Genomic DNA, 72,089 nt, shown 5'->3' on the forward strand with positions numbered 1-72,089 from the left:
CTTTCAGCTTTCAATTGCTTTGTGACTTATTACTTATGTTGACGATTCCCAAGCCATTAGGGGCATTCAGCCTTGTCATCTTCATAATAAATACAAATATTATTGTTCAAAACTTACAGACTAGACTGATAAGTCTGGTACTTAAAGTGGGGAAAGGTCTGCCAATTTTTGAAGGACTATGAATATGACTGCTTAATAGAACCCTGCTGTCTACTTTGTTTTGTAGGGGGTTTAAATGGACTGTGAGTTGCTTTTAAGATGCTTACTGTCAGCTGAGATCAGGGTAATTGAGGGAAAAAGAGCATTTATGCAATTTTCAGATGTTTTGCGAAATGCTTGTGATTCGTGGTACTGTTAATTGATCAAAATGAGGGGGGCATGGGGGTTACAGCCTTTCTGACATATCCAACTTAAAATGCATTCTGGAAAAGGAATAGCTATCTGAAAAAATTATGCCAGTATACCAAGATGTATTATGGCCTTTTTGTGTTAGAAGTACCACAAAGAGAGTGATTCTGATGAAGAGTGTAGCCAGGCATACTCTTTGTATTCTACTGAGTACATTTTTGTCTGAGTTTCACATCATTATGTTTTTTTTTTTTCAGGTCATATTATGTCTACAACTGCCTAAATAAATATGTCCAATAACAGAAGCAATATTGCTAATCTAAGACAATATCTTTAATAGTTTTAGGGAGGAACAGCTGCAGTGTTATTCACATTTATTAAGTGTTTGGAGGAGACAGCATTTTGAGAGATGTGTACATTTTTAAGTGATAGGTGTTGGGGGGGGGGGGTAAATCTAACAGCTTGTGAGTATGAAGTGGAATTTGTTTCCAACACTCGATTCCGATATATTAATATTGTAGAAAATATCAACATATAATGTAAAAATGTGGAGTTTCAAGGTGGTGTTACCCTTTTAAAGGTGACACAAGTGAATGGGAGATATAGATAATACTGCAACTTCTTCCAGGGCAGATCTGGGATGATTGTGGAGTTCAGATAATGGTGGCATGAATTCATCTAATAAATTCAAAAAGTTGACCAAGAGGTTTTCCTCCCCAAATTATTGTATAAAATAAAATTTGGAAGGTTACCACAAAAATATTAAGCATACAAGTAGAGAAAGCAAAGAAAATGTAAACATTTTAGTCAAATGCTAGCTTTAAAGGAGATGGAAACATTCTTCCAGGAGGCCATTATAGAACTTTCTTTTTTAAGTTAATTTTGTATATCCTTGAAATTGTTACATAATGATAAATTGCATCCCATGAAGTCAAAATTAAAAATAGTGACTTTGACAAATCAATCATGCCAAACATGAATATGGGCGCAGATAAGTCTTTAACTATAAGTATTATGAAAAGTATTACATCAAACATTGTACGTTCACAAAGCTTCCTGTTACACACACACACACACACACACACACACACACACACACACACACACACACACACACACACACACTGACTTCAAGGATGTACTGCCTCAGAAGTAAAATTAATAATTATTTTTACAAGGGAAAAAAAGCATTTATTTTATTGATGAGTTAGTGTTGCCATGGAGTTAATAAATAAATAACTTAGGGTGTGTGTGTGGGGGAGGGGCTCAGCATAAACATCAAGGATTCATATATGTATTATTTACAATTTGAAAATATAGGCTACTTTTGTCTTTTTCATAAACAGAGAAATGAGTACATTACTCTTTATATTATGAGTTAAATGGCTTACTGTAGTAATCTGTACGTTAGACATGATCCATATAAAACCTATTAGTATGTTTTATTAAAAACATAAAAACAGAATGAATGGATTTAGTTTTGTTTACTAATTTCTTAATTTCTTGTGTAATTTACTGTAAATATAGACCAGACTTGTATCTTTAATTGCAGGAAAGAACTAGTTCTATCTTCTTTAGTCCAGAATTTGACTAAACCACAATGTCAGCTACAAAACAGTGCACCCTTCTTAAAAGGTAGGCTATACAGTGTGAGCTATGCGAATATTATAAAGAGGTTGCAAACATTATTCAACAACATTTTTTTGTGATTAAATGCTACAGCTGTAGCAGCTAACTGCTAATTTGTGTAAGAAATATCTGTCTGCACCTTTTTTTTTTTTTTACACAAATCACCTTTATCTTATTCCATCTGATGTTGATCAATTCACATAATCGTAAAGTCGAGAGACAACCCACTACATCCTCTTTAACAATAGTGTAACACTAGTCATAATCCCTAACCCCTTACCATACTGCCTGACTCGATTACAAGTAATTGTAACAATAGTGTAACACTAGTCATAATGCCTAATTTCTTACCTTACTGCCTTACTCGATTACAAGTAATTATAACAATAGTGTAACACTACTCATAATCCCTAACCCTTTACCATACTGCCTGACTTGATTACAAGTAATTGTATCAATAGTGTAACACTAGTCATAATCCCTAATTCCTTACCATACTGCCTGACTCTATTAGTCATAACAATAGTGTAACACTACTCATAATCCTTAACCCCTTACCATACTACCTGACTTGATTACAGGTAATTGTAACAATAGTGTAACACTAGTCATAATCCCTATTTCCTTACCGTGCTGCCTGACTCGATTAATCATAACAATAGTGTAACACTAGTACACTAGTTATAATCCCTAACCCCTTACCATACTGCCTGAGTTGATTACAAGTAATTGTAACAATAGTGTAACACTAGCACACTAGTCATAATCCCTAATTCCTTTTCATACTGCCTGACTTGATTAATCTTAACAATAACGTAACACTAGTCATAATCTCTAATCCTTTACCATACTGCCTGACTCGATTACAAGTAATCGTAACAATAGTGTAACACTACTCATAATCCCTAACCCTTTACCATACTGCTTGACTCAATTATAAGTAATCATAACATTAGTGTACCACTAGTCATAATCTCTAATTCCTTACCATACTGCCTGACTTGATTACAAGTAATCGTAACAATAGTGTAACACTACTCATAATCCCTAACCCCTTACCATGCTGCCTCACTTGATTACAAGTAATTGTAACAATAGTGTAACACTAGTCATAATCCCTAATTCCTTACCATACTGCCTGACTCGATTAATCGTAACAATTGTGTAACATCCCTAACCCCTTACCATGCTGCCTCACTTGATTATAAGTAATCATGCATACAGTACAACACTTCTCTTATTGCAATAATCCAGCAACAGGCCTCCATGTTTACATTCACATTCCTTCAGATTACAAACTATAAATCATAGTAACCTTAGTCAGTATCATTCGACAATTTATTTACATTTGATTATACACTGCATACTGAGCTGGATGCATTCCTCTTATTTCTTCTTTTTCTCATTCTTTATTATATAAACATGGATGGAATTTCTTTCTTGGTATCTCTGAAGAACATAAACATTGTGTATAGGTGATGAGTATCTTTCAACTTCTGTAACTTTCATGTATGATTTCACATATTTATTTAAAAATGTCTTGAGTCATACCTCTATTTTGGTAGCTCTTAAACCAAGTTGATAGTGCATCTGTTGGGTAGTCTGTGCTGTTCAGTGCTTCCAGGTCATTAATTCATGCATTAATTACTAGTGATTAATTAGATTTTCATTAAAATGCTTATCAAGTAGTGATGGATTGATTTACAGCTTTTTCTAAAATAAAAACTGTACTACCTAGATCTTTTTTGGTAGGTTACAGTCCAAGCTGAGAGTCCACTTGTTTTGCATGCCCTTTCACATATGTGAAAGACACACACCTGATGAGTGCTTGGATTGGTTAGTTTAATTTTTAATTGCATTTTCTGCACTGCATGCAATACTGCTTTACTGTTCCTTGTGTATTCTAATCTCTGTTTCAGTGACGATGTAGATTTTAAGCAGCGATTTGTACAGATGATCATGAACAGCAAGTACCAGCTATAGGAATGTCCATACTTAAATTAGGGCAAGTATTTGCAAAACAAAATGCTTAGAAAAAAATGTTAAAGAAACAACTTATTTTGTATTATAAACTGCAAACTAAAAATACCATTACCTCCTTCAGTCAATAAATTTTACATCTACACCACAAGATTAGAGAGTTGGGATTTTATTTATTTATCAAAAGAAGTAAATAAAACTAGCATTATTTGACAAGTATTGAACTGAAAATATTGTCTTTAGTTCATTAAAGGAGGTGATGAGATTTTTAGCTTGCATTTAATGATACTAAATAAGCTGTTCTTGGACATTTTGTTCTGAGCATTTTATTTTACAAATAGTTACCCAACTCTAAGAAAAATGTGGCAAGTGTATTTAAAAATGCTAGATTGAATTAGTATAGTATTTTGCACAAACTTTTTTCAGACAAAATTATTTTTCCCTCTCTAGAACCAGTTAGCTTGTATGAAAATGCCTTTAATTGTGTAATTATGCTCTGATGATGCTGTTTTCGGATGAAATACTTTCAGTTGTTGTACTTGAGATTGCCTTGCCTAGTTGGACCACTGCTGCCCTACCAACATGACCGTCTGCACTCACTCTCATGAACTTATACAAGAGTGTGACCTCACCCTTCGTATATTCCACTTGCCTGTTTTAGCAATCCACCCCTTGTTTAAAATTCTTGGACCTGGTGTTGGTTTTAAATTTGTAACTGTTCAGATAAAATACCATGAGGCCAGAATGTGTATTAAATACATCATGATTATTCATTCTGCCTTTATCATTCCAGGATGATATCACTTGTCACCTTACATTTTTTAATTTAATATATTTACACAGCTTTTTGAAGAGGGCCAACAAAAACACCATTTCATGTCCAACTGAAATTAAGAATACTGTGACAGTCCTAATTTGGTATGAAAGCCAATAATCTGACGTTTGATACAGGCATCCCTGTTATACAAACTATATAATCTTACTTCCAGGAACAGTTTTAGCACCCAGCAATATTCATTGGAGGATACTATGATGAAAAATACACGTCTGCTGAAGACTTAAAAAAATTACAAGAATGATGCTGGAGAGGTGGAGAAATAATAGAACAGACAGACTGAGGTAAGAGTTTTCACATGGTCTTCTAAAACGTGCAGTACCATGTTATAGTAGTTTTATTGTATTAAGGGTCATAGAATAAATCGATTGTATTTGCAATGTATAAATAAGTAATAAAATTGTGGGAAGTAGGAGGGAAAAATCAGCAGAGTATGGTAGGTAGTAAATATAGTCTAGTGCTACATTATATTATATTATACTATATTTTATTATACTATACTATACTATACTATACTATACTATACTATATTATACTATATTATACTATATTATATTATATTATATTATACTATACATTATACATTATACATTATGCATTATATTAGTAGGTACTAGGCTATCTGCCCGAAGGCATTTATAAGCCTAGCCAAAATGTGTTGGGTTTCGCCGCCCCCTTAGATTAGTTCCCTGTGCCTCTGTCCAGCAGAGCCACTGAAGTGATCCCCGGGGGAAACTTTCTGTTTCCCATCCACTCGTTAAGGTTTCTCTTGAAGAGTGCTAGCGAGGAGCTCTGCCTAATGTAGATTGGAATCTTGTTCCAAAGCATTGGAAGTCTCTGGGACAGGAATCTATCCCTCCAGTATGTCCTATTTATTGTTGTGGTGAGTTTTGGATCCCTAGAGCATGTGACTTGAGGGGGATATGGTTTTCTTTAGGTGGAGCATGTCCAGCAATTCTGGGTTGGACATGGCCTTGTATGTCAGGCAGAGATCACCTCTGAGTAGGCGCTATGCAACCGAGTACAGCTGGAGTTTCTTCAGTCGAGCTGCATAGGGCATCTGGTTGAGGCCAGTGAGCCTCTTGGTGAGGTACTTCTGTGGTCTTTCTGGCTGTTGCAGATGTCTTGTAAGGTACATTCCAAATGGGGCATTGTACTCTATGATGGGTCTGATGAGTGATGAGTAGAGGGGCACAATGACCTCTTTTGATCTGGATGCAAACCCTTTTGTGATTAGATGGGCCACATAGAAGGATTTTCTAACCACTTTGGCAATCTAATTATCAAAGGAGAGATAACTGTCTACTTGGGTCCCCAGATCCCTTATTACATCTTCCATATTTTTAGGGAACTACCACCTATGTGGTAGTTTGTGGGTACTTTGTTTTTTCCAAAGGGGATGCCTATGCACTTTTTGGCATTTAGCTTGAGGCCATGATTTTGACACCAGGTATCCATCTCAGTGAGACCCTTTTGGAGGATGTCTGTGTCAGCCAGAGAGTCAGTTATAGCCCCTAGTTTGCAATAGTCTGCAAACTTGGTCAGCCATAGTCCTCCTGTGCTTGCCTGTACCTCTGAGAAGTATATGCCAAACAGGAGAGGTCCTAGGAGTGAGCCATGAGGAATGCCACTTGTAACTGGTTTACAGTTGGACCTAGCTCCCACAAGTCTCACCGTGTGGGTTCTGTCCATGAGCCAGTTGGCAACCCATCTTATGACATAGGGGTTTATGTTCAGGCTGGTGAGCTTGTTTATAATACCAGAATGGGGAATGGTGTTGAAGGCCTTTGTGAGGTCTAGGTAGGCTGTGTGTACCACCTTTCCCTCGTCTATAGCCTTGGTAACTGTCTCAAACAAGTCCACTAGGTTTAGGAGGCATGATGTGCCCTTAACAAAGCTGAACTGAGTAGGCTCCAGTGTTTGGAGGTTCCCAATGTCTCTGTTAATGAGTTCCATGATGATGCACTCCATAGCCTTGCAGACCAAGCTAGTCAGGCTTATAGGGCGATAGTTCCCTGGGTCTGTTGTGGCTCCACCTTTATGGAGTGGAATAACCGTTGCTGTGTGCCACTCTATGAGTACGTAGCCTGTGGAGAGGCTGAATTTGAACAGTGTGTTTAGGTGAGGGGTTAGTTCATCTTTGAGCTCGTGTAAGACACAGCCTGCTGTGTTTTTGGCTTTGGAGAGGGCTGTAACCTGAGTGTCTGTGATTTCAGGGGCTCTACATTCTTCTGGTATGGTTATGGGCCTTTTGGAGGTGAGAGGGGGGTGAAGTTTGCACTGAACCTGTCTGCCAGGATGTTGTGATATCGGTCGGTTCAGTGTATTTTATGCCATTCTGCACTAACTCCAAGCAGATCTGAGCATTGCCACTTAGATTCTTGTCATAGCTAAAAAATGCCTTGTGGTTATCTTTGGAGTTCTTGGCAATTTTTCTTTCGAAGCTAGCCTTGGATGATTTTATGAGTGATCGTAGTTTCTTGCTGATACTGATCAGGGATGTCTTCCCTTCTTGGGATTTTACTCTTTTCTGTACTAGATTCCGCCTTCTATTGTATAGTTTGTTATGGCAGAGGTCCACCAGACTGGTTTCCTTTTCTTGGAGGAGTGAGTCTTGGTTTTGCTTGGGATAGCATGATCCATGCATTCTTGTAGGTGCCCGTAGAGTGCATTAGTAAAGGATTTTGCAGCTTGGACAGCATTATCCTTTAGCATGGGGGCTTTGAAACTTTCCACCTCGGTCTTAAGTAACATGAAGTTTGCTTTTGAAAAGTTTTTCATAGTGGTTTCCTTGACCAGGGGTGGGGGAAGAATGTGGATATCCAGAGTGATTTGTTTATGGTCAGATCTGACCACCGAGGGATTAACCTCCGGTGTGGAACACTGGTCGCCCATGTTGGTGATGACCAGGTCCAATATGTTATCACCTCTGGTGGGAGTGTTGACCAGTTGGTCCAGGGCATTTGAGTTTATAAATTCTAGGAAATGTTGGGCAAAGGAGTTAGTACTTGAGTAGCTCTCCCAGTTAATGTTTGGGTAATTGAAATCACCCAATATTAGGGTGTTTGGTAGGACCTTTATGTTTCCCAGTGTTTCCAGAAACGCGGAATGGGGGTCCTGGGACATTGTGGGTGATCTGTAGCAAGCTACAATTTGAATTGCAGTTTTGCCCATTGTTAGTTGCACGTGGATGATCTCTGAAGCATCGTGCTGTGCCACTAACCTTGAGGTGTGGGTATCCTTGATGAATATGGATATACCCCCACCTTTTGTATTTCAGTCTGGGTTCTGTGGCTGAAATGTATGGTATGAGTTGTAGCCTGGTAGTGCTGGGGTGCTCTCTCCAGCCATAAACCATATATCGATTTTCTCCATACTGAGGAGTGCCTCAAGTGTATGCATTTTGAGGTTTAGACTTCTGGCATTGAGTAGCATTACCCTCAGTTTTTTGTTACTTGTGCTATTTACGGCGGTGGGTTTGTTGTTGAGCCTTGCCTAAAAAAAGGCACTATGGGTGTGGCATAGAGCTTTGGCCAGTTTTCGAAAGCCTAAGTGTGGCAGGTGCAAGCCGTCTCTGGCAAAGCAGCGTGGCTTGTCGAGCATGTCATCCCAGGCAGACAGACACTGGATCCCCTTTGAATGACACCAGAAACTTAGCCAGTTGTTGAAATTGATAATTTTTTCTTTATACCGTGGTATCATTCTTGGTGGGGGCAGGATGCTACTCAGGGTCAGGGTCATACCGGCCTGGGCTATGTGATCAGAGAGCTCTTCCATGTCTCTTTTCATGTAGTCCAGGAAGGTACGACTCTGGTCATTCACACTAACACTGACAATGACAGAGTCGTATTTGAACTTGTTCTGGAGTGACCTGAGTGCTTGTGTTATGTGGTGGATCCTGGCACCCGAGGCAGCTAACAGTAACCTTCTCCTTGTTTAACCTAGTGAGTGGGACATCAGTATGCCTGGCTATAGAGTCACCTATTACTAGTGTGTTGGGTATGTTATTTTGACTTAAGGGCTGTGATTGCATGGCACACTGGTTTTGTGAAGTATGTGTTTCATGGTTTGTGTTGGAGGGTGGAGGTTGCTTGGATGTCTGCTTTGGAGGTCTCTGTTGCTTTTGCAGATTTTTATTTAGAGCCTCCGAGTATGTTTTCGTGTATTTGTGTGTGTTTTTTACTGGTGCTGGTGTAATGTGTCTATGTGAGGCTGGTGGTGTGATGCAAGTATTTCCCTTCTCTTCTTGACTGTCTAATACAGTCTTGGGTTGAGGGAGCTTAGCCTCCAATTTGGCTGTATAATTGCATCTCTCGCATGTATTAGTGTTTGGTGGTAGGAGGAGATGGTTGTCTGTGTACCTGGTTAGGTACAGTGAACTATTTTACTGATTGGCTGGTAAGGTTGAATAGAGAGCCTTGTCCTTTTGTACAGTATTGGGGGTTCTAGTGCTAGGGTTTATAAGTGCTTGCTAGGAGTTTTGAGCAAGTGCCAGGCTGAAAAATGAATGGTTTGAGTGCTTAAGTTGAAAGTGCGTCTAGTTCCAATGATATTATATTATATTATATTATATTATATTATATTATATTATATTATATTATATTATAATACAGAAGAACAGCCAAACTGTAATGCATTTGCAAGCTTATTCAGAAATACATAGTAACAGGCACCAGCTCGTTGAGCTTTTAAAATAACTACTTGTGGTAGGAGTGCCACCTGGTGGAAGTGTGAAGGTGAAAATGTATTACTTAGATTGAGGCTGCCACATTATTTAGCAGAAGTACAAAAGGAAATAGAAGAAAGGGCATGTTACTGTGAGATTCAGTACGTAGTTGTCTCAAAGAACTGCGTCAGGCATGAAGAACCCAAAGGAAACGGTTTCAGAATAGTCAGAATATCAAGGGGCATTTATCTAGCAGTGTTCTGAGAATTCCCACTGCATTAAATTCTGCATGAGAAAGGCAAATACATGCAGACTTAGTAATGTGACATTTTACTTTCAGATAGATAGAACTAGTAAATATACTATCTTATTGGCAAAGGTGATATTTCTAAGAAGTAGCTTGCAGTTTACATTGTGTTTCTGCCAACTAAAATACACATTAATTAACAAAATTAAATTTGTAATAACACTGTTCCTGATGGCAATATTCAAACTAAAACGGGGAAGCAACTTGATTCTAGTAATTACTGCAGGATTTGTGGAAGAACTGTTAGAATAACATTCCTCTGTAGTCAGGTTGTAGAATATGAAGGGATTCCAAATGACAAACAGCATGGTGACATGCTGCACAAAGAAGCTTGTTTTGTTCTTAACACCTCAAAAGCAATTTGAGAGGACTCTAAACAAAAGTCTCTTGAATAACTGAGTAGCTTTTTAATTATACTACATTAAGCCAGAATATGGATCAGAGATGTTTTACTGCTGCAATCAGCTGTAATGGTGGTGTTGGGCCAAGGAGTTGCCAGTTGAATTTGTTGGCATATGGCAAGGTAAGCCTATGTAATGTAATGAAAATTAAAGAACGAAAAATACATTACAGCATTTGCTGTAACTACACAGGATAGCCAACGGTATGCAAAACTGTGGCTGCTTGCCAGAAATCTCAGCATGCAGTACTGTACCATAGGACTGTCCATGATGCAGCACAGCATCACCTGATGGCTTTTCTGAATGATGCAGTGGTTCGTGTGTGTGGATGTGGGGGGCTCTCAGCATAAATCACAGAGTCAGCTCCTGCTGAGCAGCCATTATTTTCTGAGTTAATACTGGTCATGTGTCTTTGCTTTTAGCTTTAACTATCCTGTCTCCGTGGTGCTATGAACAGGGATTTTTGATCGGTCGCACTATGGGCATGTGCCTACATGCATGCACGTGCGTGCCTGTGTGTTTCTGTACATGTGTTTGTGTGACTGAATGGTTACAGAGCTATTGATACATAAATAAAGCCAGCTGAATGTTTTATTTATGGCCCTTGCTTTAGATAGTGCTATGAAGTGGAGCAGAAAATCTTATATAACTTGAGAGAAATTTATCAAATATCAGTAAGTGAAGAGAGATACCAATCTGGTATAGAGGAGGAAAGGCAGATATGTGATTTTAGGTTTATTCTGAAAAGCGTTTACATTTTTTGCTTACTTAATTGCTGTGGGGATATTGTTCCAAAGCCTGGTTACATAAACTGAGAAAAGGGAGTCACTGTGAGTATTCCTTGCTTTTGGAATATTAACTAGCAGTTATTTTTTGTTTCTTAGTTTTTTGATTGGGGTGTACTATTGCAGGAGGGTGGCTGTTGATTGGGGGGGGGGTCATTGTTGGTTGATGGAGAATTTTGCAGTCTACTTTTAGTTGTCCATACTTAACGCATTTTGAGAGTTACAACCAGTTAATTTTTTTAAGCGCTACGCAATGGTGAGTTCTATTAGCGGTATTAGTTGCAAACTTGGCAACTCTATTTTCTCTTTTGTAGCATTGCTTGAGTTTGTATAAATGTGTAACTTGGAGGTTAGAAAAGATGGGAAATATGGGGGGCGGTGCATATAATAGGACTAGCAATAGGTGGAAGCTGTAATTATGCAATGTTGGTGTGTGCGATAGGATTTTCTGCGTGTAACATTCATAGTTTGTAATGTGATTTTGAGCAGCATATTTTATATGTGGACAATTTTAGTTTGTGTGAGAAACTAATTCTGTCTCACTGTTATTACAGGATGTGATATGCATGTTCATTTTGTCTGCTGGGTAAGAGTTTGAGGTAAAAAAGATTAGTTAAGTTTTATTAGGATTTAGTATCGGTTGGGATTAACCCTAGCCATGATTAAATAGACAGAACTGCAGAGTGTGTGTTGCTTATGAAGATACAGCGGAGCAATGGGCCCAGGAGTGAGCCCAGCTGGATCTTTATTGTTACTGGAAGACATACTATGAATGTATCCTACCATTTGGCACAATGAGTTCAGTGGCTGAGGTAGCTAACTGAACAACTCAGTTGCAGGATTGTCTAGCCTTAGGTCTGAAAGTCTAGAAATTAGTAATTGGCGGGATGCATTATCAAAGACTTTTGAAAGGTTCTGGAATAGTGAGACTAATTTTCCCCATTCTTTTATTTTTTTGGATTGATAGAATTTAGGTACATCAGAAGGGCTGTGCCTCTTTTATGATGGGAATGAAAGCCATAGGTTCATAAAAAATTATTAGGCTGTTTATCTTTGAGGATCTTTAACAACCAAGCTATGTGTTCCCACTGGGTTTCTAGCATTAGCAGGCCCCTGTATTATGTGGAAGTCCAGTGTAAGCCAGGGTGAGATAATCCTTTAATATTGTGCAGAAACCCTTTGTATAGTAAGTATGAATATTTGTAACCCTGAAGAAGGTATTTTTATGTTTTACCTCTCCATAATGGACAAGGGTGCCAAAGTAGGGGTGAACTTAAGGTTCCCTATCCAACATACTTCACACCTCTTGGAGCAAGAAATCTGGGAAAAACCATAAATAATGGGGGACAAAAGCAGAAAATATTGTTCTTACAAACAGAAAGTTAGACAGAACAACAGGTTTTGTATTAGCATGAATTTTCTGAAGGGTATGAAGTCTGAAACTCAAATATATGTCATTATTTTCTGACTAGTCATCAATGATTTACCAGAAAACCACACTGTTATTGAAAGGAAATTCATCCTTGGTTTGGCACTTATGTCTCTGATGCAAACAGGTAACCTGTAAATGGTTCATCTCCCAGATCCATGCTTACACTTATCAAGGGTATCAGAAGTTGTCAGAGATTTGGGATGCATGACTAGGCTTAAAAAGGCCCTTGTGGTTGTTAGTCTAGTAAACACCCATGAACCTATGAGCCTATGTTATGAGGAACAGACCAAAAAGTGATATTCTCTGTGAGACATATATATCCCTCCAGCATGCTCTAGTTAAGCTGCAGTAGAGACTGAGGTCTTTAGAGCCACAGTTTCTAACATTATTGGACTTATAGGTTCATAGGTTCATAGGTTTATAATAGGCTATCTGCCCTAAGGCATTTATAAGCCTAGCCCAAAGTTTTGTGGCTTACGCCACCCCTTATGTTAAAAAATACTGTGCCCATTAGTTTGTTGTGCCTCTGTCCAGCAGTGACACAGAGATGATTCCCAGGGTAAACCTACGATCTCCCATCCACCGGTCAAGATTTCTCTTGAACAGAGCCAGCGAGGTGCTCTGCCTCACATGGACCAGGATTTTATTCCACAGCATAGGGAGTCTCTGGGTGACAAATCTATCCCTCCAGGATGTCCTATTTATATCTGTGCTAAGGTTTAAGTTGCTTGATCTAGTGGATCTGGTAGATTTGGATTTTTTGAGGTGGAGCATGTCCATTAATTCCGGGTTGGACATGGCCTTGTATGTCAGGCACAGGTCACCTCTGAGCAGGCGGTATGCGACTGAATAGAGCTGGAGTTTCTTCAGTCTGGCAGCATATGACAGATTTTGGAGTCCCTTTATCCTTTTGGTGAGGAACTTTTGGGGTCTCTCCAATTGCTGCAGGTGTCGGGTGAGATACATCCCGAATGGGGCATTGTACTCGATCATTGGTCTGATAAGTGAAGAGTACAGGGGAACAATGACCTCACTTGATCTGGATGTGAACCCCTTCATGATCAGGTGGGCAATGTAGAAGGTCTTTCTAGCCACTTTAGCAATGTGAGTGTCAAAAGAAAGGCCACTGTCAACCTGGGTCCCCAGGTCCCTGATAACCTCTTCTGTGCTTAATGGATTGCCACCTATATGGTAGCTTGGGGTTACCTTGTTTTTCCCGAAGGGTATGACTATACATTTTTTGGCATTTAACTTCAGGCCATGGCTCTGGCACCAGCTATCAGTTTCCGTGAGACCCCTCTGAAGGATATCTGTGTCCGATGTACTTTCCACTATGGCGCCAGTTTGCAGTCATCTGCAAACTTTGTCAGCCATAGTCCTCCTATGTTTTCCTGTACTTCTGAGAAGTAGATGCCGAACAACAGGGGGCCAAGGACTGAGCCCTGTGGGACACCACTTGTGACCGGCTTGGAGTCTGACATGGCGCCAGCAACTCTAACCCTGTGGGTTCTGTCCTTTAGCCAGTTTGCAACCCATCTTGTGACATATGGGTTTACATTTAGGCTGGTAAGTTTCTCTATAATACCCGAGTGGGGTATTGTGTCGAAAGCTTTTGCAAGGTCAAGGTAGGCTGTATGGACTGCCTTTCCCTCATCAATGGCCTTGGTGACTGTTTCGAAGAAGTCGACCAAGTTCAAAAGGCATGATCTGCCCTTGACAAAGCCAAACTGGGTCGGGTCCAATGTCTGCAAGTCCCCTATGTCTTTGTTTATGAGTTCCATTATGATCCTCTCCATAGCTTTGCAGACCAGGCTTGTTAAGCTTATGGGGTGGTAATTACCAGGGTCCGTAGAGGCACCGCCTTTGTGGAGTGGAACCACAGTTGCCGTACGCCACTCCTTGGGCACGTATCCTGTGGTAAGGCTAAGATTAAACAGCTGCCTTATATGCGGGTTTAGTTCCTCGTTGAGTTCGTGTAGCACACAGCCAGGGACACCATCCGGTCCCATTGATGCTGTGTAAGTAGGTCTGAGAGGGTGGGATCAGTAGATGCTCTGCATGCAAGGCAGAGGTCTCCCCCTAGCAGTCTATAGGACACTGAAAAAAGGGACAGAGTACCTTTTGTGATTTAGTCCTTTGATTTTCTTGGCTAGAATACATTGTGGTTGCTCAAGTTATCAGGTGCTTGGACAGGTACATGCTAAAACAGGCATTGTATTCAATGACTGGCATAATGAGTGCAGTACACTATGGGATGATCAACTCCCTAGATTTGGATGCCATACCCATGGTAATAAGCTGTTTTATAAAGAAGGACTTCCCAACGATGGCCAACAGGTGGTATCCAAATGGCAGCTCATTGTCTACATGTGTTCCCAGGTCCCTCACTGCTAGGTTAATGTTCAGGAGAGTGTTGTCAATGTGATAGTTGCAGGGAATATCTTTCTTGCTGAAGAATACAATTATGCACTGTTTGGTGTTAGTTTTATGTCATGGTTTTGACACCAACTATTTGTTTGTGACAGGCTTTTCTGAATGATCTTGATGGCCTCTGGATTGTTTATGATGGAAATGACTTTACAGTCATCAGCAAAGATTGTCAGCTATAAGCCCTCAATGTTTGCCTTGACCTCTGATAAGTAGGTCCCAAAAAAGGAGTGATCTGAGGACCAAGCATTGGGGTACTTCAATAATGACAGGTCTCTTGGTGGAGATATATCCACACACCCTTGGGTTCTATTTGTGAGCTAACTTGCTATCCAAATAGTTACATATGGATTTAGATATAGCTGGATGAGTTTATTAACTATGCCATATAAACTGAATATGGGATGGTGCTGAATGCCTTTGAGAGGTCCAGGTATGTGGTATGAACAGTTTTTTCCTTATCAATTGCTTTTGTGATGATTTCAAAGAAGTCAACCAGGTTAAGTAGACAGGATCTGCCTTTGACAAAACTAAACTGACTCGGGTCAACTTTGTTTATTAATTCCATAAGGATCCTTTCCATAACCTTACAGATGAAGCTGGCCAGGCTTATAGTTTTATATGTACCCAGCTTGGTTGACACCCCGCCTTTGTGAAGGAGTATGTCTGTTGCAGTCCTCTGGTCATTTGGTACAAATTCTGTTTGGAGTCTATAATATTGAAAAGTTTCTGTAGGAGGTTTGACGGGTCATATTTCAGACTGTCCAATTGGCATCCTGGTACATTATCTGTTTCCATAGAAGCAGTGTTCTTTCCCTGGGACAGTGACTTGAGGACTTATTCCTGAGTGATTTGAGAGGAAACTATGGACAGTGGTAAGAGGTCTGGGTAAAGGGGAGGGGTGAAGTTGGAGATAAATTTATCCACTAGTAGACTGGTTATGTCTTCGAGCTTAGCGTATGTACAAATTTGCTCAGTGCAAATATGAACATTATTTCCAAAGTTTCTGGTACAGTTAAAAAAGGCCTTGTGATTGTCTTTTGCTTGGGTGGCTATTTTTACCACATAAATTTAATCAGGATCTGAAGTTCTCTGTTAGTTTTAACAAGAGCATTTTTGGCATTTGCAGAATTAGATTTGTTTTTATGTGCAATGATCTTTTTCCTTGTTATTGTAGTGCCTTTTTATATTAGGGTTCCATCATAAGGGTTTATTCTTAAGTCTAACATTATATTTATTTCAAAGGGGGACAGATTCTTCTATGCAGATTTTCACGTGGTGATAGAAATTGGCGGCGAAACATTATGCATCTGTAGCAGGGTCCTCAATGTGGAAAAAGTTGAATTTTGCCTGGTTATCACTCCTCTTTATTAGATTTGCCTTAGCATACTTTCTGAATAATGAGTTAAATGGAGGATGCTTCTACTTTCAGTCTTAGTGTGAATATGACTGATAAATGCTCTGATTTAACTATGGAGAGGGTTACAACTGGAGGGGAACAGAGCTTTCCCATGTTGGTAAGAACCAAGTCTAACAATTTATCATTCCTCATTGTTGTACCGACTAGCTGGTCCAGAGAGTTTGTATTTATGAAGTCCATTAATCCCTGAGCATGCATGTTTGGGGGATACATACATTTCCCAATCAATGGAGGTTGTTGAAGTCCCCTAAGTGAATGCTTAGGGCTTCATGAAGTTAGCATATTTTTGCCTTACAGAAAACAGGAATTGTGTGGATAGATTTTTCTACAGTTTTGAAGAGAGTAGGGATAGACTAGCAATAGGCTGAAGGTAGGTAGGCCTCATTCTTGATTCAGTTTACTTAAGTATTTCCAGTAGGCTGCAGCAGTCTGATATATGCAATATAACTGTATAACTAAAATTCAGGAAGGTTCTTATGTCCTCTCAGTTGACAAGCTGTGGGGGGAAAGATAAAACTTAAAATGATTTCCCCAGTATATATATATATATATATATCTATATATATCTATATATATATCTATATCTATATATATCTATATATATCTATATATATATATATATATATATATATATATATATATATATATATATATATATATATATATATATATATATACATATGCGTGTGTATGTGTGTGTGTGTGTGTATATATATATATATATATATATATATATATATATATATATATATATATATATGTATAGAGAGAGAGAGAGAGAGAGACACTTCAAGTCTAAGACAATTATTGGGCTGAAAGATTGCTAACCTAATGGGAAACTCACCTGACAACACATACTCAGAACACATGAAAAGACATTCAGGTCAGCCTCTTTATAACCTCTAACTATAGCACATGTGCAAGTCTTTTTAACAATGAGGGGAAACACTCACATCACTGGATTGTGTGGAAATATTAAAGCTGCTGGGATATGAGGGACATTTTGTCAGTGCTCTTATGGGTCTGATATTTAGCAAACTATTTGGGTAGACAAATATGGCTATTAGACAAGACATCAGCATGGAATATGGACAGTGTGGTAAGGGGTTACTTGGTGCAGTCATGTTCACCATGCTAATACCACTGTTTTCCATGCCTACCTAAAAATGTAATCCAGCTACTAAAATCCACCCAAAAGGCTACACCCAAACCAACCACCCCTGACATTAAAGTTACTATCAAAACACAATTCAACTCCCACTTTGTGAACTCAATTCTATCCTTAGTATCACAGGACAGTTCCTTCCTCACTATCCCCCCAAACACAAATAACACTAATACAAGCTGTACCCGCAAAACAGTTTCCACCACTTCAATTAAAAGCATGCTCTCCAAACTAAAAACCTCATCAGCAGCAGCCGAGCTACTCCCCAGCTATTTCTTGAAACTCACAGTAGATGCTATTGCTATCCCAGTCTCCACTCTCATAAACAGATCAGTTGTTGAAAACTATGTGCCCAAACTTTGGAAAATATCCCATGTTACACCCATACATAAAGACAGGACCTCCACTGAACTTAATAACTACAGACCCATTGCTTTACTCCCCCCCCCCCCTCCCGGCCAAAATCCTAGAAAAATGCATCCATACCCAGATGCTAAACTATCTCCTAGACTGCAACATTCTGTCACCTACTCAGCATGGTTTCAGACCTGCCCATTGTGCCACTACAGCCCTCCTCTGCTTTACAGACACAGTAAACCATCTCAAAAAGGAAGGCCTACAGGTGTCAACTCTTTTTTTGGATATGTCCAAAGCAAGTGACACAGTCTCACACCTAATCCTGCTAAACAAACTAAACCAATATCACCTATCAAATTCCACTCTTACCTGGTTACAAAGCTACTTAACTGACAGGTACCAAGCTGTGAAATGGGAACATTCTTTCTCTCCTCAGCTGTCCATAACTATAGGAGTCCCACAGGGTTCTATCTTAGGACCACTACTATTCACAGTCAGCACAAATGACCTCCATACCTCCACACAGCATGCATCTATCATTCAGTATGCAGATGACACTACCTTAATTTGTGCTGCACACAATATTTCCACCCTCCTGCAAACAACCACAACTAGCATTCTCTGACGTTGAAACCTACCTTACCAAAGCCCAACTTATCCTCAATCCAAAGAAAACTTAGCTTATGATTATAACCAGTTCTAACAAAAACACTGATAACAGTCAATTCACTATCTACTCCACAAATGCTACTCCAATCGCTCCAGTGGCACAGGCTAAGATATTGGGAATAACTATAGACTCCCACCTAAAATTTGATAGTCATCTCAACTTAACTATTAAAAAAGTACATGCCAAACTGGGATTACTCTACTGTATCAAACCATTTCTTACCAACAACACAAGATCAGCCATTGCTCACTCCCAGCTTCTATCCACCCTACTCTATGCATCTCCCATTCCGACTAATCTCAACAAAACTGAACTAAGCAAAATGGAAGCCTGCTATAACAGAATTGTCCACTTTGCTGCAAATTGCTCACATAGAACTCATCACTGTACTGCTTTGAGAAAGCTCCACTGGCTTGAACTGCCCAACCTCCTAACCTACAATCAGCTCTGCCTTTGTCATTCTATCTATTACCTCCCAATAAGTGTCCTGCCCTCAAAAACCTAGTACAACATCACTCAGCCAAAAGGCCTCTTAGATCATCAAGCAAACTACTACTAGAAGTCACTAACAGCTACAATAGCTTTGGAGATGTGCTATATAGTAGTTCAGTGGCTAAAAAATGGAACTCGGTCCCCACTAGCATTCAAAACACATCATTCAAAGCCTCCTTTAAAGACCTCATCAGGCAACATCTCAAACAAAGTTGGCAGTGCCATGATTTCTTCCCAGGCTAGTGAAAGCGGATAAGGTATACATACTAAATCTAGAGTACTTGATAATAGTTTTCAATCTTACTCACAAACACTGGCTAATCTACAATGCATGTACTGTACCTGTGTACTATGTATGTATTCTACCTATGTTCCAAATTTCAGCTGTATACCACAAATCTATTAATTACTTTTATTTTTAAATTAATATTTTTTTGTTTGTTCTCTCCACTGTAACTGTTGATGTGCTTCATACCACTGTAAAAACATGTCTTTTGTAATTTGTGTGTATACTGATCATGTCTAAATAACTAAATGTATCTGTAATTTTTCTTTGTGGAGATTTTCTCCCTGGGCTTCTGCTGAATAAGGGCCTTTTCAGCTCAGTCAAACACCCCAGGTTAACAAATGTAAAATAAATAAATACAGAGCAATGCCTAATAAGAATATGAGACAAAAAAACAGACACTGCTGAGGAAGCCACTTGTAAAACCAGGTTCTTGGAGGTAGAGGCTAAGATGCTACCTCAAGTCCTCTGTGTCCATGGCAGACAGCTCTTTGAGTAGGATACTAGAAACTTGGCCTACTGAGACAAACCATGCCTGGAAAGGCCTTGTAGTGGACATTAATGCTGTAGGTGGCCAGAAACATAATTATGCAATGATCCATTGCAGGACTACTGACATTACATGTGCTGCAGGAAAAACTGTCCACCTGGCATGCAGTTAGGTTAATAGGAGGCAGGCTATTGGTCAAGCCAGCTCTGAGATGGAGGAGGCAGTGACATGTCTACAACATCCCACAATATGGTGCTAGACACTGGAGCAGAGCTTCATCAAGCACTGAGAATATCTACTGGAGATGCTCAGGTACAAGGCCATCTTCCAAACTAACAGTATAATTCATTTCCCTTACCCTGTTACTCAGTGATGAATGTATTAAAGCTGTCTGCCTTGGGTTATACAGGAGCATCAGGGATTCAGTCTGGATGGCCATCTGCACAAGGTATGCAATTTAAATGTTTGGTTTGCAAACACTATCATTACTATATCTGATTTTGATATATGTTTCTGGCACTACCACCGTGGAATTGCCACTGCTTTTTGTTGGGGGGATCTTCAACCTTTGATACTGATGGCAGGGATAAGCTAGTACAGTTTTATGTGTGTATGTGATGCGTGCGTGCGTGTGTGTGTGTGTGTGTGTGTGTGTGTGTGTGTGTGTGTGTGCACGTGCATGCGTGTGTGTGTGTGTGTGTGTGTGTGTGTGTGTGTGTGTGCGCATGTGTGTGTGTGTGTGTTGGACGCTGAATGTAGCCACTAGATCCCTTATACAAACCACTGTCACAACCTCTGTGCCTGTGGATATCCATGAGACATACACCACACAGGAAGGACAGGTTATTGTGGATGTGCACATTTAGAGAAGTGTGATACTCCCCATAGGACAACAGTCAGAATCATCTAGTAGCCTCATTGGATGGGAAGGTACACACAGGGTGTGGGTACTGGTGCTCATTGGAGCCATGGTTGCTGTGCTTTCTCTGAGGTTGCTGTGTCAAATGCTATGACCCAACGTGGATCTCTGTCATAAGATATAAGGTTCAAAAGGCTGAAAATCAAAATATTTAAAACTCAAAATATTTAAATTGAGAGTTTGTCCCTTCTCCACTGTTGTGTGAACTTGGAGTTGTTATATATAATTAGCAGGTGGTATGCAGGGGGGTTGTGCATTAAAAATGTTTTTGATATTTTGAGTTTTAGATATTTTAGTTTTTTGTCTTTTGAATGTTAGATCCTATGGCATAGATCCGACCCAACATATGCGTAGAGTCATCACAAAGGCACAGGTCAGTGCCACCACAGCCATTTCAGAGTTAGTAAGGCTAATACAGGACGTGCAAGATAACCTCTGGGAGTGCATGTCCCATATGTGTGATAGTTGAGTCACATACTATAACATTCTGTGTCCTCTCGTGCTTGCTTGCTATGCGTCATGTGCAATCTGTGAAGCTATTCAACTGCTGCCTCATGACATTTGGTCATAATGGCCATGAGCAGCCTAGATAATAGTCACACAGCTTTAGCACTTCCAAGCTACATCTGTTGTGAAGGTGACTCTGTCCAGAAGAGGATGCCCAAAGGGTTGTGGTGATCATGGCAGTGACACATCTAATAATGGATATAATTAACTATCATACAGCATGCTAACATCTAGCGAGGGTCATGGTACAACCATTGGAAATTTAGGTAGAGGCAGCTTTCATGGATAAGTAGGTGCATGCATAGGATGCTAAACTCTCTACCATTCATTCCCTGGACCTGCCCATTTTATTCAACTGCTACTAGGCTGGGGCCCAGCAAACATACACTCAGACTACCACAGCCCCCCGTGCTTCACACACACACACACACACACACACACACACACACACACACACACACACACACACACACACACACACACATACACACGCATCCAGTGACACTGGCCCTTCAGAATGCCTTTTACATTAATGCCCCCCTCCCAACTCTCTACAGAAAAAGGCAGTCTTGTTTTTCAGTGACCTCATTGCTCACAAATTTCCCTGTGAAAGACATCTCTACTAGTGCTCTCATCCCACCTCTGCAAAATATGAGAACTGTACTCTGAGCTTTGAGCTGTTACTTGGTTGGCCTATATCTGATGCACAGTGTGGCCGGTCTAATCATAGGCAAGCACAGTCTGGAAATGGGCTTGTATGCATCACATTTAGTGTAGTGTATATGCTTTGCTATAGGCATTAGCTATGCTGCGTCTTTGAAAGTGTCACTGCATACTGCACCTGGCTCTATCGATCATGTTCTTCCTCTCCTGTTAGCTTCTCCACTAACCTCCACTGACTGGCTTATTCTTCACTGCCTGGTGTACAGGGGGGCTGCTCCTCCTGCAACTGTCCTCCCTGCTGAAACTGCCTCCTGTTTATGATATTGTGTAACACTGCACATTCTAACAATAGTTTCACACACATGCCAAGATCATACTACAGAGGATAACCATATAAATTCAGACAATGAATATCTTCAGCAGGCTAAACACATGCTCCACAATGACCTTTTTGTGATGGAATATAGTTATACCCTAACCTTCACTCTGTGGATTTTTGATATATGCCATTAGGCAGGGTTCCTGACAATATCTGGCATTGCTAATAAGACGTCCCTGGGGCAAGTCACCCCTTACAAACTGTTGAAACAAGTTACAAGTATGTCATATGTGGAAGTCATGATAACTGCCTGGGTGGACTGCTGACGCATTGTAGATGATACCCTGTTCATTACAGACCTCCTGGCAGTTAATGGAGTGATACCTTTTGTGGTTAATATATCTTTGTCCTAGTTCCTCAGGTGAGGCCTTTATTTCAATATGGGTGCATTATATGCCCAGTAACTCAGGAAGTTGGACTACATCATGGTAGTCCTGCATGATTTTGTCTGTATTCCCTGTGGTATGTGGGAACCACATATGCTTTCTCACATGATGCAGAATGACACTGAGAAAATGATGGCGTATTCTTGAGGCAGATGCCTGAGATACATTTACTGTATTCATAGTTGGTCTCTCAAAGGTCATTGTAGCTAGTCAAGGCAAACAGAACACAGCTCTGGATAAAGTGCCCCTGATAAGCAAAAGAGCAAATCCAATGAAAAAAACTCCAGAGGCACACCACGACAAATGGAGCTGACCTGATGAAAACCTGAATAAAAAGGTTTTCATCAGGTCGGCTCCATTTGACATGGTGTGCCTCTGGAGTTTTTTTCATTGTAGCTAGTATACATAAAGCCACACTTACCCTTGCATCCACTGAGATAGATACCCCCACAGCTCCAACAGGCCTGCAGATAAGGCTGACACATGTTCACATGGACTTGCATGGTATCAGTATCCACAAGGTACTGGTCCACAGTGTTGGTGATGTTGATTCCATAAAATGTTAAGCACCACTGGATGACACAACACCTCTGACAGCGATGACATGACCCCTGTGACTCATAATGCCAATAACAATATCTTGCATATACACATTAAGTAACGTGCAAACTGTAATGCTGGACCAACCCCAAACATTTGTCCATGGTTTGGTAGCATGAAAACAGCGATATAATTATATTTATTAACACTGGAGTTAGAACTCTGGGTACTGCACTTTACACATTTCTACATTGATCTATCATCTTTGTCTCATTTGCATACACAGCACTGCTCTTTTTAATAATGTTGGTTATTACTGTCTGATTACATGGCTGTTATCATATACCACAGCCATCTCCGCTGATTGGCATGTAAGCTCAATGTATGTGTATCTCTGAAATGCATACACCCTGCACGTGGCCACAGATCGTACAAAATTGCATGTCACAACACAACTACGTTTTGTGAATCCCAGCCCTAGAATACTACTGGATGAGCAATCAACACAGGCATGTTTGCATTGCTTAATAGTCTGCTTTCATGTCCCAAAATGTAAACTAATGCCTTCATTCTAGAGAAGAAAATTATACTACGTGCCTGGTGCCTGCAATGTTGGTAGCGTGGGTTGGCATGTTCCCTGTGGGAGGATCTGGTGAGGGTGCACAGCTATTTACCTATACTGATGGGTAAAATAAAAGAAATTTATGTAACTTTTCTTTGACTTTGGAGGTATACATATTTGGAAGCTGTCAGTATTCTGAGCATTGAAACATAATGTTAAGAGCCTCGTCCCTGTGACATATAGGGATAAAGCCATGACTATGATCCAGCTGACTGAGGTTTAGTAAGTGGCCCAGGCACTGGAGGGGCCAATGCAGGGGAGGTACATAGGGATAAAGCCATGACTATGATCCAACTGACTGAGGTTTGGTTAGTGGCCCAAGCACTGGAAGGGCCAATGAGAGGAGGTTGGGAGCGAGTGGCTGATGACAATTTGCCCATCCTGGGGGAGAGTTACTTAGACCCACTGCAACATTGACTCCAGAGCATACCTCTCAACTTTAACCTCTATAGGTAGGGACAAAGAAAAAATAATTACGGAAAAGGTGCTAAATTAGGGGCATTTTTAAATGCCAGTAAGATTCACTGAGAACTTCTCAACATAAATTTACTTTATAAGAAGGATGGAGTAAAATTGTTTGAACAAATTATGGATGTACTTCAAAAAAGCTATGCAAGCATTCCTAGGCACATGTAGAAATGTTTAGGTATATCCTGGAGTAGAGCATGCTGCAAAGCCAGGAAGGCATTCTGGGATACTTGGAGGCTTGCCTGAGTATATCCTGGAGCAAAAGCATTATATATGCCATGGGGAGACATTGTTAGAGTTAACCCACCCCATGCAAATGACAGTCTACCTCCCACTTGACTTTTGCCTTCAGTGGAATGAATGAATGAATGAATGAATGAATGAATGAATGAATGAATGAATGAACACCTGGGTCTCATCTGGACCATGAGGATGAGCCCTTGCCAGAATGGGAATGAATTAGCCAGCTCTCAACTCTTGGGGAACAAAAGGTTCATTAGGGTTTAGGAGATGGGGCTTGAAAATTGTGTGTTCTAGGAATTGTGCATCAGCAATGTCAAAAGTAAAAGCAAAACAAATTAATAAAATCACTGAACACTTTTCTTTATCTTAGGAAAGTACACAAAGTTTTGGCAACTGCCCGTGTCCTAAAGTATCTGTGGGAGTAGACAACAGCATTCTAAGATTCTTCCATAGAAACTCAAATGTGTCCATTTGTGAATAGCAGACAGGCAATGTCACATATGAGAAGACAATAATACAAAAGTGCCATATCACATGATAATTGCTAAGACAGTCGGTGCATTGACTTTGATCAGATGAAATGCTAAAAGTGACTCAGGTCAAGATCTTTGACTTTATAGAAGGTACCCATAGGGCTCTGGAAGCAGAAACACTGGAATGTTGAAAATATAAAGTTGGCTAAGGCAGTGAAACACTGTAGTGATAAGTTCGAGTTCTGTCCTAGGGACTGGATAGAAGCACTAATGTCACTGAGAATGTAGTGGTAGACAGAATCTGTGGGGCAGTATTTATCATCAGTTGTTACATAAAAATATTGTATTTTTATTTTTCCATTGGAAAATTCTTTAGTATGATTATGATTTTGTGAAATGATAACTGAGAATATATCTGCCACTATTGTTTTAAAATATTGTGATTATAATTTGCATTTTTACCCTTCTTTATGAGTTTTAGGTGGCATTGCTCTTCTATACCCCTGCTGCACTATGGTCATAAAAGTGATATATAAATACACACACACACACGCACACACGCACACACACACACACACACACACACACACACACACACACACACACACACACACACACACACAATTATGCAGGGGCTCACTTGTATCATTTTTAATGTTTTAATGAGCTTTAAGGAGATTTAATCCATGCTTAACAGACTGGTGTAGATGAGCATTTTATTTTCAGACATCTTTTGTAAAATAAGCTGTAGGAGGAGATATAAACATGTATTTTTATGTTTGGAAAACATTAACAGAGAGAAATGTTCTGTATGCATCTTGAGAATAAATATTTCTAACACTATACTGAAAATCAAGAGCATCTCTATCTGATTTTCAGATATTTAACTTAAATGAACTAATAGCAGTAACTCCCTCTATGGGAAACAACAAATAACTCAGAAATAAAAACTGATTTTTTGGTGTATGGTTTATAAATAATGTGCATTGAGAACTGGACAGGGTGCACATTCTTTAATAGATATGTATTTTTATCTATATGCTCTCCTTTATAGTAAAAGGTTTTGTTGATTTTGATTTATTGTGCGTAGTCTTAATTGAAAATCACAGTTTTAAAAGATGGATCCAACCAGAAATGCTTCAGTAGAATGGTTCTTCTGTGATTAATGTCTGGGTTTTTTTCTTTTAACCTCTGAGATCAATTTTCCGCCTGTGGGTTTACTGGGTCACTTCACTCAGACACATCAATATGTTCAGCCAAAACTTTTGTCACATCTAAACCTCTTTTAGATAAAATGATTTTGAATCTCACCTTTGTTTAAATTCCTCTGGAGATGCACACTGTGCTTGCCATCTGACCTTGAGCAAGTCAAATGCTGCCCCCTTTCCAGCTGATTTAGTTCAGTAAGCTGTGGATAACAGCAGTGCAAATGAATTCTTCATCTTGGCAAGGCCACCTTGGATACATTAAAAATATTAGATTTTACATTTTTCCAGCATAAAGCCATTCTGTGAATAGAAGATAAAATCCAAGATCAGTATTTGGTGAATGCTTTTGGTTAGCAGACAGAAACACCCCCTCCTTTTTTTTTTTTCTGTAGCTGTTCTGCTGGCAAGGGGATGCAGGAATTGTTTACTGCAGTGACATCTACTGGAGTGTGACTGCTTTGCTCAGACTCTGAAGTAGGAAACCAGTTTGTCATTCTCATATTATGGAAAACAGATGCCTGTTGGTAAATGAACAGGAGAGGAGCACCGTGTGTAAAAAAAAAAGTGGACCTTTATTGTTTGCAGAGGAATTGTACAAAAATAAATAAAATTACTTTTATATTTTCTCAGGAGCATTAATCATTTGAATATTTAAAGATTAATGCCTTAAAACTGGTTGCTGTTTTCTGATGTCTTGAACATCTGTACACTCTTAATCATGCCTCACTCTGCCCCATAATATCATCTTTGAATAAGCAACGTTGGTTAAATCTAGAAGATATTCTACAGGGCCTGTGTAAATATACTTCACTTTGTTATTATCTGACTATGTTACTATTTTCAGTATTTCCATTTTTGTCTCTGTCCTTCCTGTTGTGTAGGGAACAAATGGAACTGATAGTGACTTAAGAGATCTGTGTGGAGCAAGTATTCTCCCTTCTTGTTGTGACCAAAATGTATAATCTAAGTTGGACATTTGGAGTACAGAAGGCATTATTCATAGTCTGTGTTAAATATACCTCAATGTATTTATTGCTTTAGTATTTCTATTTTTTCTAATGTCATTTTTGCTCGTGCCCCTGCCAGCCACCAAAAATTCTTCTAACTGGACATTACCTATTTGTTCTGTCAATCCAGAGGGAGCTGTCATTCAGGCAGCCATGAGGATGTTTTGTGAACTAACCAGCACCCTGGTAATTAAGGTATTTCTAATGGCTTAACCTCACCCTTGGGCAGACAGTGTACAATTTGTTTTACCTCAGAGGCCCACAGCACCTTCCCTATGTAAGTGTGTGTTCCTGCACACCTACCTTAAGGAATGGTGAACCTAATACCTGCCTCTAGGCCATGTGCCCTTATCTCAGCCCCTTCTCCATAAGATTACCTGTTAAATAAGTACCAAAAAGTTTTTTTTTCTTTCCTCTCTTCTTAGGTGTATATTTTGCCTCTCTTACATAAAAGTAACTATTTTTTAGACCTAGGAAAATAACCCATTCCTCAACTCACCCTATTCTTTCTCTGATACCTTTCCTGTCTTTCCTTCACCTCCTTTCTTACTTTATCCTTCTTTCATATTAGCTACTTTATAAAATATTGTTCTTTGCCCATCCCCCCCCCCCAAAAAAAATAAATAAAAAATTCCTTTTTTATTTTGTTTTTTTCCTGCTTAGTGTTTTACTGTTATAACTTTTATGTAGACCGATTTTTTAACTATGCGTTAATACTTGGAGCTTTTCTCCCCGGGCCTCTACTGAAAATGGACATATATCCAGTTAGACTAGCCCGGTCAACAAATGTAAAATAAATAAAATAAAATAAATAATTTATGCTGTACATGGCCATATCAAGCCCCTCCAACAGCATGGGTTTCAGTACCTCCATTTTTGCATGATCTTTGCTACTTCCCTGATTTTAGAAAGTATACCATGTTATATTCTATCCTTTTGTTTTTAGTGTCCTTTAGACATAATCATTTTGAGTATTTTCTTATATTGTGGGGCAAATGTTGCTACTTTGTCAAACTTTGGGTTTTTGCAACAGCTGTAGCATATAGATTTTCAAATGGCTCAATTTACTTATCATGGGGGGTGGTTGAGCCTGCTGCTATCAGCTTTAAGAAATAATAATTTATCTTCTAATCTTTCAATCTATCTCTAGCCCCTAAATATTTTTCAGACATTTGATACCACAGGTATGAAATTGTTCAGTGCAATTTAATTAATGGGAAGAAAACATCTGTAAATGAGACTTCTCCTTAAGATGACCACTTGTCAACCTATCTTTCAGTGGTCTATACTATGACCTGTTGTAAAAAAATAAAATAAAATAGTTTTCTGGACACCAGCATGTTTGTCAGCAAAGGAAAAATCCCTGTTCTGAGTAGTTGCCTTTGGGCTGTTCTTAGAATAATGAAGTTAACTAAGAAAACATCAACATATACCCAGCATGCTCTGTCCTTTCTGTGACAAGGTCGTCTCTTGTTTATTGTTGTGCCTCAGTTGAGATGGACACCCTTCCATATGAACTAATGAACTACAGTATCCTTCATAATATTCAGGGTAGTAAAGCTGAGCTCATGACCTACTGAATTCATGGATAACTCCTCTAATAAAACAAGTGAACAGGAAGAAACACTAATCTAGCACTTTTATACCATCAACAAGATTTCAAAGTTACCCATTTGACAACCAGATAGATGGTTGTTCATATGGAATCCAGAACTGCAGATATGGAAGCCAGGATTACAGATTTGGAGGACTGATAATACATAAATATCCCTTTATTATATGCCCCCCCCCCAGAAAACTGCAACTTAATCACTTCTCTGAATTCATTAAATTATTCTCCAGGAATGGTCTAGTCTTTCTAAAGGCGTTATATGTAATTGAAGGAGTCCATAGGACCTTTGGCACTGCCCAGCCTAATGTCAGGTTCCACCTTTTCTTAGCTCACTTTCCAACACTTGCTCTAAAGGATGAAATTTTAAAAGTTTTGTTGAAGCCAGGGAAGCAGCTGACAGTTCAACTGCAATGGACATTTTGCAAAGAAGACTGTCCTCAAAAACTAAAAAATAACATGATGCTCATATTCTAGTATTTCTCCACTACAGAGCTTTACATGAAAAAATCTAAATGATCCTTCCAAGTACCAAGACTTTTCTCTATTATAGGGATGCACAGACACCATTACAGTCTTTTCAGCTTACAAGTGCAGTGAGAAAAGCGAGCTTGTCTTGGGCAAAGCATTCTCCTGATCTCAGTTATCACTGTCTTTATGTAAGAAAAAGGCTGGGAGACTTTCATATGTTTTATGGAAGACTATATCAAGACTATGCTGTCCTTTCTCAGGGTCCATTCACATTGGGACACTGAAGAGTATTCTCCATTTCTGATATTAATATTTGAAACCAGAATGAGATATTGCAAACTGTTAAGAAGGTTAAATGGTGGTAAAGGAAATAGTTAGAATTAGAAGGACTGAAGAGGTGGAAGATATAAACAACCTCTGTGAAAAAACTCTAAAATCACATGGTTTACAGGTACAAAACTAGCAGTGTCCCTGTTGAAGTACCACATTCACCAAAACAATATAGTGGTGGAAAGGACCTTTCCAGTATCACCCAACAGACTGTGAAAACTTCTTCTTGTCTGAACACACCTCTGTCTTTGTAAATAGTACTTTACAGGCAGATGAGCTCTGCTCAGATATTGCGTTAAAGACTGTAAAAACATACAGGTATTTCAGTGGTTTAGAGAGGGTACAGAGATATGTCTGCCCTCACGGGTAGTGCCATTGGTGGTGGATGGATCACCACTGGGGTGTGGTCTAGAAATGTTGCCTTGCCAAACAATTTTTACCTGTTTCCATAGACTTAACAGCTATCTATTTCAATTGCGTCTAATGAAAGATAAAAAAATCTACCCAAACAATTTTAAAAATAAGTGCAGCAAACTCTGGTTGAAAAACAAAGTCAAGTCCGTTTAAAAAAAAAAATCTTGCCTTAATTTATCACTTCCTATACTATTGTTATTTCTCTTTATTATAAAACCAGGTTAGATATTGTCTCAGTACAGATACTGTCTTCCAATAAATTACATTCCTAGCTTAAACCAATATAAACCTATAAAACAAAAAGGAATAAAAATTGCTGGGTATGTTGACCTATCAATTAATACAAAGACAGAAGAAGGTCTTAACTTTCTAGAACCAGTTATGTGGTGCTTTTGTGTAACCTTCCTCAGATCTTTCTCTGGGGGTTGGGTCTACATTCATGTGCTATTTCCTGTAGCTGATAGTTCCACTGTTACATGTGTTCATCTAAAATGGGTTACATATTGCTAAAGAATGTGGTAACTCAACAGGGACACTGCTAGTTTTGTTCCTGTAAGCCATGAGTTTTTTAGACTAGTGAGGTTTTTCACAGAGGTTTTTTGAATTGGCTCCCCAACCACAGGAAGGGTATTTACCACAGCTGGTGTTAGGTACCCGTGGAACCTGTGGCCGCGGGGGGCCCCCGATTATCTCCCCGTGAACGAGGGTTCCCATCCAGCAGCATGGGTTTCTCCATCTCCTCTTTTCATTCAGCTCATAAAAAAGTGGAACAACGTAGTTACAAAGTTCACATCTGCAGCATTCCGTTATTGTCCATATATTCCTCATCACGTCGTTATCGCAAACTTTTTCTCGTTTTTTTTTTTTTTTTTTTTTTTTTGATTTGTCAGTATGCTGCTCTCAATCAGGTCTGCTTCAGTGAAGCAAGGGATCTGATTGGCTGCAGCATCCAGGCAAGCAAGTTTTTGTTTTCTAATTCTTTTTTTGGACTTCTAGGAAGCTATGAGCGTGTTGGTGATGAGCAGAAACTAATCACCATGAAAGGATTAGTACTACGTTAACTTGGTGGGTTATACTGCCAATTTGTTAAAGACCTAACTGTTCCATCAAGGTCACAACAGAGAGAGAGAACTGGATTACTAAGTGTTTGAAATCTGTATCTGCAGACCATTGGTATCACAGACAGCAGTAACATGCACTTGCTGCCATAGCCACTTTCTTTTGCTGGATATCACTGATTTGATATCACTGACATACCTCTCAATCTCTTAAAACAAGAAATCTGGACAAAACCATACAAATGGAGGGACAAAGGCACAAAAATAAGGACACTTTTAAAGTACTGTTCTTTACAAACGTAGAAAATTGATAGAATAACAGATTTTGCATTAGCATGAATTTTCTGAAGGGTATGAAGTCTAAAACTTAAATGTCTGTCATTTTCTGACTGCAAACCCCAATGATTTGCCAGAAATTAGTTTTTATGAGAAACAGACCAAAAACATGAGGCAAAAATCTGGACATTCTGTGAAAAGCTGTGCATATGAGAGGTATGATTTTGCTTTGACTGTTTTTTTTTTCTGAATGGTCCCAGATATTTATTGGGCTGTCAAGGGTCCTGGATGTTTATGACTGGAGAAACCCAGTAATTTTTTTATAGTATATGGAGCTTTAGCTCTGCCAGAATACTGGCTTTAAGTGAAGTGTGTCTGTTCAATGGCCTTTAAAGTTGCTACAAATGAGTGGCATTGTGAGCTGTAAATTGTATGTATTACAGCTTTAAGAACAAAGTCTTGAAACTGTTCAGAAGTGGGCGCATTGTGAAACTAAAGTCTGACATATCTGAAATTTGTGTGCCCCCTCGATATCAGAAAAATATAATCTTTTTGTCATTTTCGAACAATAAAAATCACAAACCACTGATATCCTGGTTTGAGGTGAAACTACTGAACAGAGTGATGCAGATTTAAAATAATTGCTTATCTGGCTATGACTTAACAACTTAAAATGCCGCAAGGTTTGTGTCACTAATATTAAGTATGTGGGCCATGTGACAACTAGTCCTAGGATGTGACCAGTTTCTGAGATAGTACAGGCAGCAATATGAATGAAAATATAGGAGAACAAAGTGGTCTCAAGTCAAATTGTGGAGGCTTGATGACTGCCGAGCACAGGTTCAAAACTCATGTAGAAAAAAAATATTTTGCCTTTTGCTATATTATTACATCTTATTTCTGCAATGACGGCAATAGTTGAAGGCTTTTCTCCCTGGATCTCCTTCCTAAAGCAGCTTATGTTCTGATGAGATTCAGTCTGCCACTAAAATTAAATACGCAAGACAGAGGAAAGTCATTGTCAGAATAAACACTTGTTATTAACAAATTGGTGCACATTAAAGCCATGTGTTTTGTAAAACAATATGTAAGGTATTATATGGGCTTGCAGTGCTGCAAGGATTATCAAATTGTACATTTAAGTGAAAAACAAAAAAGGTCTATAGTTAGCTCCCGTAGAAAAAATTGCTAGAAATCACATTGGGCCAACAATTATAAATACATTGTAAAAATACAATTTTGCATGCAAAAATTGTAAATATGATGCATATCAAATGAAAACCAGGTCATCATAAGGAAATATTCATTTGAGCGTGGTAAGTCTGTTCTATAAGCACAAATACTGGAAGAAGTAAGATTTGATCCTCTGCTTGGGACACTACCCAGTGGAGCATCAAACAAGCAATATTAGGATATCCCCATTCCCTAACCCCCTTCCACAGACAACAAAATCTAGGAAAATATATTAATTTAAGTGCAGATAATAGCAAATATCCCTACATTCTTCCAACCCACCCAAAAATACTGTTCAGGCCTCTCAACCTCTTAGAGCAAGAAATCTGGACAAAGGCCCCAAAACAGGGATAATTTTTAAATATTGCTCTTACAAACTTAGAAAATAGATAGAATAATAAGTTTTGCATTAGCATGAATTGTCTGGAGGATATGAAGTCTGAAACCCAAATGTCTGTCATTATTTTCTAACTGTAATCTGTAATGATTTACCACTAATTTGCCAGAAAACCACAAGTATGTGAAAAACAGACCAAAAGTATGAGACCAAAATCTGGATATTCTTCAAGAATCTGTACAGTTCAGAAGTATATGTACAAAAAAAAATGAGTCCGTATTTAGCATTGTAATACAGTTAACAAAATTACAGGGAAATGTAATCTCTTTCCCCTTCCTTCTTTGCATCAAGCTTTGCACTTCTTTGTATCTCCAAACAAATAGTGCCTTCCAAACCAAAACCTGGAGGTAAATACCAGGGCCGGTGCTAGAATTTTGGGGGCCCCCAGCAAGTTTCAAGTTGGGGGCCCTACTCAGGAGAATATAAAGAGTGGCCACATTGCTGTTACACCCCCTTCCCTGTCAAGCTCATCCAGCACCATTTTACACTCACAATAGGGTTACTACATCCAGATCCTTAAGAATTGGTGTGCCAAGGTACACAAACTGACCGGCATTTAGTACCAATGTTACATTATGACAAACTCCTGCAGTACAGCAAGTTAGCCACTCAGAGGTGCATGCACACAGACTACATACACCTCAACTGCACAGATTTTCACAGAATGTCCAGATTTGACTCATTTTTGGTCAGTTCCTCAAAATTTGTAGTTTTCTGGATTTTTTGTGGCAAATCAGTGAGGGGTGAATTCACTAAATAATGACAAGCATTTGAGTTTCACTTCATATCCTTCAAAAATGTATGGTAATACAAGATCTATCATTCTAGCAAAATTTATAAGAGCAATATTTAAAATTTGTCCCAGTTTTTGGGGCTGTCCCCCATTATCTTTGGCTTTGTCCAGATTTTTTTGTGTCAAGGGATTGAGAGCTATGACTGACTGGCATTTAGTAGTAATGTTGTTACGTTATGACAAGCCTCTGTACCGCATCAAGGTAGCCAGATCCACAGAGGTACACAAAGACACCCACAATGACTCCCATACACAACACAGACACACAAGACAAATACAGATGCAACATTCTCATAGACCCTAACCATGCTTCCAACCTCTCAGCACAATAACTACAGACAAAGCAAAATATCATAGAACAAAGTCACAGCGTCAGGGATAATTATAAACATTGACTGTGTACAAAGTACTAGCATAACAGTTTGTATTAGTATACGTTAGACATTCATACATTCTGTAACATTCTCAGAGCTGCTAATCCGCCTCCCAATATTAGGCATTTTATATGATGTAATTTTGAATTAATAAAAATAGTAGAACATATTTTGCAGTAGCATGCATTGGGTGAACCCACATTTTTGCTAAGGAACAGAACAAAAATACAAGATAAACATCTAATTGTGCATTAGCATGCATTAAGTCACAAATACATTCTACATGTTTATATCTTGCATGACCTCACTTTTACGAAATAAAAAATACCAGAAAAACATTTAAAAACTGTGCAACATTCTTGCTCCCAACCTCTGAATACAATAACTACAGAAAAAGCAAAAAAGTATCATAAAACAAAGTCATAGCATCAGGGATAGTTATAAACACTACTGGTATACACAGTACCAGCATTTCAGGGTTTGTTTTAATATATATTAAAACATCTTCACATTCTACAACCTTCTCACAGCTGTTAACTCCCCTCCCAATATTAGGCATTTTAAAAAATGTATTATGAATTAATAAAAATAGTAGAACATACTTTGCAGTAGCACGCATTGCATGAACCCACATTTTTGGTGAGGAACAGAACAAAAATACCAGGCAAACATTTAATTGTGCATTAGCATGCATCAAGAAATCAGCACTACATCTTTAGTACAGTGGTTACAGAAAAATTAACTCAAGCTCACGTAGTTGTTTATTTATTTACCTACTGTTTATTAACAGTATAGATTAGCTGGTCTGTTGAGACTTTTTTCAGACATGACCTAGGCTCAAAGAACAATGGAGATAGCTGAATACGGAAGCTCATATGATAAACACATATTAGTCACATATATTACATTCAAGCAAAATAAAATAGGACTGCAAAGAAACTGAATAAATAACAAACACCATATACAGATCATGATTGATGAGAATTAGAATCACTTATATAGAGAAGGTTATGATGTAAAAATATTACTTGTAATCTGTATATAGTATATGCAATATGTACAATATATGTACTAAACACTGATGCTATGTCAGTTCAGTGGTGGAATATGGCTATGTTAGTTCAGAAATGCATTTAGGAATAGTTAGTTCATAGTTCTTGAACATTGTTCCTAAAGCATTGTGATCCTAGTTAGTCAGTCAGGTAATATAAATATAGTCCATGAGTGGGTAGGGTTAATCTAAACACTAAATGAAAAGGGTAATTCCAAGCACCAAACCGAAAATTTGGCTAGGCTGAAAAAGGCCCACAAGGGCGGTTATCCTACTACTAACCTATGAACTTGCACATGACTCCTTTCCAATGATGAGCTCTCTTTTAGTCTTTTTAAAACCTACAAGGGAATTGTGAGACTTCATCTCTAGAGTGAATTTATACCACATAGCGGTGTCATGTCTAGAGAAGGCATGCTCTCCAATAGCTGTCTTAAATATGGGCTGAATAAGGGCGATATTCTCCTCTTGTCTACTTTACAGTATGTAGACTTTTTATCTCAGATCTTTCTGGGCTGTTATGCTGAAATCTGAGCCTACACAGGCAACTGACCACAGAACAGGACTGGAAATGCTAACAGCTATACATGTGCATACTGACACACACAAGGAAGAGCAGACCAAAGTTTGGCTGCACATGCACATAGGTTCAAACCTTCATCCTTCAAACCTTCAATAATTTGGGCTACTGCCCATTCAAAGACCCCTGGAACAAATGAGATTGCAAATGGCACCCAGAGAAATATGAACGTTAAAAGTTCATTCATCTCATTTTGATCTGATAACATCCTTGGTTGTCATGAATAACAGAAAACTGTTTGCTCTTAGTGTCAGGGGTACCCCCTCTTCCACTGTTTTCAGGGAATAATGCTCCATCAGAATCACCTTACTCAAAACCTGTGGGCCAGTGCATGTACATATTTTTTTAAGACTGACCACAGTTACCATGCAATGTATCCATGCAGTAGGTTTAATTTACTTGGTTGTTATTCAGCAATTTTCTTTGACTCAGTAACATGGTTGGTACTTGGATATCCAGCACTGCTTCTGGGTTTATTTTGATACAATATTGTTCAGATATGCATCCCAGCACACTGCATAAGTCAGTAAGTACATTGTTCAAAAATAGCAACTTCACCATTTGAAGTCAACTTCTTGCTTATACTCTGCAGTCCTGTGTCACTCCACTGTGCATTTTGCTTTGGATGTTTAACAGACTTTGCTGCATGAATCTGTAAATTGCTACTTCTTTTGGCATTTGATTTACTTTCTTCACAAACATGCAAATCATATTCACAGTGACTCTACAAATCATCGACTCTGCAACTGTAGAAATAATTGCATATGCAGACATGCCAATCAAAATCCAACCTCCAGCACTTGAAACTTGCATCTGCATACTGTGAATTCACTTTAACATGCTCATCTGTTCATTAGCAGACCATCCCAATATATTAGGTTACTGTTATTGATACAACCTAAAATAATAAATCATATTTTTTGTTTTATACACACTACACACTTCATTATGGCCCAGTATTTTCACTGTACGACCAGAATAAGTCAGTGATATTAATTTTTACTCAGAAAGAAAACTTCTCAACCATAGCTTGTTAAATACACTTGCAATACTAGTGCTAAATTCAAATGTTCCATATATATGCAGCTTTTCAATCCAATTTTTTACATTGATGACTCTCATTAATTTCTGTTCCCTGTGAAGAAACTTCTTATGTCTCAACACACATATCAAATGTATTCACAAACAGTTCATTTTCTACCTCGGAAAAGTAATTGTTCACGTCAGCATTTAGTTTGCATCAGTCTCTTGCATAACATTTTCTGACATTTTTATGATTTGCATAACTCAGAAAAATAAATAGGCTGCCCCACTTCTTACACTCTCTGTTAAGAACTGCACATGGCTTTTTATTGTGCTGTTGAGCATAATGTGAACAAAATGGTGCTTGCTGAACTGAAAGTTTATCACTTTTAATTATGTCATCAGAATTGTGCTTAATAGTAACTTTCTTTGCTGTCCTGTTGAAATGTCAGCATTCAAGATGCCAAGTGCCAACAATCTGAAAAAAAAAAAAAAAAGACTAAAACTGCAAGAGTAGTGCGAATCTCAAACATTGCTTTTCTCCATTAAACTTATTTTGTGCAGGGGGGTGGGTAAGCCCTCTGCACCCTCCAAACTTAAATACCAGGTCCAAGGTTGCCATACTTTGGAAAAAACAGAATATTTCAGGAAATGGCCATCTTGAACTTGGTATACGCAAATCCATTATTTTGGCCATTCATTCTTTAGTCCTGACATTTCAAATGGTTACTTTGCCATACTGTATGAAGAATTTCTATCACTGTACCTTGCATTCACAGTATTGCTCTAATTAATATAGACTTTTCATTCATTTTAATTTTGTACTCTTTTACGTCTTCTGCAAGCTCTTTCATCTGAATTTTGGATAAGTGTGCTGATCTACACACATTTACAGCTTTGTCCAGTACCAAATAAGGTTCTGAAAAAAAGTTTATTTCTTACTTTCTACTTTTAAATGCCACAGACAATTCTGTCACCCAGCAATAGATCATACTACTCACCAAATTCATGTCCGTGGCTCTGTGCCTTAATTCAACTGCAAATGCATCAATAGGTTCATGTTGGCTTTGATTTCTATTGAAAAATGAATGACAAATATATGGCAGATTATTTTTAAGCTTGCAGTACTGCTGGAACCTATCTTTAATGACAACCAAATCAGACTGCTGTTTTTGTAAGATAAAATGTATTAAATATCTTAACTGCTTAATCTTCTGACAAGTGAAAAAAGTTGGACATTTTATTTTTTTAAATACATTTGAAGTGATGCTGTAAAGATTAAAAGTATGCACTCACCACTTCCATCATTCTGTCAAGTTACCTTGCAGTAGCAAAGTGGCTGTCAGAGTAAGTGACAGGATGGAGACCATGACAAATGAATCTTCAGCTGCAGATGAAATTGAAATGGCAGAAAATTCAAAAAGTCCACAAGTCTGACTGTATTTGGAAGGATGAAGAAGAGCTGTTGCTAGTTCCATGATGCAGTTTCTAATACATTGAATCACTGAATACAATCATTTAAAGATCATGTGTAAACTGTCTAAATCAAAGTAGTCTCTCTGTTGTCCGAATGCATCTTCTCATTAGTTGCTTACCTGTCTTCCTGTCATTTAAGTTTGCATTCTCACTATTCTATAAGGAAGCTGTCCTTCAAAAAAAAAATCCACTCCATAACCATAACATGCTCCGCCCCCATTTGTTACTCTGCAGGAAGCTTTGCCTCTTTGTTGACATGCTGACATCAGGGCGGGGTCAGCAGAGAATATTATCTAGGTATAGGGAGGAGAAAAGTGTGCAGAGAGAGGATTAGGGTCAGTTTTACTTGTATTTTTTTGTCTAACTTTCAGTTTTAAGGTTTACTTATACATTGTTGGTTAATCCCACCTTCAAATCCTAAAGCAGTCTGTATTTCTTTTATGTGAAAACAAATGAGAAGTTTGCTTTCATTTCACTGTCATACATGCAAGTCATGTACATCATGAAGTCCATAACTCTTAATTACCCTACCGTCACTGAATCTTGCCTTCCATTTGTCCATGCTCCTGATTTTCTCTTATATTTTAATCTGTCCATCTCTCATAAAACTAACTGTTTCATTTTCTAGCATATCATTGAAGAATACAGTCAGATAATGTTGTTGTCTCTTTTGGCTTTTCCCGGTTAGAGGTCGCCACAGCGGAACTCCGGTCCGCTAATGATTGGCAGTAGATTTTGATGTGCCGAGTTGCCAGCTCTGACGCACAACCTTCAACGAAGGTACGCCCATTCACACATGTCTCCACGCAGAAGACGCTTTAGCTGAGAATCGAACAGGACAACGTCTTACTGTGAGGTGACAACGCTAACGCAGCACTACCACCGCAATACAAAAATCAGGTAATAATGCTAGATATTAGTGTCTCTTAGTTTATAATTTATTTTGCCCAGAAATTAATGAAAAACCTGTTCTCTTAATAAACTGACAGACTGCACTCAGCTTGTGTGTAGCATTATCGTGACATTTACTTATTTAAAAAATACAAGAAGAGAATAAACCTACTAGTGCAGGATAAAAAACACAAGAAGAGAATAAATCTACTAGTGCAGGAAGTGCAGGGAAGGTGCAATTTTACATCATCAAAGTGACAAGCATGATGATGTGAAGACAGGCTGTACTGATGTCATAAATGTGTAGAGAGACAAAGTTTGGAAGCAGAAAATAACAGTAAAATGAAATGACAGACATTCCAGAAAATCAAATGCGTTTAATAGCATTTTCCAGCTTACAATGGCTGAAATTGGCTTGAAATGGCAAAGACTGGCTTGCAGTGGCACCAATTCTGAATAACTTTAGGTATACATAAAAAAGAAAGAAGTCCAAGTTTTCCTCAGATGATGCAGTTAAGGTATTCAATATATTTTATCTTGGTGAGCAGCAGTCTGAGGGCTTTGCATCAGTTTTCTTAAACACAAACAACATATTTCCATCTAGTTACTATAATACGGATTTGGAATTTTTTGTCACCTATGAACCTTGCTACAGTCATACACATACTTATATTCTTGTATTATATACTTAGAACACACCGGTACTCTCTCCCTAGGCCTCTCACATTGTGGCATGCTGCATGTTCAGAGAGTAAGCATTCTGTGGCAAGGTTACTAACAGCCATCCTTGTTGCTGCCATATTATTCCCCTGCTGATGGATTTGCACTAGTGTAAGGTCATTGTTAGCTCAGTATTGAAAATCAACACACAGAGCTCTACATATCCTGGATCGTGCTTTACTTGAAAGAGCTGCTCATGCACTAAGGTCTGGCCAGATCCTTGAGATTACTGGGGGGTGCGGCTACTATACTAGTTGTTCAAAAGGCTTGGCTTGAATTCTTTGGACTACTTTTCCCTGGTCATTTGGAGTCAGCTCTGATCATGACTAGAGAGTCAAGAGACTTCCTTCAGAAGGTTCACAATGCTTCAAAAATATGGATTCAATACAATAAATAAACAAATGAATAAATAACACTGTCATACTCAGAGTGATTTCCAGACAGCTATTGACTATCTGACCAGTAAGTATGTAACTAGCAGTTTCACTGGTAGGATTTTGTAATCTGATCTGCCTGACGTTATGAATGCAAATAGACTGAAGGCTGCTACTTTGTAAACATTACAGTAAGACTACCCGTTCCTGTACCTCCAGTAAGGAACCAGTCAAGAAGCTACAATGAGTGTGTGTAAAAGTGAAATGGGCAAGTTGCCCAAATGAAAAAGACTGGTTAGTCACTGAACTATCCACCTCTAGAGTGTTTCTAATGTGGCAAGAAATTCTAGGGAGAGTTTCAAACCTTCATCTGACAAAGTCTTCTTTCAATTAACATATTTATTTGACTCAGATATAGTTAATAAAATATGCTGGCCTTTTACTGATCTTGTCATGATAATGCTGCAGTACAAAAGTTACAACTCTAGCTAGTATCAAAGGACTTAAGAGTGTTGCACTGAATGATGTGCAGTCTGATATAAGGATTGCCCTTCTCAGTGCGTATGCAAACGACATAGTAGAAGTTCAGGAGTAAATCTGCTTTTATAGACATTTACAGTACTACAGTGTAAAAAAAAAATACTAGCTCAGAGTCTCATAAAAAGAATGTTAGGGAGCTTGGGTCCCAGAACTAAGGTGCCAAAACAAGACTCACCTACTAGACTATCCAGTAATGTTTTACATTCTAAAAATGTTGATGTAATGTGTATGGAATAAGGGAGAATAGTTCATAATCTGGCACCCTGTACTTGAAAAAGCTACCCTTTGGTTTAGAGAGAAACTGTGCACTTTGTTTTAGGGAAAGTACAGTTATGTAAAATCTTACCATAATGGTAGATGTTCTTGCCGTCACTGCTGCAGTATTCATAACAGATGGGATTCTCTGTCTTGGAAGCCTAGAATATCCGGCCAGTCTATCAAAGAGTACCTATTGCTTTTAAAAGGTATGCCGAATGTCACCCAAACACTCCTTGCATAGCATAGGGCATAAAGGTGATGTTCAGGCCTACCATAATCAGAACTGAATGTCCCAGTAGGAACACAGTCCAAGAAACCCAAGTGGCAACCTGCCCATCCAGGAAGGCAAAAGACTAGGGGGTGGAGGGATGGAATGACTACTGCAGCAGTGAAGGCAAGGACATCTACCATTATGGTAAGATTTTACACAACTGTACTATGTCCACTCCTTACATTCACTGCTGCAGTATTCTTTAACAGATGGGAGGGTGCTAAAGCTCAAAAGGAAACTTGGGAGGGGGAAGGCACAGAAGAGCCCCCTGAAAAGCCATGAAGAACGGCACTAGCAAAACCAGCCCTAGCTCTAGAAGTACCATCCAACTTGTATTGCTTAGTAAAGGTATCCCCAGAAATCCAGGTAGCTGTCTCAAGAATAGACTTAATATCTAAGCCCTTGAAAAAGCACCTGAAGAAGCCACAGCTCTAGTAGAATGAGTCGTAACTGAAGAAGGAAGGTTTTTGCCATGAAAAGTGTAACAAAAGGAAATAGTCTTATAAATCCAAGAATAAATAGTTTGCTTGGATATAGAAAGTGCCAGATATCTAGGATGATGAAAAGAAACAAATAACTGATCAGATTTTCTAACAGTTATTCTTATCCAACTAAATCCTGAGTTGCCTATGCACATCCAAAGTATGCAGCACCCTCTCACTGTCAGATTGCAGACAAGGGAAAATAGTAGGCAGATTAATAGACTTATTCAGGGATAGCTTATTAACCACCTTAGGCATAAAAGAAAGGTTAGTGCACAAGGACACCCTGTCCTCATGAAAAGACCAAAAAAGGAGGACAGGCCATAAGGGCCTGCAACTCAGATACCCATCTGGCAGAAGTAAGAGCTAACAAAAGAACATTCTTCCAGGAACAATATAGCAAGGAAACTGAAGCGGCAGGCTCAAAAGGAGTCTAAGTCAACTTCTTCAAAACAAAATTGAGATCCCAGGGAGAAGGAACAGGCATCCTGGGAGGTCTAATATTAAGGACCCCTTTAAGAAACTGTTTTAACCTCATATCTAGAAGCTAAAGGAGGAAAAAAGGCAGACAAGCAGAGATAGCTGATAAGTGGGCCTTAATAGAAGTATAGGTCAAACCAGCATTGAGCAACTCACACAAATAAGAGAGAACCAAAGGAACATCCACAGTAAGTGGGTTACAAGAATGACACCAAATAGAAAATCAGTTCCATTTGCACAAGTAGGATTTCCTATTAGTAGGTTTCTTGGACTCCTGCAGGACTGCAGCATATCCTCAGAAAATCTGTGAGAAATAAATCCTATCATCCACAGTGGGTGTTGAAGCGTGGACAGGTGGGGATGTATGAGAGCTCCCTTGTCTGGTGTGATTAGATTCACCCTGTGAGGTAACTTATGATGATTGTCCCTGGCTAGATGCAGATGTAGAGGGAACCACTGCTGTTGAGGCCAAAAGGGAGCCACAAACAAGATTCTGGGAGCATCCTGTTGAATCTTGAACAGGACTTTTGGAATGAGAGGAAGGGGAAGGAATGCATAAAGAAACATCCCCTTCCAAGAAAATGAGAGGGCACCCACCTTCGACACCAAAGGACCTTGAACTCTGTAACAAAACAGAGGAAGATGTCTGTTCAGAGGGGAGGCAAAAAAATCCACTTGAGGAGTACCACACTGGTGGACAATGTCCAGAAACATATCCGTGTGAAGCATCCATTCATGGGACTGTATTAAGGACCTGTTCAGAGTGTCTGTCACATGGTTCTGACAGGAAGGGATATAAACTGCCTGAAGAATCACTTGATATTTGACAGCAAGATCCCATACCAGAAGTGCCAATGAGCAAATAAAATAAGATCTCATTCCTCCCTGTTTGTTGATATGCCACATAACTGTGGTATTGTTTGTGAACACTTTGAGAGGACCTGGACAGAAAAGAGGATAAAATACCTTAAGAGCCAGCAGAAGAGCTCCCTCATCTCTTTGACATCGTTGTGCTCCTTCTGCTGATGAGGCAACCATACTGCCTGTACTTTTAGGAAGCCAAATATCACCCCCTCATCCCATGTCTGAAGCATCTGTGAACAATTCCTGAGAGGGAAAAGGGGGATGAAAAGGGATCCCTGGATTCAGAGACAGCTACTGAATCCACCAGTGAAGTTCATGTTTGAGACAAGGAAGAAGAGGAACTGCAAAATCTAGAAAATGTGCATGTTGGAGCCACATTGACTTCAGAAACCACTGAAACTTTCTCATGTGAAGTTTGGCCAGAGGGAGCATTGGAATGGTGGATACCATGAAACCCAGAGCTCTCAGAAACTACCTGGTGATAATGGAAGCCAGAGGAAGAAGAATTTGAAAGGAAGAAGTGAGAGTGAAGGCCTTTGGAGGGGGCAGGGATGCAAGTATTGGCACCACCTGAATCCTGCAACCCACAGAAAGAGTCAGAGAAGACTTTCTTGAAATTTATAGTGAACCCCAGGCTCTGAAGAAGAGGAAACAGCAAAATGAAGATTTCGCAAAATGGTCTCTGGAGAGCATGCCTTCATTAACAGGTTGTCTAAGTAAGTAAGTAACATTTGGATCCCTTAAAGCCTGCAAAAGAGATACACAGGAGCAAGGCATTTGGTGAACACTTGTGGGGCACTAGAAAGGCCAAAGGGCAAAGCAGAGAACCAAAAATGCCAGGAAGCAACAGAGAAATGCAAAAACTTCCTGAAAAAGGGATGGATCAGAATATGGAGATAAGCATCCTTGAGATCCAGAGACACTACATAAGCCTGAGGGAGCAAGAGAGGAAACAGAATCTGAAGGGACAACACCTGAAAGGAAGGCACTTTTAGAAGTGTTTAGATGAGAGAGATCTAGAATAGGTCTCCAAGTGCCCTCTTTTCTGGGCACTAGAAACAGTCTGGAGTGGAACCCTTTCCTCATTTGGGACACACCTAAATTTCAGAGAAACTACTCCACTAAGCCTGCCTTTGTTCGTAGGCAATCCCACCCTTCTACTAATACTTGAATAGTACTGTGAGTCAAGAGACTTTGAAGGACCTCTGGGAAAAAGGGAAGTTGTTCCCAAGGAGGCTAAAGAATGCCCATAAAAGGAGGATGGGATTTGCATACCATAATCTACCCCTGACGAATAATCGACAGAACCCAATAATCCTTAGTGATCTGAAGCCAAACAGGAAGAGAAAGAGAAAGGTGAAGAGAAAGAGGAATGTGGCTGGGAAGAGATGAAGAGTCTTACAACACCTGGTTTGTCCGGAAAGGAAAGCTTTGGAGTCCCTGAAAACTGAGAAGCCTTAGCAGGAGGAGCACATTTTCCACTCTTCCTACCTTTAGTAGAAGGGTGGGATTCCCTACGAACAAAGGCAGGCTTAGTGGGGTAGTTTCTCTGAAATGTAGGCACAAGAGAAACAGACACATGTTTAAGCTCCTGAAAGACCTCATCCTTATCCTGAAGGGACTTAAACAAACAAGCAGCAGCTTCCCCAAGCAAAAGTTTAGAATCCAGAGGAGCATAAATCAACTTAGCTTTACTATCATCAGGTAGAGGTTGAAGCCTAACCCAAGAATACCCCCTCATCACTGAACCAGAAACAGCAGCCCTAGAAGATGCATCTGCTGCATCATAACTACATTTAATAGAATGATGAATGACTTGAGAGGAAGTCCCTAACAAGGAAAGAACAGAAGTTTTGCCCTTGGAGTCTGCAAAATCAGAAATACGTTGACAGGCCTGAGAAAGAAGAGCCAACACATACCTAGACATATGGGTCTGATAATTAATACCCCTAAAAGCTAGTAGCAGAAGTGTAAACCTCCTTACCCAACCTTTCCATAGTTCTGTTATCCTTGTCAGAAGGCAATAACTTGAGTGAAGGAAGCAACTGAGATGGCTTATCAGAGGCTACAGACATGACAGAGAGGTGAGCAACAGGACATTTATAAAGGAAAGAACAATCCTCAGGCACCCTATAAAACCTGTCAGGCTTCTTGGGAGCAGGGGTCAGAGAATCAAATGCATGAGAGGCATTAGAAAAAGCATCCAGAAAGGCAGAAAAAACAAGAGGAATAGCCACAGGTTTAGGGGAGTCCATCTGCAGCAACTCATAGTGCCTCTTATGGATATCAGAGACCAGAGTCCCACTTAAAAAAATCCATCATCCTAGAGAGTGTATCTCCAAAATAAATTTCCTCAAAAGGAACATCTGGACTAATAGATTCCTCCTCCTCTGACCCACAGTCTAAAGGAGAAGGAATATGAGTATAATAAGTCAGGAATTAATTATCCAAATCCTGTACTCTATCCCTTTTAAAGGGAGTAGAGCACCAAGGAGGAGCAGGAACTGAAACCCCATGAGGAGGCTTTAAGAACATTAAAGCAGTAAACAGCCCCTGAATGAAGGCCTGACATGCCCTTTGTGGATCCCTAGGAGCAGAAAAAACATGTTTAATTTTTTGTTTCTTTTTTAAGGTAAGGTCCCCTCCAGGAAAGTCCAGGATAGCAGTTGAGAACCATAGTAGGAACGTCTTCCCCAGCCAAAAACTGAGGAACTCCACTAGGTCCATCAGAAAAAACACCTGTGGTTCCCCCTGAGCATTTGAGATGGATGCCTGCAACGCCTCTTTGGACTTGCCACCAGCTGGACCCTCACCAGCTACAAACGAGCTCACGCAGAGAGATCTGGCAACACAGCCAGGCAAGCCTCCAGGTTAGTAACAACCTCGGAAGAAACACCTGGCAGAGGCTGGACAGCAGAAGATTCCACTCATACCTTTTTCATCTTCTTCTTCCCTAATGGCTGACCCTCAGGGTAGGAGATTCCATCCATTGTATCTTTAGCAAGAAGCTTAAGATGCTGGTTCTCAAGTTACAAGGAAAGGGAAGAAAGTCTACTGCATATTAAAACTTCAAAAGAGACCACAGCTCTCTCTGTTCTGAGTCAGGCAGATTTTTTCCCCTCCCTGCCACCCATTTAAGTTGTCTTGTTAAATACCACTGTCTTTCTAGTTGCCCGCCTCTTATGTTAATCTGACCATATATCTCATTTCTCTCTACTTTCACTGGCTTATGTGAGTAATCACAAAACCATCACTTTTGAAATCCCACCCCTTCAATTATTTAAATTTATTGGCCATCCTACAGTATTTCATAGTACCAAAATACAAAAGTAACCACCCCTTTCAGTCCATCTTGCTGTTTTAAAAATAGTAACTCTCCACTAAACCTTAACTTTTTAAACAGGTAAAACTCAAGTTACCTACTTTCATATCTAACTTCTCTAGTGCACACTGCAGAGTGCATTCTTTTCAATCTTACCTTTAAGCATCCCTGTTACTAGCACTTTCTCTAATACCTAAAAGATCATCTCTACTTGACTCCAAGTAGACTTTTCTCTATCTGTTAAACCTAGCACTTGCTCCTACAGTACTTATTACCTTGATACGGCACTCTTATAGATAGCACCCCAAAAGGCAAACCCCATTTCTCGGTCACTCCGTCCCCCGGAATCTCTTTTAAAGTTTTTTTGTCTAGTCCTTCTAGCATGTCGAGGGATCAGTTGCTAGTGTCCTCTCCTGCTCAGCTGGTGAACCTGGGAATATTGAGGCAATGTTACAATTGCCTCATGTACACAGACAACCCTCTCCTCCTCCCACAAAACACAAATACATGCGAGAGATGCAACTATACGGCCAAACTGGAGGCTGAGCTCTCTCAACATAGGACTGGCAAGACCAGTCAGGAGGAGAAAGTTACCACACACACTATAGACCCAGTCTCACATAGTACCATCACAACCTCAAATCATACACATAAACACACAAAGACATACTCGGCGGCTCTGATCAAAAATCTACCAAAACAGCAGAGGCCACCAAAGCAGACACCCAAACAACCACCACCTCAGAACACAACACCTGCAACACATAGACCTCACAGTCAGAGTGTCAAACAGTCACAGCCCTTAAGGCCAAACACAATGCCAGACACACTAGTCATTGGTGACTCCATAGTCAGACACACTGGCGTCCGCTCACCAGACTGAGTAAGGAGAAGGTCACAGTAAGCTGCCTGTCGGGCGCTAGAATCCGCCACATAACGCAAGCACTCAGGTCTCTCAACAGCAGGTACAAATATGACTCAGTCATTGTCCACGCTGGTGTAAAGCGACCTGAGGCGTACCTCCTTGGACTACATGAAAAGAGACATTGAGGAGCTCTCTGATTATGTAGCCCAGGCAGGTATGACCCTGACCTTGAGCAGTATCCTACCTTCACCAAGAATGATGCCACAATACAGAGATAAGATGATCAGCTTTAACAATTGGCTTAAACTCTGGTGTCATTCAAAGGGGATCCAATGTCTGTCTGCCTGGGATGACATGCTGGACAAGCCACGCTGCTTCGAGGGACGGCTTGCACCTGTCACCCTGGGATTCCGGATATTGGCAAAGGCTCTTGCCACCCCCATAGTGCCTTTTTAGGCAAGGCTCAAATTCTAAACCTACCACCCTAGAACACAAAAAGGAAAAAACTAAGGGTAATGCTGCTCAATGCCAGAAGTCTAAATCTCAAAATGCACGCACTCGAGGCCCTTCTCAGTATGGAGAACATCGATGTCTGTGCAGTGACAGAAACTTGGTTCAAGGCTCCTGAGAGCACCCCAGCACTATCAGGTTTTACCTCTTATCATGCGTTCCGGCCCCAAAATCCGGACAATACCAAGAAAGGAGGGGGGGTATCCATATTCATCAAAGACACCCACACCTCAAGACTGGTGGCAACGCACGATGCATCGGAGACCATCCAGGTGCAATTAACCATAGGCAAGACTGCTCTGCAAATTGTAGCATGTTACAGGCCACCCTCACAAACTCAGGAACCTCACATGGCCTTCCTGAAAACACTAGAGGGATAAATGTATCACCAAACACCATCATACTAGGTGACTTCAATTACCCTAATATAGACTGGGAACACTACTCAAGCCCAAACACCCTAGCCCAAAAGTTCCTGGAATTCATAAACTCAAATGCCATGGAACAACTAGTCACCATCCCCACAAGAGGAGAAAACATACTTGATCTCATCATCACGAACATGGGAGCACAATGTTCAACACCGGAAGTATACCCCTCACTGGTGAGATCAGATCACAAACTAATCTCGCTGGGGTCCTCATCCCACCCCACCTGAAATAAAAAGACCACAGTAAAGAACTTCTCGAAGCCGACTTCACACTTCTAAAGACTAGTGTGGTCTCCTTTAAGGCCCCGAGCCGACGGAAAACAGTACTCAAGCCGCTGAATCACTTACAAATGCCTTCTACCAGCACCTGCAGGACTGCATGGATAAGGCAATCCCAAGCAAAACAAAGACTCTTTGTACCAAAGGCAAGCGTCCACTCTGGTGGACCCCAGCCATAAACAAACTCTACAACAAAAGGAGGAAGCTACTACAAGATAGAGCAAAATCCTTAAAAGGTAAGACACCCTTGATCACTATAAGTAAAAACTAAGAGCTCTCATAAAATCATCCAAAGCAAATTTTGAGAGAAAAATAGCTAAAGACTCAAAAGACAATCATAAGGCCTTCTTTAGCTATGTTAGAAACCTGGGAGGAAACTCCCAGATATGCTCAGAACTAGTTCAAAATGATGTGAAGATTACTGATCCTACAGACATTGCCAACATACTGGCTGACAGGTTCAGTGCAAACTTCTTCCCTCCCCAAAGGAGAGATATCTATACCAAGCGATTGCAGCCCCCAAACATCTCCAACGCCCAAGTGAGAACTGCTCTCTCCAAAGCAAAAACACAGCATCCATGGGACCTGATGGTGTCCCCGGCTGTGTGCTCCATGAACTCAACGAGGAATTAAACCCACAGCTAGGACAGCTGTTTAATCATAGTCTTACCTCTGGATACGTACCCAGGGAGTGGCGCACTGCAACTGTGGTCCCACTTCACAAAGGCGGTGCCTCCACCGACCCTGGAAATTATCGGCCCATTAGCTTGACAAGCCTTATCTGCAAAGCCATGGAGAGGATCATAATGGACCTCATAAATAAAGACATAGGGAATTTGCAGACTTTGGATCCATCCCAGTTTGGCTTTGTCAAAGGCAGATCATGCCTTCTAAACTTGGTTGACTTTTTCGAAACAGTCACCAAAGCCATTGATGAGGGAAAGGCAGTCCATACAGCCTACCTCGATCTGGCGAAGGCCTTTGATACAATACCCCACTCGGGTATCATTGAAAAACTCATCAGCTTAAATGTTAACCCATACATCACAAGATGGGTTGCAAACTGGCTGAGTGACAGAACCCACAGGGTCAGAGTTGCTGGTGCCATGTCAGACTCAAAGACTGTCACAAGTGGTGTACCACAGGGCTCAGTCCTGGGCCCACTCTTGTTTGGCATCTACTTTTCCGAAGTACAAGCAAACACAGGAGGGTTATGGCTGACAAAGTTTGCAGATGACTGCAAACTGGGCGCCATAGTAGAAAACACATCTGACACAGATATCCTTCAGAAGGGTCTCACAGAAACGGATAACTGGTGCCAGAGCCATGGCCTAAAGTTAAATGCCAAAAAATGCATAGTCATACCCTTCGGGAAAAACAAGGTTACCCCTAACTACCAAATAGGTGGCAATCCACTGAGTACAGAAGAAGTTATCAGGGACCTGGGGACCCAGGTTGATAGTAGTCTGTCATTCGACACCCATGTAGCTAAAGTAGTTAGGAAGACCTTCTACATTGCCCACCTTATCATGAAGGGATTCTCATCTAGATCAAGGGAGGTCATAGTCTCCCTATACTCATCACTCATCAGACCAATGATTGAGTACAATGCCCCATTCGGAATGTATCTGACCCGACACTTGCAGCAGCTGGAGAGGCCACAAAGTTCCTCACCAAAAGGATAAAGGGTCTCAAACATCTGTCCTATGCTGCCCGACTGAAAGAACTCCAGCTCTATTCAGTCGCTTACGCTTGCTCAGAGGTGACCTTTGCCTAACATACAAGGCCATGTCAAACCCAGATTTGATGAATATGCTTCACCTCAAAAATCTAGATCCGTCAGAGCCACAAGGGCGGAGACTTAAACCTCGACACGGCTATTAATAGGACGTGCTGGAGGGATAGATTCATCACCCAAAGACTCCCTATGCTGTGGAATAAAATCCCGGTATATGTGAGGCAGAGCACCTCGCTGGCCTTGTTCAAGAGAAATCTTGACCAATGGATGGGAGATCGCAGATATACCCCAGGGATTACCTCAGTGTCACTGCTCAACAGAGGCACAGCAAAATAATGGGTATAGTTCCCCATACTAAAGGGGTGGCGTAAGCCACAAAACTATGGGCTAGGCTTGTAAATGCCCTCGGGCAGATAGCCTAGTATGAACCTATGAACCTATGAACCTATGAAGGAATGCCTGGAAAATAGAACAAGAGTATGGTCATGAGATGCTCCCAGACAAAAAAAGACACATCATGGTGGTCTTTATGGGAAATCTGTCTCCCACACTGATATTTACCCTTCCTGGATGACATTCACCCCAAGGAGTACAGAAAAGTAAGAAAAAACAAAATCCCTAACAGGGCACTTATCTGCAACTGCAAATGAAGTCAGCAAACAGGCGTAAGTAGTCCCTGGAAAATGAAAATGCATTCAACTGGCAGAAAACAGATGCAGGTAAACAGACCATCAGTAAAAAGATACGTTCAGACTGGCGGCAAAGAAGTTCTGGTTATGGTAGGCTTGAGCATAACCTTTATGCTCTACACTACACAAGGAGTATTTGGGTGACGTTCGGCATACCTTTTAAATGCAACAAGTAGTCACTGGGAGACTGGCAGGACATTCGGGCTTCCATGGCAGGAATCCCATTTGTTAAGAATACTGTTGTTATGTTATCAGGAATACCATATTTGCATTTGTTTTATGTTACTAAATGGAGTAAGAATCAGGTCAAGATTAATAATTTCAGAAATGTTAGAGGTATTCTTGATAACATAACAAGCATTTTTCTTAAACTCTCTGAGTCACTTGTTCCTATATTGTTGCACTTATTTCAGGAGTCACTGTCTACTAATTATGTTCTACTACAACTACAACTGCTACTAATACCACTACTACTGAAAAAGGCTACTGTTATTCCTGTGCACCAGAGAGGAGAAATAGAAGATTATGAGCATGTCTCCAGTCTTAATCCATATATTATGTGTCTGAGACATGGATGTGAAGAACTTCTCCTCGAGAGCAAAGCTTGAGAATTGAATCTTACCATCCATGTTGAGAACACATAACAAGGGTTATGATCAGTCTATCAATTCTTTGTAGTGCATGGAGCTTTATCTTTTCCATGTATTACCAGTTACAAAGAAAGAAAGCCTAGTATCATGAAGTGTTTTACTGTCTTTGAAAGCCAGTAAAGCACTTAGCACTGTTAAACAGACAGCAGCATACCTATCAACTTCTTTGAGTAGAGGTGGGTAAGACAGATTTGGCTCAAGTAAGGCTCAAGCTAGAGAATACGCTCAGCTCAAGGAATGCTGCTCATTAGTAACTAACTGAGATGTTATTAATAATTTACTAGATGCCCGAGCTAGGATTTTGTTGCCACCAAAGTTATGTTAGTTGGTCTTGCACTACAAGAGCAATATTGCTACATGAACAACCACATAGCTTAGTAACAGTGTTTTCTTGCTTAAAAGGGACTCATGTCTTGTTCTCTGTTCCCCTACAATTGTTTCAGACTAGCAGTAGAGGTTTTAAACATGGCAACATTAAATAAGCAGGAAACCTCAATATTGTTCTTTTCTGTAGAAGTTCCATATTCTGCCATTTCACTAAATAGGTAACTCTTCGCTATTTATTCTAGTGCCTGAAAACTTACACATATTGATCAATGGAGTATAACATTTCGTGAAACAACAACCTGCTGTTAACAATTTCTAGTGAATTAAAATCGCCAAACCATTCCCAGTTTTCAGCTCTTCAAAGATATTACCATACTAATCTTTGGAGAAAATCCTATTACATATCTTAGTTCTACATAGTAACTAAAGTTTAGGAAAAAGGATTTGACGAGCCAAGTAGGTAAGTATATTATGTTACTAGACTGCTTAATTTAGAATGGACCAGAATGCTATCACAATATCATGGTGAGTCAAGTTGTGATCTACTGAATAAACTATTTGACTTAATATAGTTAAGAAAAGTTAAGAAAAGTCACCTCTGATCTCGTGGAAGAAGGGTTCAAGACTCAAATAACACTGGGGACATTTAAATTAAAAAAACAACAGAGTCACATTGATCTATAAAAGTTTACCGCTGGACAAAACTGAATAGTAATCTACATGTGTGTAATTTCTATCTTTAAGCATAGGTTCAGAGATAAGTACTAGGCTAGCAGCCCTCGTGGACCATTTTAAGCCTGGCCAGTTTCCCTTTTTGCGCTAGAATGAACCTATCCCATTTGGTTAGAAATTGGCCTTACCCATCCAATGGTCTATAATTATATATTAGTCCTAATGAGAACCGGTATGATACCACAGATAATTTGAGGGGACCCATGCATGGAATAAAGCATTTAGGAGCTCCCTCTGTCCATTACGAGTACAGGGGGAAGTCCTGAGGCACATTTTCTGTTTCACATCACAGATGCAAGTTGCACTTGAATATGGACAGGATGTACTTTGTTTTATGTGGGTGGGGAATCTATTCCAGATCAGCAGTATCCTCTGTGAGATATACCTGTCCCTCCAAATCATTATGTTGATGCTACAAAAGAGGTTTAGATCCCTAGACCAAGTATTTCTGATACCATTTGACTTGCTGATGTGCAGTAAATTCATCAGTATTAGGGGAAGAGGATACTCTGTACACCAGACACAAGTCATCTCTTGGTAGTCTATAGGATACCAAGTTTAGTGACAGGGTTTAGAGTTGGCCCATGTAGAACAATTTGTTTAGGCCTAGTATAATTTTAGTAAGGTAATTCTGTGGACATTCTAGTTGTTGCATGTGTCTGAAGAGATCAGTGTCAAAGGGGGTATTAGATTCAATAACTGACCTAATGAGAGCTAAGAAAAAGGGGGAAATAACATCCCTAGATCTATACACAATCCTTTTGTTTATAAGCTGTGCAATATAGAAGGACTTTCTTACTACAATGGTAATATGTTGGTCAAAACTAAGGTCGCTGTCCACATAGTTCCCAAATCCCAAACAATAGGTCAACTCTTAGAGGTGTATTGCCAATGAGGTAGTTCCCTGGGGTAGATGACTTCCAAAAGGATACAATAATGCATTTTGCAGCATATAATTTCAGTCTGTGATTTTGGCACCAGTTATTTATTTGGGACAAACCTTCCTGTAGGATAGCTATCATTTGGGGATTCAATTAATGCTCCTAGCTTGCAGTCATCTGCAGACTTAGTCAGAGCCCTTTGGTGTTGGCTTTTACTTCAGAAAAGTAGATCCCAAGCAGAAAAGGTCCTAACACAGAACCTTGGGGGGGGGGGGTCCACTGGTGAATGTTCTCTTTGTGGAGGTAACTTTCCCTATTTTGATTTCCTGTATCCTGTCTGTGAACAATTTGGCAATCCAAGGGGTGACATAGGGGTTCACTCCCAGTTTATTTAGTTTTTCCACTATGCTTCAATAGGGAACTGTGTCAAAAGCTTTAGGCAGGTCGAGGTATGTGGTGTGTCACATTTTGCCTTATTCCATTGCTTTGGTGACCTTTTCAAAAAATTTCACCAGGTTTAGTAAGTGTGATTTGCCCTTAAAGAATCCAACCTGAGTCGGGTCCAATTTTTTTTTTTTTTTTGCTCAAAAGATTTTTATTTCAGGAAATGATACATAATTTCATAACATTTTATAAGTGACATTCTAAATAACAGGTGAAAACAAATAGTACATAAATATAACAGACTGCTTGTCATATGCCCTACGCAGATCATCTCAAAAAACACCAGCTTTACTCCGTTGCATATCGCCTATTCAGAGGCGATCTCTGCCTAACATACAAAGCTATGTCAAACCCAGAGCTGTTAGACATGCTCCACTTAAAGAAATCCCAATCCCTCTGAGCTACACGCTCTAGGGACCTAAACCTTGTCACCACAATAAACAGAATATGCTGGAGAGATAGATTCCTGTCCCAGAGACTTCCCATACTCTGGAACAAACTACCTATCTATATCAAACAAAGCTCCTCATTAACATCCTTCAAGAAAAATCTTGATGATTGGATGGGAAATAGGAAATTCACCCAGGGGATCACCTCTGTGGCTCTGCTCAACAGGGGCATAGGAAAATAATTTTCTTGGGTGGCAAAAGCCAGGGTACCTTTTTGGTTAAGCTTGTATAGGCCCTAGAGCTGATAGCCTAGTACCTACCTATGAACCTAAGAGGATGACCATTGATTGGTGTAAAGTATCAATCAATGACAAAACCTTTTTCCATGGATTGCTAACCAATGGTCTTGGAAAAGTCCTTAGTTCCTTAATTTTCATCTCCACAGAAATTGAGCTCACCAATAAGGTGTAGAAATCTTCCAACGTTGGTGTTATGTTTGAGTTCCATCTTCTGGTTATACATTTTCTTGAGATTGCAAGTATTGTCCATAAGAGATACATATTTGTTTTATTCAGATGTGGACCTTCATTCACATTCAAAAGGATCAGAGTTTTAGATAAAATGAAGGAAACATTAAACAAAGGCTGCAAGAATTTATTAATTCCATTCCAATATGTTTTGATTTTAGTACAGTCATAAAAAATATGATTCCAATCTGCTCTGTGTCTGTTCACATCTCCAACGTATTCCATTTGTGGAGGAACGTAAACACTTTATTTATTTATTTTTTGTTTAATAATGTTTTTATTAGGGTTGTATGTTTTGTGTATAAATTGGTAATGCAATAATTGTGGAACAGCAGATGAGGACGTTTTTACAAGTTTAGTAATGAGCTGTTGCTAGTTTTGTTACTTCACACCAGGGACGCGGTGTTGGCCAACAATAACTTTTTGATGATTTAACTTTCAATGAAGAAGCGTTTCGCTAAAGATACTGTTCGCTATATGTGTGTCAATGGACTTGCATTCGACATAATTAGCATTCGAGCTAACAATATAGACCTGAATAAAAATACAGAAATCAAGAAGTGATGGTACAGAACATATTACAGAATAGGTGATACAATAAAATAGATAAAATCTAACATCTGTATAACTAGTATTAAGTATACAAGCCAAACAAGAATACAGTCGATGACATGAGATAATAGCAAATGTGTGAACAATACAGTATTGTAGTTTTGTAATAGACAGGGAAAGATGGAGAGCAGCAGATTAATGATACTGAAAGTAAGGTACAGGCTTAGAGCTACTGCTATATAGGCATCAAGACTGAATAGAAGATATGGTAGGTAACTGATATAGTAGGTTGTGTGGCTGGGTGACACGTTAGACTTGGTAAGTTGGAAGCACCAAATGTATATAATAGGAGTCTGAACTATAAGTGAGATGGGGAGGAAAAGTAGGATGGCTAGGAATATTGTTTTTTTTTATAGTTAGTGCTGGTACATGTACATAGCCAATGGGAGAACAGGTGTTGTTTCAGTGAAGTCTTAAGGCATTCAGAGTTGTTAGTAGACCTAATTGAAGAAGGGAGAGCATCCCATAGTTTTGCTATAACATATGGGTAATGCATTTGACTGGTGGAAAGGTTAGGTTTTGCTACATTAAGGAGCATCTGACTGACTGATTGCAGAGGTCTATTTGGGTGATACATGGTGAACAAAGAGAAGAGGGCAGGACAGCTAGAAGGCTTATAGATTAGCTTACGAGCTGTGGTTAGTTGCACATATGTTAGATGCTGGGGAAGTTCTAGCCAGTTTGGACATTGGAGTGATACGCAGTAGTGGGAGGAGTGTTTGGCACTGGTTACAAGTGTGATTTTATTGTAGCACGAGTACAGTTTGGATTTAAGAGAGGATTGCATATTAGTAAGAAGAGGTGCAATTACAATGAGAGGTGCCTAGTTACAGTGAGGGTTAACTTACCTTTATAATGAGAGAGGCAAAAAGTGGTAACAAAACAGTGGAAGACAGTAAAAGAGGTGTAGACAAGGTAACTTAGATCACTAGTTATGGGGGTGCTGAAGCAGAAGAGGAAGCAGAAGAAGTGGAAGTAGGTAACTGTACCTTAATAATTGGTTATCTTGGTTGAACTTGATGCATTAATAGATCCTTAAAAATGGTAAACAGAGGGATGACAAGATAGAATTAGGTTGGGGAGGTACAGTATGTAGGTTGTCTCTATCACTGGGATTGCCCTGGACCTGACCTCCTTGGTCTTTTTACAATGGATGGTGGAGGGTAGAGAAGGAAGCTCATTAAAATCATATAAAGGGGATAACGTGCTAAATTAATGGTAAGAGGAACTGTCAGCAGTGGCAGCTGCTATGTTTTGAAAGGGTTGTTTGTTATGTTTTTATAGTGTATTTGGTGAAACTGATATGATATTACTATACCTTGACAAATTTGTTACAGACTTTTTTACAGAGTATGAAAGATACTGTGTTAATATATTTGAATTTTATGGCTTTTGATTTAATACAAATATGGTTACAATAAATAAATAAGTAAATGAATAAATAAATTAATAAATAAACAAATACATAAAAAGGACTACACATTTCCCAAACTTCAAACTGTAAAATGTAATTGGGATATTTTCTGTTTAACAGATTATACTTAGGGTTATATTCATCACACAAACAGAAGACAGTCTTTAAATATGCAGGGAACAGGTCTGGATTAAAGCCTACAATGTTTTCTAAAAACATTTGTTTACCTTTTCTCAAAGATACAAGAAGGAATAACTGTCATTATCAATCTGCACATTTGTATGCATTCACAACAACATGATAACACAAAAGATGCAAATGCACTGTGTCCTTGTGTATTTGCCTATTTGCACAAATGCATGCTGTCATTTATCAGCTGTTACTTGCATTACCTGAACTTTTTGAACCTGGAACCACCAATGAACTTGCATTAGGAGTGAACCTTTTTGGAATGGGTTGCAGAGATGCCTACTTTCATCATATCCAGGGTCTCCCCTGACATAATCTGAAAGACAATTGGCCCGAATAATTAAAACCTTAAAAAAGAAGAAAAAAAATAATAAAATCAGTAGGTGATTCCGGATTAGAACACCAAGAGGCACATACCAGTCTTTTTTGCAGTTCACTTAGTATTGTTACCTCTACCTTGCAGAAGGATGTTTAACACTGCTGACAGACGAGGAGGTGTAGAGCAGATGGAAAGGGACTGATCATGATAAATGAACTAAAACATGGTAATGTGACATCATTGTAAAAATGCAGAAAAATGCATGTGGGAGAAAATTAATGGTGAAAGAAGGGGAAGTAGTTGCAGCAATAAAAGTAAGAGGGATGAGGGGATACTCATGACAGATGGTATATGGGTAACCAAGCATTGTGTGAAGAAACGGCAAAGAAGCAGCTACAGAAGCTGCATACATAAAAGAGGCATCACCAATAGAAAGCAATGCTAATATCTCTCTTTACAGAGGTTGTTGATAAGACTTCATTTTGTCAGGACACACTGGACAGATGCAATACACAGCAGAGCAGCAAAATAGCATTCGGTCTTCGCCAGAATCAGTATAAAGAAAATGATTGAAGTTTACATATACAGTCTTGAAGAAAGAAGACATATAAACATTTCATATGCCTTAAGGGAAGTTGGAGTCCATGTGGGTAAGGATTCGCAAACAACAGTAGGAGATTGAGAAAATCAATTTAAAAATATAAGGAGAAAGCTTCAAATGAAATAAAAGGAAACACTTTTATGAAAGGTTGGTGGGTGATTGGATCAGCCTTGCTGAAGAGGTAGACAAGTGATAGAATTCAAGAGTATATAAGAAAGGCATCTGTTATGATAACTCAAAGAAAAAAGGGAGTTAAGGCATTGCTAAACTTGCATTACGTCCAAATTATACAAGGAGAAAGGAAGAGCATTGTTTTTGTAAAGTACTAATTGTTCATGCTTTCTTCATGGTTGTGAGGCCTTAGAGTTAATAAACATATAACCAGTGGGGAGAGTGAGGAATTGCCTTTATACAAAAATACGGTTTAATTAATGTATTGTCACTTGCAACAATGTAAAGGGTTTATATGATTGCTGTATTCTTTAACTGTGAGGAAAGACAGAATTTGTGTTCTTAGGAATTTCGTGAGTTCCTAAAGCTGATGTATGAATTTAGTTGTAAGAGGAGTAACTCAGTCAGACCACAGCAAAGTGGGAGTAGACCTGTGTAAGAAAAAAAAAACATTGGTTAAGGAGAATCTGAAGCTTATATGAACGTTCAGGTAATGGGCACTTTAGTTATGCCAAATGGCCTTCATCTGACATCAAAATGTATATTTCTGTTCTAAATAGAAAGAAAAACCCAATGCAACTCATCTGCCAACAATTTTTCTGTGGGAGACTGAGGACAGTGGGGAGTGGGGGATTTGCCCTTTGCACAATGTGGTGTCATATTGGAACTGGTATATATAATTAGCAGGGGCTCGACTCACCATATGGGGATGCAGGTGCTCTTGTCCCCTTTAAAAAATAGTTTCTTTTGTATTTTTCCAATTATTTGTGTTTAAAGCAGTTTTTCTTGATGTTTTAAGGTTCGAGTTGGTGAGTATTAGATTAACTGTCATATATTTGTTTATACTGGACATTTTAAGTACTGCTACACATGTTGCAGTATAGGCACTTAATCAGTGATTGGTGGTTTCTGTAAGGAGAAGAAGAAATTTTGTTATTAGCTTGAAGTCTTAGAAAATCCATACATTAATATTAAAATGTGTACATTAGACTTAAAAGTGTGTTGTGAATATCTGAATCATCACTGAGACAAATTGTGTGAAAGTAGTGCACAATCAGATTCACAAATAGATGAGCAGAAGGGTTGGGAAAAACGTCAAAAGGGTACAGTAGGAGGTAAAATAAAGAGTGAGGGTGAGGATGGCAAGCAAAGGGAAAAGTGGAAAGTTAACAAACATTTTGAGTATATAGGCAGATGATGCAGAAACCGGGGAATGACAGCATTTGGGAGATTAAATAGAGGAACAAATAATGGAAAAAATAAAGGAGAAACAAGGAATGGAGGTGGGGGTAGCAATGACTGTTGCAAATTTGTTTATGTACTATGCAGTTAGGCAGGTGAAATCTGAGGCCTTTGAATATTCTTTTTTAAATAAATCTGGGATGTAAATGTTTGGATATTTTTTTTAATATTGAAATGGAATAAGTCACACATAGGACAGGTATATTCAGTTACAGACAATACAGCAATGTAAAAATATAGGCAATTATACCTTGGACCACAGAATGGCTCCAGAAGATAGGAAAGGATTTTGAGATTACTATACAGTGTAAAAGACAATAGAAAGCAAGACAACTAAATATGCAGGATGAAATTTGGACCATGTAGATAGTTTATATTGAGGTCTTACATTGGTGGAGACAGACTAAGTTTCAAATAGTATAGTTTTTTTAGAAAGTGTGCATAAAGCACAGTGGGACATAATAGACATTATAGTAAATCAGTAGATTAGCTGCAGCTGTGTCCTGCTAACTAATGGGTAGGTAGAATACTTCTCAACTGTCCAGGTTTTTTCAGAATGTCCAGATTTTTCCCTCAAAATTTTAGTCTGTTCCTTACAAAATCTGTGGGTTTCTTGCAAATCACTAAGGGTGACCTGAGGAATAGAATCACTAAATAATTACATATGTTTGTGTTGGAAAAATATGCATTAATGTGTGTATGCTTAATGCCAAATTAATAATCAAGTATTTTAATACGCTTTTCATTCTATTTTTCATGCACTGTGTTTTATACAAATTGAGTTTCATATGAGACTGAAAAAGATGCTTTTTGAGAACTGCAGTATGCTTTCTGAAACTTGCAAGTTGCCCTCTGACCTAGTAACTGCTAGCACAGCAATATTCTTGTTTATGTCTTGTGGAAATGTACTTGAGAAGCAGGTGTTTATCTGCTAGGTCAGAAGTAAATGAATGAACAATGCCTTATATTATAAATGTAATGATTCTAAACAAACAGCTTTGTCCAGAGGATGGGAACCTCTGCAGCTGTAGTAATTTAGAGATAAAGTAGACAAAGGATTATTAGAGAAATGAACTGCTAGCATTGTGCTTGATTTAGCCGTAGTATCTTGAGTGTAACATGACATGTATCTAACTGAGAGTAACCAAGGCCATGTTGTTTTCCTCAGGAAGTTTCACATAAAACTTGTTTAAATCAGCAGAAATTCATGGGAAAGATGGTCAGCAGATGATGATGGAAAAGGTGGTAATCTGTTACGTCAGCATGGTAGGAGATGATCAGTTTGAGAATGTATAAAAATGAAAGTATTTCCTGTTTCTGGTTAGACAAACTCTGTATTAGCACGTTTTTGTCTCCTTGCTGCAAGATTAAAGTGCCTTAACCTGAACCTACCGTGTTTTGATCATTTTTAAAGTATATTTTTCCTTTGACATTTGAGTTTCAGACTTCATATCCTTTAGAAAATGCTTTTTTAACACAGACTCTGTCATTCTAGCCACTTTCTACGTTTATATGTACAATATTTAAAATGTGTTCCTATTTTTGGACCTTTATCCCCCCATTATGTCAGGCTTTTGTCCAGAATTCTTGGCCTAAGAGGTTGAGAGTTATGGTAGGTAGATAAGAATAAATGGCCATAAATCCAAAGGCTGGGTGTCTTAACAGTTTATAAGGAAAGTAAATGAAGGTTGTATTTTCAAATACAACACAATCAGACAGTGTAGCCTTTAACAATATTGGTCGATGGCAGAAATAAAAATAGTAGATTTTTGTGATGGGAAAATGGAGGTAAACTCCACATGGAGTATGGCTAATATCAAAGAAGCATTTATGGGAACCTTCAGGGTAAAGGGGAAAATTTCCACACTGAGAGATACAGGAGTACAGAAGTTCATATGTTTGTGAAAAGTATTGAGCATGTGAATAAGCCTATAATGCACACAGAATTAAGGGATCAGGTAATAACATTGACGAATAGAGTTTCTCTAGGGAGGAACAATTCTTACATTGAATTTTATAAGGAATGGACAGATTTGTGTATAGTGACATGGCAGCTAGTGTTTATTATCATGTAGTAGGAGTACAGATGATGTGTTAAAGATTTGATAATCTCCAGAAGGTGAGAGCACTACAGTTAATTGTGTTGCTTATAATAATAACACAAAACATTGTTGACAAAACATGCTGTCTTTCTGCTTGTCAATATTTTATCATATCAGCCTCAATGTGTTGCACATGCTGTGCTTAGGGTGTGGGTTGAGACTCAGAGAAGACAGCAGAGAGAAAAAGTTGAGTTTTTAGTTTATGTTACATGTTTTGCCTTTTTTCAGAGTTTGTACAACCTTGAAGTCATATAAAATGTGTTTGTGGGGGGAGATCAAGGTTATGGCAGAACCCTTACATCAGAGAATGCAAGGGATATTTTGATTTATAGCTATATGGTCACCTTTTATTCTCTTGTATTCAGTGATGTAGCTACCTAATGTATTAGAACCATGTTCGACCTGTGGCATGGGTGCTGGAAGTGATGGACAGATGGTAGATGAGAATAAGTAACCCATCCTGGGGGAGGGAGGCTACCTAGGGTCACTGCAATAGCAGCATTGCCAGCTTGGTGAGCTCCTCACTATGTGATATACCACTTATGTGGGAGCTTGTGTAGGCAGTTATTGTGTAGTTTGTAAGACTGCAGCAGGATGGAAGGTATTAAGACAAATTCCCTGGCAGCAATACGATGCTGTATTAGCTTCCTTGATCTCCTCACTTGCCCCAGATGTGGGTCAGATTGAGTCCAGAGGCGGCTAAGGTGGGTTTGGTAGACCCAGTCAGTGAAGAAAGTAGCTGATGTCAGAGGGTGGTCAGGTGAGGGGAAGGAGGAGCAATAAAACACTAATGCAGATAACAATTCACAATATTTCCTGTCGAGTGAAATGTCCCACATACATGAGACACCTCGTATACACCTAATGACTCTAACTATAACCTGAAGTTTAGTTCAAACCCTTACTATCATTCTAACTATATTCCTGACTGTGACCTTAAGCCAACGAGTTATCAAAGCTGATATTCTGTTTTTAACCTCAGCCTAAACCACCATTCCAGTTCTAAACTTGTTCCTTCTACAAAAATGGCATGTCATTTTTTGGGGGGCCCCATTTGCTCCCCCGTTGGCATTCTTAAGTTGCGGCTGGGGGAGAGTGGAGCCATTGTAGAAGTAGGTAGTTTAATTTATCCATCAGACCAAGCCTAAAATGGAAATTGAAGTTAGGTCCCTGGTTTGCAGAAGAATCAGCCTTTATTCATCCTGTATAGTAGCTAGTGCCACACTGAATAACTAAGAGATTTTATTATCTAGCCCCACCCCCTCCCATACCACAAGGATCTACTGTCATCATGTTGAAGAGACTATGGGGAATGCCAAGAGGGTGTACTGTGCTCAGAGTCCATAGGGTAAATACACCCTCTCTGCTTCTCCTATCCCCACAGCCCTATGATACCTTCTGAGCTCTGGTATCCACCAGAGCTCAAAGAAGACCTGTCCCCTTACACTCTCACTTCCCAGGATAGGCATACCCTTTCTCCTTGCCTTGACATTAATCTTCTGAACCAGTAATCAAACTCTGGTTTCCTGGCCTGTAGCCAGGCCTTTATTCCCTCCACTATGCCATCTTCTTCTTCTTCTTTCGGCTTTTCCCAGTTAGGGGTCACCACAGCGGATCACCTGTCCGCTCATGATTGGCAGTGGAGTTTTATGGTGTCCAGTTACCAGCCTGTTGCCCAATCTTCCAACAGAAGGCACACACATGCACACACTCACACCTAGGGCCAATTTAGAGTGTCCAATCCACCTACAGCATTTCTTTGGGATGTGGGAGGAAACCGGAGCACCCGGAAGAAACCCACACGACCACAGAGAGGACATGCAGACTCCACACAGAAGACACCTCAGCCGAGGATCGAACCAGAGAACCTCTTGCTGTGAGGTGGCAATGCTAACTGCTACACTGCCGTGGCCACTCTCCACTATGCCATCTACAAGGCCCAAATGGCATTTCATGCAGGTAACATTTGCTGAAACTGTACCCTCATTCAGTGAAACATTTGCACAAATAACATTTAATCAAAAGGATTTGACCAAACTGTTGTCAAGGAAATTGCAGTCAGAAAGATAACATGCTATCTTTTTAAACAGAATTTCAGCTGCAAGTTTAGAGAAGTAGTACATTTAGGTGGAAACAAATGCTATATATGGAATGGGGAAAAAAGGTTACAAACTCAAGAAAAATGAGGTTTAGCTTGTGAAAGTTTTTAAAAACTCTGTATAGCAGTCAATGACTGTATATAACTATAGGCTTATATATATTATATAGTAGAATAAATGGGTTCTTATTGAATTGTCAACAGCTTAGGATGTTGAATGCTTAAACACTGACACCTAAGCATCAAAAGTTTACAGTAGTGAATGGCCACATCATCAGATTCATTCCTTGGGAAAGAATTCATGTAGCTGTTATCGGGGATTTGCCCTTTCCCCAATGAAGAGCGATCTTGGAGTTGGTATATTTATTTAGGGGTGTGTGGGGGACCAGCCCCCCACATTGGAGGGTGTGGGGGGTGAATACCCCCATTATATTTTGGTATGTTTGTTTATTTTGTTTATGGACGGCCACCCAAATTCTTTCCCGAGGAAAGAATTTGATGATGTGGCCATTCGCTATTGTCAGCTTTCGACACTTAGGTGTCGATGTTTTAGGATTTGACAACCTAAGCTGTCGATGTTATGATACAGACGCAAATAAACTTTACCATTATAACAGAATAATAAAACATATTCAGGCAATCATATGCAAAGGATAAGAAGTACCTAACAGATTCTGTGCAGTTCTTATTAAGTTTGTTGACCGGGGTAGTACACTGATCACTATAGACCATTTGCAGGCACATCCCTTCTAGATTTCCCATATACAAACATTTTTTGGACAGTGATACAAGCTGAATGGGTTAGTGACCCATGGCCACTAGACTGGCTTACAGTGTTGTTTGTTTTGCGATCTAAGAACATTGTGGCAATGTTGATGCCAGTTTTATTTATGCCCGCAGATTAAAAATGGTTAAGAATATAGATACAATGATGTGCTGGCAAGACAGTGATAAATGGGAGACTCTAGGGTTGACAGATTTGATTAAATTGATATTTGACAGGAAAGTACTGAAAGGAAACATGGGCTTTATTGTGAAGGCATATATGCTCACTGAGAATGTGCAGCTGGAGCTTTAATCCTACTGAAAATGTACTTCTAGAACTTTAATTTGTTGTCTCCTCTTACATAGTCAAAATCTTCATTCATAGAGCAGAGCCTGCAGTTACTACATCTGACCTTGATACTGCAGGAGCTCTGCTACAAGACCCCACTCCTACAAGTTTATCATTGGATAATGTAAGCACATTTATCATGAAGAACTTTGCTATGTATTAACGTTAATCAGTCAAATACATGCCTGCTCTGTGATTGACAGTCTCTGTGAAATAATACATGCACTCTACGGACCTCTTACTAAGTTAGCCACTGCCTCCTTTTTCTTGACCAGTAGACTATACTGCATATGCCAGTTATTTAGCCTCAGGAAATGACAGAAAACCTGTTTCACTTTGTATCTCTTTGTTAATTGCTTTGCACTGGCTATAAACTGATTGCTCTCAGTTATAATTTAACCTGGAACTTCCACACCTCTCAACCTCTTAGAGCAAGAAATCTGGACAAAGTCATAAATAATGGGGGGACAAAGGCCCAAAAATAGGGATGTTTTTAAATATTGCTCTTACAAACCTAGAATGTTGATAGAATAACAGGTTTTATGTTATCATGAATTTTCTGAATGGTATAAAACCTGAAACTCGAATGTCAGTCAATAATTTTTTTTACTTTAAACTTTAATGACTTGCCAATGATTTGCCATTAAACCACAATGTTATGAAAAATGGACCAAAAAAACAAGGCAAAAATCAAAATCTGGACATTGTGTGAAAATCTGTACAGCTGAGAGGTATGGGAACTTCATAAAAATTCTACCCTTAGACAATGCTGTAAATGAATTCAATTCATTTTTTCTAAATATCCTAAATAGCCTTATACCTCCTAGAAGGAAGAGATTAAAAACAAATAACAGAATTTGGTTATCCAAAAATAACAAAATACTAATGCAGGATAGAGAAATAGCATGGAAAGAAGGGCAAAAATATAAATCACCTCAATATCTTGACAACTTTAGAATGCTTCACAATCGTACTAAAAAGCAAATAAGTGAAGACAAAAAAATGATACTCTAATAGTACTAAACACAATCCTAAACAATTTTGGACACCCATTAAATAAATCTTACATTCTGGCCAAAAATTCAACCCAACACCCTCTCCCGATAGCTCACCACTCAAAACTATGATACAATTCAAGTCTTATTTTATAGATAGTATAGCATCTCTAACCAATGGTTTCTCAACATCTAATCCCAACATCTACATAGCATCACATCTACTTTCACCTTCAAACTTGCGTCCACATCCTATATAAAACTGCTCTTAAACTTAAACCATGCTCTTCTTCAGTTGATAACCTTCCAAGCAAGTACCTAAAAATAGCAGCCAATATCATTGCCTATCCTGTCTCAATCCTTATAAATAGGTCAGTCTAGGAATCCTATGTTCCCTCTTCCACTGCACAAAGGAAGAAATTCAACAGACATTAATAACTTTAGACCTATAGCAATCTTATCTCCCCTTGCCAAAATACTTACAAAATGTATTCAAACAATTGCTAGACTATTTTCTGCAGGAAGAACTCCTATTTCCTGTACAACACTTTGGCCCTCTTCAAAAGGAACCTTGATGATTGGATGGGATAAAGGAAATTCACCCCGGGGATCACGTCAGTCGCCCTGCTAGATAGGGGTCCAGGGAAGTAAATAGCGTGGGAAGAAATAGCCAGGGAATTGTTATGGCTAGGCTTGTATAGGCCCTAGGGCCAATAGCCTAGTACCAACCTATGAACCTATGAACATGGCTTCTGTCCTTCCCATAGTACTAGCACTGCCCCTCTAACTTATATAGATACTGTCAATAAAGCTAGAGATAATGGCAAACTAATTTTTTCCTTGTTTCTAGACTTGTCTAAAGCCTTCAATACAGCAACCTTCTACTTCAAATATCCTCACTAGGTCTCTCTCAGCCCACCATTGTTGGTTCAAAAGCTACTTGTCTAATAAGTATGAGTCAGTAAAGTGTCACTCCATGCTGTCTCCTTACCTTCCATTCACCACAGGTGTACCACAAGGCTCTATCCTTGGTCCCCTCCTCTTTAACATTTTCACAAACACCCACTATAGAGCCATATAACAGGCCACCTTAATACAGTACGTAGATGATTCCACTCTCATTTACACATCTGATAATAATGTACACCACCAAAAAAATTACTCAGGAAGCTTTAACAGCCACTGAAACATGACTTTGTAACTCACAACTCACACTCAACCCCAGAAAATACCAAACTAGTACTTTTTCCCCAAATCCTTCTCTCATGAAAAAACAAAATTTAAAGTCCTCTCTCTTGATAATACAACCATTGAATCACTTCTCATAGCAAATTATTAGGGGTGATAATGGATGATAAGCTTACATTTGACCTGCATATACAAAACTGCATAAGACAAACTCCTCAAAAACTAGGGATGCTTTATAGAGCCCAAAACTTTCTCAATGATGCAACTAAAATTACACTTGCCACTACTTATCTCCTCCCCATACTTCTTTATGATGCTTCCATCCTTATTAACCTCCAGGCTTCACAAAAATTAAAACTTGAACAATGCTATAACAAAGTTGCTAAATTTGCAGCAACTACCCCTTTCAGAACCCACCACTGTATAGCACTAAAAAGACTAAACTGGTTAGAACTGCCTCTTCAACTAACATATATACAGCTTCTTACCACCTATAACAGTATCCAGGATCCATCTGCCTGTCCAGCACTAAAAAACATTCTGTACTACTATGTTCCCAGTTGGCCATTGTGATCCGGTGACCAAAAACTCCTGTCTATAAACCTATCAAATCTACTGGGCAGTGTCTGTACTCATAGAACATTGCTTAGGCCTGGAACTCCTTACCTGTATCCATCAGGCCACTACCCACCCTTCCATCTTTCAAAACACCTTTGAAATGCTTCCTAGCTAAAATCTGGCTTTGTTCTTGCTCAAAACCAGGATAAACTCATCCCTAAATGTGAACAAGTAACTTTTCATTCCTTATACCGCCTTACTCTCTCTTCTTCACTTACTTCCTTACGTCTATCAAATGCTATTCCCTGACTTTCTCTCTAAATATACCACAAGCCTGTTTTCTCTCACTTCATATTGCAATTCCTGTTTGCATTAGAAGACTAACTTACCTCTAATTTCATTTACAAACTGCTAACATTTCTCTAAATATTAAATGATTGTCATATAACTTGTATTGATTCTTAACAAATGTTTTAATATTAGCAATAATTTGTTATAATTATTTAAACTGCAGATGTTTTTGTTTTATTTTTGTTCATAAAATGCTTTGTAATAATTTGGAGCTTTTCTCCCTGGGCCTCTGCTGAAAATGGGCTTCTACCCAGTCAGACTTCCCCAGTAATCAAATGTCAATAAATAAATACATTTCCACCTGACCTGTCACAAAACTAGGTAGGTGGCATTTTAGTTTAACATCTCAAATGAAATATGGCAACAGCAATGAACGTTCTTTATCTGATACCTGCAGTTCATGTAGAGAAGACATTTGGCCTAAGTTAGGTTCAGAGAGGAAATTTCCCATTGTGATCTTTACATGACTCCTGGTGGAAAATGGCCCTGAAGAAGTTTCGGTAGTATACAACTTTAGACAGAAAAAAATGGAAAATTATTATAAACACGGTTACCCACTATCCCTGTTGCTACCGGTCTGTTTGACTTGGAACTAGGTTCTTTAGGATCTTAGCTCCATTCCTGGAGTCAGTCTTGTTTAAAATAGAGAACATTTGTTTGAGTCTGTAAACTGGGAGTTCAGGGAATCTATTGTAACTGGAGTATACAATACAATACAATACAATACAATACAACACAATACAATACAATACAATACAGACCAAAATTAAGTTTATCCTGCAGTAGAAAACATCCTTTGGTAAAACTGCTTTATAGAGAACTGCATAGCATGACAAGTACTTTGAGGTACATTATGCACAGGGAAAAGGTAGAGAAATTGGGTGTTCCAACTCAATCAAGTTTGATAAAGGAGGCCTTGCTTCTCTTTTAAGGCTTGATGGTGTAGATTGAGAATCTAGACACTTTAGGTCAACTATAATGTCACATGCTCATTTGGGACTTAGATTCCAGAACAATCTGCATCTTGTAGTGCTATTTCTGAAATAATACATGTTCTAAGATGCAGACATAATCATATCTGGCTCTGACAATAACCATCATATTGGCATTTCAGTTAGCTTATCTGAAAGGATTTTAATACAGACATATACCGGACATACATAGTTCAACCATCTCCAGCCCTTATCCTTGGGGCAGAAAACAAATGAGTTCAAGAGAGCAAGGTGACAATGCTTATCACCAGCCCAGTGTGTACAGTCATAAACAGCAAGCTTTGGATGGTGTGTCTTCTAATTATGAAGGATAATATAGATGATTTTGGCAGACTGGTGAATGGGTACCCCTCCTTGTGAATGACTGCAGTCTCATGAAGTGCATTGGCATGCTACATGTGATCAATGACAGGAGTTGAACTGAGCTCCAGGAGGGACGCATGAAACATGTGGTCCACATATAATCACACCACATGAAAGCTCTATCTCTAGGGACAGGAGTCATACTGACCTCTGAAATATAGTGATGCTCATAACTTGCATCCATCATATGCTTTGGTAGAATGAAGATGCATAGCTAACTTAGAAGAAAAATAAATATGGCAGACAACAAGGATCAAACCTGAGAACAAGGAGAGGTGGGTCAGTAATAACTGTCTGCTTGCAAGGAGGGGGAGAGAGAGAGAGACAGAGAGAGAGAGAGAGATTGAGAGAGAGAGAGACAGAGAGAGAGAGAGAGAGAGAGAGAGAAACAAAGAGAGAGAGAGAGTGAGACAGAGACAGAGAGAGACAGAGACAGAGAGAGAGAGAGAGAGAGAGAGAGTGAGACAGAGAGAGAGAGAGAGAGAGACAGAGACAGAGAGAGAGAGTGAGACAGAGAGAGAGAGAGAGAGACAGAGAGGGAGAGAGAGACACACAGAGAGAGAGAGACAGAGAGAGAGAGAGATAGACAGAGAGAGAGAGAGAGAGAGAGAGAGAGAGGATTATTTCATATTTGTGGCAGTAGAGGGATCAGACTTAGTTGACAGCAAATTCAGGAAAAAGGAATGAAATTGCTACCTCTGGCTTGGACATAGCCAATGGCATGCTTTGCTGTCATATACTAGTCAGGTATTATATTTGCACAGCAGTTAATTGCATTACAAATATTGTCCTACAACCACTCCAATTAAAACAGTCAACTGCTTAGGAAACACAGGAGGTAAGCAAAGCACTTAGTAAAAGAAACTGCCTGTATAATTTTCTCCATTGTAGGCAAATGTTACATTCTGGTGGAAGGCAGGATAATTGGAGTCCTTTTAAGAGAATTAGCTTATATTCTTCACTATACCAATTGATCTGGCCTTTTATTGAAAAATTTGCTCATGTGCAAGGCTTCGTTTGATAATCTCACTGAAAAGGAATATTTTGTTCACCTACTTACCTGCTAGGATATTAACATATTTGATTTTATGTATGTTTTGTTGACCAGGTTAGTCATCTTATCTTCATGGGAGACCTGAGATGATATTTATAGTAACTACTGGAAAATTTCCTTATTCTTTTTGATAGGTGCCATTGGATATTTTACACCCACCTGAGCTACCACATACTCAGGAAGATGGGAATTCATCCAAAGGACAAAACACTCAGGAGTGCAGCACCCCCCCACCCCTTATGCTCACTGCTTTGTAGTGTCAGTCTTTGAAAATGAATCCAAACACTTAGTGAGGGAATAGAATCCACAGACTTATATTCTGCCTGTATCAAACGCAAATGTGCTGCATAGTATTGTAGCTAGGGTGGGAAAAAGGGGAAACTGCTAGCATAGCTAGTGTGTGGTGAAGGGGCAACTGCCCCAGGTGCAAAGTGTTAGGGGGCATGATTGACTATCCGATCTATCATCCCGATTCCCAATCACTCTTTAATGCATATTGGCTTTTAAAAGCTGGTATTGCATTTGCAGTCAACCTGAGCCTGAGTGCTGTAGTGCTCCATGTGTGGCCTAAACTGTGAACTGCTTGCTGATGTTTCCTATATTTTATTTCTTTCTTTCTTTTTTTTTATTTAAACCAGAGCACTGTAGCACTCTTGTGCGTGGTCTAAGCTGTCTGTAGCAACTGCTTGATACATTGTAGCAATCAGTTTACCGCAGCTTAAAAGATAATTTTATATTTTTTTAAATAAAGTGTGAGGAAGGAGGGTTGGGGAAGGGAGCAAAGATGGAACCTGATTGGATCCTGCATTTCAGGAGCCCAAGGTACCTAAATATAGAATTTTTTGGCTCCTCTATTGAACTGTATCTGGCCACCTTGTTAGTGTGCCATTGGAACAGAGGAATGTACTTTTATATTGTTTTTTTTTCTTTACTTGAAGAGCTTGGGGGTATGGATTAGGTGCTGTCTGCAAGAATTATCGACCAGATTTGCAGCAGTCCTTTCTATAGCTTCATAGGTTCATAGGTGTGTACTAGGCCAACGGCCCTAGAACCTTTAAAAGCCTAGCCCATAAATATTGCCCTGGCATCATGACACCTGATGTTAATTCCCAGTGCCTCTATCCAGTAGAGTCACTGGTGAGATCTCTGGGTGAATTTTCTGTTACCCATCCACTCGTTGAGATTTCTCTTGAAAAGGGCCAGCAAAGTGCTCTGCCTGACATGGATAGGAAGCTTATTCCAACGTATGGGCAGTCTCTGGGTGATGAACCTGCCCCTCCAGCATGTTCTGTTGATTGTGGTAATGAGGTTGAAATCACTGGAGCATGTGGTGTGGGGGGACTGAGATTTCTTTAGGCATAGCATTTCTAGTAGGGCTGAGTTGGACATGGCTTTGTAAGTGAAACAGAGATTACCTCTAAGCAGACGATAAGAGACTTATAATAACTGAAGTTTCTTGAGTCTTTCCAAGTAGTGTTTAAAGCCTATAATCCTCTTTGTGAGGTACTTCTGTGGCCTCTCCAGCTGTTGGAGGTGTCTGGTGATATACATGCCAAATAGGGCATTATACTTGATGATTGGTCTAATGAGGGATGAGTACAGAGGGATTACGACCTCTTTCTCTCTGGATGCAAAACCCTTGGTTATGAGATGTACCACTTTTTCTGACTATGGTGGCAATGTGGTGGTTGAAGGTGAGGTTGCTGTCGACCTGGGTGCCCAGATCTCTTATAGCACCTTCAGTGTTCAGTGGGCTCCCATTAATGTGGCAATTAGTGGGAACAGAGTTCTTTCCAAAGGGAATGATAACACATTTTTGGCATTGAGCTTAAGGCCATGGCTCAGACACCAGTCATTGGTCTTAGTGAGGCCT

Source organism: Protopterus annectens, chromosome 10.part0 (assembly GCF_019279795.1).
Source record: "Protopterus annectens isolate FY-2018-M chromosome 10.part0, PAN1.0, whole genome shotgun sequence".
Classification (NCBI taxonomy): domain Eukaryota; kingdom Metazoa; phylum Chordata; order Ceratodontiformes; family Protopteridae; genus Protopterus; species Protopterus annectens.